Source organism: Marmota flaviventris, chromosome X (genome assembly GCF_047511675.1).
Source record: "Marmota flaviventris isolate mMarFla1 chromosome X, mMarFla1.hap1, whole genome shotgun sequence".
NCBI lineage: Eukaryota > Metazoa > Chordata > Mammalia > Rodentia > Sciuridae > Marmota > Marmota flaviventris.
In genome coordinates, this window is record NC_092518.1 from 73,312,790 (window position 1) to 73,384,878 (window position 72,089).

The 72,089-nt window shown below is 37.9% G+C and overlaps 1 protein-coding gene across 1 annotated transcript; it reads left to right on the forward strand.

Moving 5' to 3' along the window:
• The first annotated feature begins 8,445 nt into the window (after positions 1-8,445).
• Positions 8,446-40,383, forward strand: LOC114091306 (nuclear RNA export factor 2-like). The gene is given in 16 exon segments (XM_071606075.1): positions 8,446-8,752; positions 28,405-28,584; positions 28,587-28,593; positions 28,816-28,966; positions 29,246-29,329; positions 29,437-29,541; positions 29,649-29,729; positions 29,854-29,923; positions 30,080-30,168; positions 30,289-30,396; positions 30,576-30,685; positions 31,573-31,616; positions 31,929-32,001; positions 32,498-32,680; positions 40,082-40,142; positions 40,264-40,383. Coding segments are annotated over 16 exon segments (1,698 nt in total). The 3' UTR covers positions 40,309-40,383.
• The last annotated feature ends 31,706 nt before the right edge of the window (positions 40,384-72,089 follow it).

Below are 72,089 nucleotides of genomic sequence, written 5' to 3' on the forward strand. Positions count from 1 at the left end.
CATTTTATTAAGTATTTTCAATGTGTTACTGATGAACTTATTAAATGTTGTGCCCCAACCTCATTTTCCCCACAAGTACAGTGAATTTTTAACTTTAAATTTTGAAACATGGTCAGTATTCAAAAAGTTGCAAAAGAATGTGTATGGAGGTTGTATATACCCATGATTCAACTTCCTCTAATTATAATGTTTTGCATTAGTATACTACATCATCAAAACCAGGAAACAGACATTAGTACAATCCACAGAGCTTCCTGAGGCTTCACTAGTTTAATATCATTCATTTGTGTGTGTATTAATATCTGTGTGGGTATACATAATTCTTTGCATTTATGGTACTTTCTGCTCAATTCTCCAACTGCAGTTTTCATGGGTTCAAACAAAACTGCTATTTTGGAGACATCTGAGTTTGCTCTCTCATTAGCTAGACTCTGGCTGGATAATCATGACTTAGCATACATATATTTAAGTCACTTAATTCCTTCAACAAATATTTATTGGTTACCAACAATATGTACAGTCCTGTGAGGAGCACTGGAAATAGAGCAGATAATTTGACTGATATGACACAACTTCTCATGGAACTTACATTCCAGAGGGGTTGATATACTGAAGAATTAAGAACCACAAAAATAAAATGGGGAAATGTGATACAGAATAACTTTAGTGGGGAAGGAAATAAGGATTATTTGAGGAAGTTATTTTGATCTGATACTCAAACATAAGTCAGAAGTGGGAAGATACAGGAATTGAAATACTCTATACAGAGGAAATAGCAAGAAGAAAGACCCTGAAATATGAATAAGCTTGGCACATTTAAGGAACAGCTTGGATGCCACCTTGTGCTATGGAACATTGGTAATAAATAAGGATGGAGTGGTAGGCTCTGTAGGACATAGTAAGGATTCTGGGTCTGGTTCTTATTATGATAGAACAACTAATTTTTTTCAGAAAGCAAGGGATCTCATCACAGTGTGCTTTATTAGGAGTTCACTCTGGAAGTTCTTTACAGTGTAGACTAAGAGAATAACAGTAGGAACCAGGAGTCTAGTTAGTGGGTTTGTTAGTCAACTTTTCATTTATGTAATAAATAGCTTAGATAAGCAATTTAAAAGGAGAAAAGATTTATTTTGCCTCATGTTTTCAGTAGTTTCATCCCATGGGCTCTTGGACTGATTGCTTTGGGCCTATGGCAAGACAGATCATGATGGCAGGAAGTGTATGGTAGAACAAAGTTGCTCACTTCATGGCAGCCAGGAAGCAAGAGAGAAAGGAGGGGAAGGAGAGAGGGAGAGAGGAGCCAAGGTCCCAAATTCTCTTCCAGAGCATGCTTCCAATGACCTAATTTCTTTCTACTAGGCCTCACATTCTAAAGGTTACACCGTATCTCAATAGTGCCACAGGCTGGCAACCAAGCCTATAATATATGAGACTTGGGGGACATTCCACAACCAGACTATAACAGCAACCACTGCAGTCATGCAGGTAAGCAGATATAGTGCCAATGTACAAATGTTTGTAATGTAGAACATGAGAAGGGAATAAACCTGGGAGTGCTGAGCTTGCTGATGAAGTAGATGTTTGTGGTAAATGATAGAAATGAATCAAGTGTGTCCCTTGGAATGTGTACCTTTGCAATTGAGACAGGGAAGTTTGTTGAGATGAGAAAGTGAGGGAAAGACAAGGTTTTGTTTGAGGCCCAAAAGGTAAAAGCTATTTTAACTGTGTTGTTTGTGGATACTATAAAGAATCTTGGTAGGGCCATGTGGTTGGATATATAAGTCTTGAAGCCCTTGACTATATCATAACAACAAAACAAAAAAAATCCTATATTGCTTAACAGAATAATACGGATGACTTCATACCTGAACAGGACACAGCTCTAGAATCTCGGAGGAATTCAAAGATATTTTCAAAAACAATTCTAATGAACAAATGATATTGATGTCAAAGAGATATCTACTCTCCACATTTATTGCAGTATAATTCACAACAACCATGATACAAGTCAACCTAAGTATCCATGAATGGATGCATGGATAAAGAAGATATGGTACATAAACAGAGTAGAATACTGTTCAGTCATAAAAAGAATGAAATCCTGTCATTTGGAACACTGTGAATGGAACTAGAAATAATTATGTTAAGTGAAATAAGTCAGGCACAGAAGACACATCACATGATTTCACTTTGATATTGAATTTCTGTCTTCGTTGTGCTCATGAACTATCCAGCATAAGGAAGGAGTCACCATCCTGCCAGGGGTAACTGACTTTGATTTTCACAAGAAGAAAGGATGCTGTCATTCATTGGAAGAGGGAGAAATAAGTATGACTCTTAGGTGATCTATTAAATTTTTCTTGATACTCTTCTGCCCAGCATTGTCAGTAAAAGGACAAGGTAGCAAGATAGGCCAGGGAAGGGTAAGATGACCAGGGATGAGGGTATGGATAATTCCATATAAATCACTAAGACAACCTTTAAGTCTTAAGGCTTAGGAACTGAAGGTGAAATGATTGTATAGTGAATTGTGCAAGAAATAGTTAAATACTAGCTGTGGCCACAAGGCCAGGTACAATGGTATTGGCTAGTATTTATCTTCTTCTAAGTTTCCTTAGTAATTCAAACCAAACAGATCCTAGAGAAGCTGATACTTGAATGTTATGTGGAAACATGAATCCAATCACAGCGAAGGTAAGCTATGAGGGACAACGTATGTGTGTTACCTATATTTTTCCTCAGTGAATGACTTGTTGCCCACCTGCTGGCATTGATGTCAACAGACTTCCCTCATTTGTTGTGTTTTCAGGGCTAACTCTGCTGCAGAAAGCTATATTGCCAATGATTATGCTCTATCTATGTGACTGAAGGAAGTAGTATATAAAGGCTCAGCCACTTGGGTCTAATACTTGACAAGTCTAGTAGGACATTTTAGCTCCTAAACTTCAAATGGTGTTGGCAAAAATTGTCAATAGACCTGCATTGCGGACTGACTTTTTTCTTAGTTCAATCAATCTGCCCACTCCTACCTATGAATGTTGATCCCAATGAAACTTCATAATAAACATCCAGTGTAGTAAGTTTAATCTCAGAGCCTGTTTCCAGGAGGGCACCTTGGAACACCCATTTAGCTTTTGGGAATGGAGATATGCATATTTATCTGATTTCTTCAAGGCTATGCCCACAGAGTCCAGAGTATTGCCTGGAACATAGTAGAACCTCAATAAGTATTGGTTAAATGGAGATATAAAATAGTACAAACATTTTGCCAGGAATGGAGATTAGACAGTCTAATGAAGCAAGTTTGATGAGGTTTTATTCTGCAGTGTGCCAGAGATTTCCCTCCTTTGTCTCTCTAAAGATGTCCATAAAAAAAGTACATTGATTATTTTTATAATTATACACATCCTTGGCAGAGATAGGGATATATGTACACCCTTGGCAGAGAGAGAGGGATATAGTTCAGTGTGCACGCTCAAATTTGTGGCAAGAGAAAAGATTGCCCTAAGGTCCCCATAATATTCTGCTTCATTAAGTTAGGTGCAGTCATAGTAAATTATTTAAGCTGAAGTTGAATGATCAAATATGGGTTTCACTCAGATAAATGGAACAATTCTGAAGAAGTAGAGGGAAAAGATTCAAATTTTCCACAAGAAGATAGCAACAGGTTTTCCAGTTATCTTCAGAGGAGTTTAGCTGTTAAAACATTGGGTGGTTTTTCCAGGTGCCTGGTATTTCCCATACCTACCCTGTTTTTAGTCTTCAGTCCTATTGTTATATTAGCTACCTGCTAGTCTTGAGAAGAAAAGGTATAACATGTTATGGTCTTATTTCGGCAAGTTGATTTTTTAATCATTATTTATTTATTTTTATGTGGTGCTGAGGATGGAACCCAGTGACTCACATGTTCGAGGCAAGTGTTCTACCACTGAGCCACAACCCCAGCCTATCAAGTTGATTTTTTAAATGAGTATTTGACAACTTTATTCAACCCCAGTAACCACAGAATGGAAGAACAACTGAGGTGCAATGGATGTTGTAGGCACTAGCAGAGTATAATGAGGATGTGAAGAAAACTTAAGTTCATGTTGAGGCTGAGATAGGAATTCTGACTATTTAGGGTGGAGGAAAGTAGAGAGGTAATTGCTTTTTTGATGTTTTCCTTGAATCATCCAGTAATTATGTATACTCTTCAATCTCTGCCTTGGATATAACTTGATATCTCCAATTCCAGAGTTTTTAATTTGTTTCCTATAAGATTAGTTTTCATTCTTTGTGGCTGTCTAAGGGCTTATAGTTCATCCACCTGTTTTCTAGCTCCTGAAATTTTACTCACATATTTTTCTTGGCTTCCAGACCCTATTTTACCCCTTTACTTCTTTATCAGCACTTTTCTGAAAGGAGAAATGAAGCATTTGTATTCATTTTTTTCAGGCATTATTAGAAGTTTGATTGATTTTTACTAATATTTTGCTATCCTTTCATTTTAGGAACAAATATTTTGTGATTATGCATTGGTTAGTTCAGGTTGATAATGTTTTATTTGTAATTTTTACATTTACATTTAAACATGTACTATAATTTTCTTGCTTATATTGTCTCTTTCTGATTGTTTAGTGTCCAATTTTATTAGCCTCATAAGAGTATTTTTATATTGTTGATTTTACTAATTAATGTCCTCTCACCTATAAATTGTAATAGAGGTAGAACCTGGACAAATTAATAAATTGGAATATACTAGGATGAAAGGAAAAGAAGAACACTCTTAACATTTGCTAAGAGACCATTAGTATTTTAGAAACACTGCTCTGTGAAATGAAGCAAAGTAAATCTCATTGCATTGACTATTACCCATAGGATTGGGGTAAAGGGTTGTTTTGGGGGACTGTTCATTAAAATGTCCTTATTATTTATAATGTTGATTTAGAGAAAAGGTAGTAAATTGTTTGAATCAATTAATACTCTCTGAAGCCCCACAAAGTCAAAAGTAAACCCTGAACTAATAATTTTCATCTAAATTACTTAGTACCAGGATCTGGTATAGTGAGGCCTGACATGGGCCAAGAAATAACTGTGTATTTCTAGTCATCATTGCCAGGATGGAAGGAGGGATGTGAGAGAGCACTGGGGCTCTCTCCTTGAGCTACTGTTATGAAGAATTGTCCTGACCGGTCCTGGGAGGAAATCTAAGCACTGTGAAGATTCATTCAGGTTTTCTATCTTATCTCACACTGGTTTCTTGGAGTTGAGCAGACAAAACCCTTAGTTGTACATGCCTTAGAGAAGTTTCCTGTTAGCCTCTTTCCTAAAGCAAGGGAAAGTGATATAGACAACAGGGAATGCAGAACCAAAACATATTCCAAGTTCTACTGGTATGCAACATGAAGTTTGAGAAACTTTGAAGTTGTTGCTTGGAGTCCCTTAGAGAAGAAAGGACTTGATGTTGGTAGGAGCTGAACATGTATTTTTATGTGTGATGCTAGGGATTGAACCCAGGACTTCATACATGCTATGCTAGTGCTTTACCACTGAGTTACATCCCCAGCCCCTGAATATACATTTGAAGTACTTGAGCATGTTATTTAATGTCATTATGGTAATGATGCATGACTGTGTGAGATGTGGAGAAGGATTTGGGAGGATAACTGGATAAAACAGTGTCATGGCAGAAATGGCTAGTGGGTATTAACTAGGTTGGTGACAGGAGAAAGGATCAAAAAAATGCCTCTTATGTGGATCCACTGCCACTGCTCCTACACCCGCCCTGCTGTACTGAACTTAAAGTAAACATTGCAGACCTTCCTTCCCCACAAGATGTTGAAGCTATGGTGTTTGGAGTTAACTCATGACTTGAGAACTAGAGGAATGCATTTGAGACCTCATCTGTACTCATTGGCATTATTCAAACATTGTCAGAGACAGAGGCATACCAGTTCAAAGCCAATCCTAAATCAATTTATATGAGTATCTATTTAGAAAACAAATAATCATACTACTTTTGCATAATTTGGAAACTATGACTATTAAACATATGCCACTGGGCAGGCAATACTTCTAAAACTAAATATGCTAAAGGTAATGGTTTTGATAAACAGGTGGGATTTGTGTTTGTGATTTTCCTTTTCCTTTTAAAAATCTTTCCTGTGAAAATACACATGAACTTTTTTTGCAGGTGGTTGATTTAGTTTCTCCTTACATATTGCAGAGACTAGGAGGAGCACCAATGACCCTGTGACTTCACTATAGGGCACAAATGAGTGTCCACCTTCCATTCTACAGCCTTGGGTAAATCCATGGAATATTAGAGCTGTAATCATTCTAAGAGGTAAGTTGCATTATTGGACACAGTTTTAACTCCTGTTCTTTATTTCACAGGTATAGATTAACAACTAGGGAAATCACACGATGGACAATATCTTCAAGTCATTCCCTTCTGACTCCTCCCTGTAGAATAAGTCATATCATCTCCAAATGTTTAACTTGATTACCAGCTATCTCTCAGGACAGTTACATAGGTCACTCAGACAAGTGTGAAGAAAAGTGGTTCTGAAGACACAAAATCCATGATCCCCACATAGACCCTCTGAAATCTTATCAAGTTAGAGGCAGAGAGAGAAGATGGCAGATTAGAGGAAGGCTGTGCTTTCCAGCATTTCCTTTCCTTAAGATTTGAAAAAGGGATGGCAACACCTCAGAAAGGTGGATAACTAAGAAACTCACTGAAATTCAATATTGGACAGTAAACAAAACCAGAGAGACATAGTGTCAGAGTAGCTGGTGCAAATATCCATGAGAGACACAGCTCTGAGTTCAAGCAAAGGTTTATTGACAGAGAATATCTGCCAGGCTGCCCTTCTGCAAAGTGCAGCAGCCAGTGTCACTTGAATGGAAGCTTATATATCTTTTGGACAAGGAGCAAGAGCAGGCTAGAATTGATTTTGGATACAGGTGGTTGGGTAACAACAGGTTTTTCTTGTACTTAGGGACCTTGGGGGATTATGGGAACAGGGTATCTCAAGTTTCTTTTTCTTGGCAATTTATAAGTTTTGGTTTCAGGTCAAGATGGAGTCTCAGAACCAAAATGGAGTTACTAATATCTAGGGACCTAAATTTTGGCCTTTTGTCTTATAATGATAATGGGTGTTGTTCATTCTTCTTTGAGCTGAATGGGGGTGAAGAAGGGTTTAGGCCAGAATTTTGGGAATGGGGCTATGTTGATTCATACAGAGCTGGTTTACAGTCTGATTAGTGAGTGCCTTTACTCAATCTTTGCCACAGTCTGGCTGGGCAAAATAACCTGGGGGGTGGGGGGTGAGTGACAAGCAACTTGTGAAGGTTGATACAGCAGGAGCCGCTTTATTGTAGGACAGCAAGGGTATATATACATAACTGAATTCACAGCTTGTTTCAATTAACATCTAGATACATCAATCAGTCATCAAGGAATTCTCACCATCTTAATTACACACAGCTTAACTCAATCAACATAAACTAGATACAGCAGTCAACCAATAAGGAATCCTCATCATCTTAATGATTACACACAGCTTAACTTAATTGACATAATATAGACACAGCAGTCAATCATTAAGGAATCTCTATCATCTTAATGGCTCACTGGCTTTACTTCTCAAACCACTCCTCTTGGCAAAGTGCCAGGCACCATCTTAACTTGTTTACGGACCCTAACACCTCCCCCTTTTGTTTAATTTAAATAACAAGTATGTGGCTTAGGGACCGTGCCTGTTTTAGGTTGTCCAATACTACATATGGTCCTTACCTGTCATTGGATGATCTGACCTCAAATAGTTAGCCTCCTGTCTTAGGTTGGTACCATTGTAATTGGATCTTACCTGTCTTTGACTACCGGCCCAACACACTCAGCCACACTTGTGGATAACCTGCTATAAGCAGAAGGGGAGGATACAAAATGCCACGATACCAAGCCAATTGATGGCTCCAAGTAAGAAGCCCTTGGAAAAATTGTACCACAGATGACACCACCAGCAAAGATACCCCGGTACTACCACAATTCGTTGCATCAACAGATAGTTCACAATGCATATAAGTAACACATAGTCCAGGTAAATCACAGTCCAGGTAAGTTCACAGTCCAGGTAAGTTCACAGTCCAGGTAAGTTCACAGTCCAGGTAATTAAATCACAGTCCAGTTCTGCAGGCAGCTAGCTTGATCCGAAGTCTCGTCTGGTTCTCAGCAACACTGGAAATTCCTCCACCCCCGTGCTCACTGGCACTGGGACGAAGGCAGGAACTCTGGCAATGATGGCTAAAGAAAATCCTGTAGTATTCCAGCAGGCACTAAGAAAACAAACTTCTGAACAATTTAGTACATTATTTCAAGGTTTTTTACATTTGAAATAGGCCTTAATGGTGCTCATTATTCATCAGCCTCCAGGTGTGAGAGAACCATTGTAGTTATTGGAAATGACCAAACTTCAGGGGCGCTGGACGTGTCCTCCGCCGCCAGCTGTAGCGTCCCCAGGCAGCCCCGGACGACCCCGGAGAGTGTCCCGGACTCAAACTGCCACCCGACACAGGGAGCAAGAGCCTACAAGACTGTGCCTCCGGGTCAGGTCTGCATTTGGGCTTGCAGCAGTGGCGTCCTGCTCCCCAGGTGGGGGGGTGGGGAAGGGTGGCCGCCGCCACTGCTTGGAAAGTCCCTGCTGCGCTATGACCAGCTCGCACACTCGGCAGCCGCCATGTCGCTTCACGCATCCTCCAGTAACGAAAAGTATTCAGTAGTAGCCTTTTGCAATTCCTTTCTTGATAGTCCTTCCTCCTCTGAACCTTCTTCCTCTTCCTGACTAGAGTTCCTGGGCCCTTATCAAAGTATGCCCTAACTATTCTTGGTTCCACTGGGGTGCCTCTTTTCCTTCGCAATTTACTTAACACCCCATCCATATTTTCGTCACAAAGACAATACAACACACCAAGACAAAACAAGATAACACACTGTATCAATCTTCTCCATTTTCTCGAAATGGCCATTTTTCCTCTTGACCTGTCTGCCTCCAGAGAAAGGAGATTTGCTCCCGTCCTATCTATTCTAGGGACGGGCAGCTTTTCCTCGTCACTTACCCCCGAGCGTCCCGGGGCTCCCCGGACGGGCCACCATCTGCCGCAGTCTGGCTGGGCAAAATAACTGGGGGGCGAGTGACAAGGAACTTGTGAAGGTTGATACAGCGGGAGCCCCTTTATTGTAGGACAGCAAGGGTATATATACATAACTGAATTCACAGCTTGTTTCAATTAACATCTAGATACATCAATCAGTCATCAAGGAATCTTCATCATCTTAATTACACACAGCTTAACTCAATCAACATAAACTAGATACAGCAGTCAACCAATAAGAAATCCTCATCATCTTAATGATTACACACAGCTTAACTTAATTGATGTAATCTAGACACAGCAGTCAGTCATTAAGGAATCTCTATCATCTTAATGGCTCACTGGCTTTACTTCTCAAACCACTCCTCTTGGCAAAGTGCCAGGCGCCATCTTGACTTGTTTACGGACCCTAACAAATCTTGTAAAAAAGTTTTCAGGCATTTTACCTGACAAGGTCTTATTAAGAGCACTATGATGAATATAAGGAGAGGGACCATCAATGGGAGCAGCCAGAGGAGAATCTGACACAAAAGGTTCCAGGGAGATGACTGCTGCTGCTCCTGGTGGCGCTTCTTAATGCTCTCCTGGAGCTCAGCTATTTTTCCTTGGACTATTCTGGATTTGTTGGCTAAATAATAGCATTCCTCTTCTAAAAAGACACAAGTGCCTCCCTTCTCTGCAGTTAGTAAATCAATGGCTCTCCTATTTTGGAAAACTACATTGGCTAAAGAAGTGACTTGGATTTAAAGAGATCCTAGGAAGTCTGCCACCCGCTTAAAGTCCTCATTCAATTCTTGGGAGAGTTTATGATAAAGGTGGGTGGCTGTACCAATTTCTACTACCCCTGTGCCAGCTTCTGCCAATATGCTTGATCCAATGAGGACTGGGTTGAAGATTGTTCTTTTGCATCTGGGATGTTGAAGTGAAGTCCAGGAAGGAGAGAAAAGGGACAGTTCAACCCCCCCCCCCCCTCATAGTGTATGGTGATATCAGGTGTAAGGAGGACAGGGAGGCAGAAAGTGGGAATAGGGGTTGTCAGGCAGTGAAGAATGGAGCTTCCACAGAGGAAGAAGATGCCAGGTTGGCTCTGAAGTGCCTGAGTGATATTGTAAGTTGTATTGCATAAGGAACTATTAGATAGAATGGTGGAATAGAAACATAGGGTGGGGAGGATGCAGCAAAGTAGGAGACATTGGAATAAAGTGGTCCTGAGGAATTACATGAGGAAGTGGTGAAGATCTTTATCTGGTCCATTGGGAAATTTTGGTGGCAACTGAAAATGCAAGGACCTATAAGAATTACTAAGAGAATCATTAGTGAAGGCCCGATGAGGGGGATCTCCTATGTCTGGTGTGTGCTGTTATTGGAATGAGTAGACTTTGGTTGTGGGGTTAAATGTCAGTTTGAGAAGTAAAGAAAATTAAGGTATAGAGGCCAATTTATGAGCCACTTAAAGAATACACCTCAGGAGTTTGGGAGCATCAGGGCTGTGGGACTGAAATAAGTGTACATCTTAAGTTTTATTTAAAAAAAAAAACTATTGGGTTTTTTGTTTGTTTGTTTGTTTTGTTTTTCTAAATGTCCATGTGTGGCTGTGTTTTGGTTATACTCTCTTGCCAGGTGTTTAAGACCAAGTTGGTCAAAAATTATCTGCAGTTAAGAGTCAGCTGAGTTCCCTCAGGGGTTACTCTTGGGGAACTTGAGAGTAACTTCTTAGCTCTTTTAGTGCCATCTACTAGGGTCTCCTTGATGAGGTGGCTTCCCTTGGAAGCAACAGGGATGTCTCTCTTCTCAAATGACCTTCCCCTTTTGTAGCAGGTGCATGGATTGGCTTTCCATTTTCCAGTGGTCCCATTGATCTCCCTGATCAGGAATTCATGTGGCCTAGAGTTGGAAATCTCCTTAGAGAAGTTCTCTCGTTCCCTAGGTTCAGGCTGACTCAGAGTTAGAGCCAAATATTGGTTTTCTTGGCCCTTTTATTTTAACTTTAATCTTTAAGCCTTGGTTTTAAACATCTAGCAAGTCTGTCTCACCAGTCTTAAAGTAAAAGTGCTGGGCTTTAACTTCAATGTTCATAACCTTACAATCATTTACCCATTGTATTTAATTGGGGTATGTATTAGAAGTTAGCTTTATATCCTATTTGTCCAGTAGATGATGGCTTATTATCTTAAATTAACCCAGGCTGTGTGTGTTCTTTAAGCAGTACCTCTGTAGAACATTAACAGGCAACAGCTATGAAGTTTACAGGAAAATATAAAATGAAGTCAATAAGAGTAACAACATATTCAGTTTGTATAATGACTTTGAACCAAGAAATATAATTTCTATAATAGTACTAATGTATATTTGATATCTATTTAGTCCCTAAAAAGACAAAATAATTTATGAACTTAATTACTTATGAAATCCTTCACAGTTTATTTTCTTTTTAAATCTCTTACAACCATAAATACCTTTTATACTTTATCAAAATCTTTATGTAATTTTGTATTATGTCCCTTATTTATTTTGAAATCACAGTTATCTTTATAACAAAAATTTACCATTTGAACATAACTTTAAATTATCTTAAATTTATCTACTTTGAGATTATCTTAACATGGAGCAGTAACATGAGAGACAGGGTCTTAATTTATGTGAGGTGGGGCTCTTGGTAAATTTTAGTTTAAGTGTTCCAGTTCTGAAATTGATCTTTGTCTCTTTATTAAATGTCATTTTATAAAGTTTGTATATATTTTTCCTGAGTTTATATGAACATTAGTTAACATAACATATTTAAAACATTAATCAGAGAAAGGTTGAGAGAGCTTTTAACTTTCCTTTTGTGTGTTTAAGTGGCAAAATGTTTTATGTTTTATGATATTACCTTTAAATAGATCATATTCTCCTCATTATCTTTCAAAAGTACATTTAAATTCAAATTCTAGTGTGAAGAGTAACATAAAATTGTATATATAACTTATTGACAACAGGTTAATTTATCCAGCTATAAAACATTAGAAGATATGAATACATACCAATTTAATTTGTTATTCTACACAAATGTGAGACTCTTGCTACAGATAATTTTAGTTTGGAGAACACCAATGTGACAAAGTGCTCTCCTAAGCTTTACATTTAACTAAGTTTACCTTTTAAAGTATAATTTAGAATGCATAGGTCTACATAGGTTAACAAAAATCAAAGGATAGCATTAAATCTCATACATTTAGGAAACTGTGTTAATAATCAGAAATTGACTTAGTCAAAGTAAACCAATATAAGACATATCTTTAAATGACAGTGTGACCCTTTTATGACCATGCACAAAAGAGATAACTTAATGGTTATCTTGCTGGTGAACTTATATAAATTTTCACTTTATAAACCTTTACATAACACTTAGATAAGACTTAGACAGATGTAGTTCTCAGATGCATAAATATACCTAGTCACATATATTTTGGCATCAATTATATTGTTATAGACTAAATAATATCTGTTTATTTAACCAGTTACAAAGTAATTATTTAAGACCTTAAAATAGGTATATACCCTAATTCCTTTAAGACTTAGTTTCCCCAAGTAATAAAACCTAACAAATAAAAGAAAATTATCAGTATTTGAGTGCTTGTTTTGCATGCATGAGGTACTGGGTTTGACCCCCAGCACCACATAAAAAATAAATAAATAAAATAAAGATATTGTGTCCATCTATAACTAAAAATATTTTTAAAAAAGAATGATCCATCAGTGATATAAATTGTTTTAAAAAATATTTTGTAGCCATATTTACAAAGAACAATGGTATGTGTGTTTACACACACATAATTATAATATACTATTATTATGAAGTTACTTATTGGTCTTTAGCCCATTTTCTTATTTGACTAGTCAGTCTCTGTCCTGCTGTAATATTTTCACTTTTCTGTTCTTTATGGATATCCCCAAATTATAACATATTACTTTTTAAAATTTTTAGTTGGATATGGACACAATACCATTTTTAATATTTAATTTTTAGTTGTAGTTGGACGCAGTACCTTTATTTTATTTATTTATTTTCATGTGGTGCTGAGGATTGAACCCAAGGCCTCACACATGCTAGGTGAGCACTATACCGCTACACCATAACCCCAGACTCCTTTTTTATTTATCTATTTTTATGTGGTATTGAGGATTGAACACAGTGCCTCATACATGCGAGACAAGCACTCTACCACTGAGCTACAAACCCTAGCCCCATATATTACTTTAATTTTTTTTTCATTGTTGATGGACCTTTATTTTATTTATTTATATATGGTACTGAGAATTGAACCCAGTGTTTCACACACCACTGAGCTACAACTCCAGCCCTGTAAACATATTCCTGATAGCATGATGGCAAGAAATTTATTGAAAAGTTTAAGTTGTTTGGAAGTATTATGTGTAGAAATAAATAAAATGCATCACTTTTCTAAGAAGGATACAATTTTATTTGTCAGGATAGGCAGACACAATACCTTTAATTTTATACAATTTTCCCATATTTTTCAGAATTGTTAGGTTATTATCAGGTATACTGTCATATTTTGAGATCTTATTATATGTTAATCAATTACATCATCATGAAACTTATCCTCAGAAAAAAAATCCTGTGAGAGTGTTATTTTAATTTATACATGAGATATATGAGTCAGTACGGGCTGGTTAATGCTGTGGTTCCAGGCAACCTTCAAAATTTGGTGGCTTATTTTTTACTGCTACTACATGTCCATGGCACGTACACATCCTTCACAGGATGGTGGATATTGAGGCCTGAATGATTCATACTGGAATGGCTCAGAGACACAAAGTGATGAAACAACCACCATTTAGAAAATGGTCTGTCACTGTGCCAGATGTAAAGAGAGTCCCAGTCTCAAACTAACAAGATGTTCTGTCCCAGAAATAGCACACATCACTCAACAATGGTTTAGCCAGAGCTAGTCACTTACATTGCACCACCCAAATGAAGGCAGTTAATAAGTTCAGTTCTATCAGGTAAGTGCCTGGAACAAGGGAGAACACTTGGCAGACAGCATCACTTGACTTCAACATAGAAGAATGGAATCCCAGAGAGATTCAGAACTTTCCTAAAACCACATAGATCATAAATGACAGAGCCTGGATTTGAATCCAGACAAGTATGATTTCAAAATCAGTGTCATTTCTAGGCTGTATGCTATTCTCTTAAACAAACTTCATATATTTTCATAATAATAATTCCTTTACTTCAGTGATGCAGATCCCTCTTCCTTAATACACTGATATTCCAACAGTTGAATTGAACATACATGATGACATTTATTAAAAACACTAACATTGAAAAGCCACAGGTCTTTTATGAACCATTGAAAGTATTGGATATTTGAATATCCATTCCATTCAAGGATAAAAATTATAATGAATAAAACCTGGTTGTATATGAAAAGATTGTTACTTGATTATTGACTTAAGAGAAAATAACCTCAAATCTTTCCACTTTGTCAAGGAAAAGTAACAAAAATAAGCACAGATATTAAATGAAACTGATAACAGAGATGATATAATTGAACAAAAAAGCTAGAAGTTAGTGCTTTAGAAACACAGGATAATGATAAATCCTCTGCAAGATGGGTAAAAAAAATTAGAAGGTACAGAAAAGCCACTTTTGGAGTGAAGAAGGAGTCATGTTTGCAGTCACAGAAGAGGTGAAAAGATAATATGAAAAAGATATGCTGATAATTAGAAATTTCAGATCAAATAGACAAATGCCATAAAAATAATTTTCCAAACTAAATGAATAGAAAAATCTTAATATTTTTAAAAGTGTTGTTGACAAGGAATACATGCAAAAGCAAAATTACTAGTCAACATCCATTAGTTACATAAATGCAAAAGCCCACCAAATAAATCAATAACAAACTAACTCCAACAATAGCTAAAATAGATAATGCAACATGACAAAATTGTGCTTAATCTCAAGAACAAGAGGTTGGTTTAGAATTTTAAGAGGTCCATAATATTTAACATATTACCTGAACAAAGGAAGAAGGAGAGAGAGATTATGACAAAATATCCAGCAAAGACATATTTAGTAAATTAATCAGCCAATATTAAACCACAAAATAACAGTAATTCTCAGCAAATTGAAAACAGAACTTTGTTTCTGTGAACTGACAACCGATGTTAAAACAATAAACTACATCAAATGCCACCCTTAGTAGTAAAACATTAGAAGTATTCTCTTTACAATTAGAAAAGAGGCAAAGACAACTCCTATGAAGACCTCTGATCAACATCATGTAGAATGGAATGCAATAAGCTACACATTCTACCAGGCACTGCAGTGATATATAATACATACTTGCAAACATACATATATAGATTAATACAAATATGAAAGTGAAAATAAGCAAAGCTATCCATTACTATCTTCTTATAAAATTCAAAATAAGCTAAAGAAAATTAAAATTAAAAACAGATTAACAAGTATGTTGGGTAGAAGACTAATACACACAAAACCATTTTAACAAATAGAAAATACCATTTTCATTGTGAATACCATTTATAATACCAAACATTATATTGGTTTTTGTTTTTTCCCATATTTTTATTGGTGTATTATAATTATAGTACATAATGGTGGGCGTCATTGTTACATATTCATACATGCACATGATATAACAATGTAAATTGGCCAGTATCATTCCCCAGTATTTCCCTCTTCCCTCCCCTCCTGCTTCACCATAGTTTCTTTCCTCTATTGATTTTTCTTCCATTTTCATGAGATTTCCCCCCCCCCTTTTTTCCTCTTTAGTCTCCACATAAGACAGAAAAATATGACCCTTGGCTTTCTAAGTTTGATTTATTTCACTTAATGTAATGTTCTCAAGTTCCATCCATTTGCTGCAAATTACATAATTTCATTATTCTTTGTGATTGAATAAAACTCCATTGTGTATATATATACCACATTTCTTTTATCCATTCATACATTGCCAGATTCTTAGGTTATTTTCATAGTTTGGCTGTTGTGGATTGTGCTCCTATAAACATGGTTATGCATGTATTGCTATAGTATTCTGACTTTAATTCTTTAAAATAGATATTGAGAAGTGGTATAGCTGGGTCATACAGTGATTCCATTCCTAGTCTTTTGAGGAACCTCCATATTGATTTCCATAGTGGTTGTACTAATTTGCAATCCCACCAGCACTGTAAACGTGTTCCTTTTTATCCATATCCTCTCCAGCATTTATTATTGTTTGTATTTTGATGGTTGCCATTCTAATTATTGTAAGATAAAATTTCAGTGTAGTTTGGATTTTAATTTTCCTGATTGCTAAAGATGTTTGACATTATTAAATATATTTGTTGTCCATTTGTATATTTTCTTTTAAGAAGTGTCCTTTTAGTTCATTTCCTCATTTATTGATTTATTTGGAGGTGTTAAGTTTTGAATTATTTATATGTTCTGAATATTCATCCTTTGTCTGAAGAGTAACTAGCAAGGACTTTCTCCTGTTCTGTAGGTTCTCTTCACATTCTTAATTGCAACCTTTGCCATGCAAGTTTTTAATTTGATGCTATCTCATTTATTAATTCTTAATATTATTTCATTAGTTGCAGGAGTCCTCTTTATAAATCATTGTCTGTTCCAATATGCTAGAGTGTTGACCCTACATTTTCTCCTAGGAGTTGCATATTTTCTGGTCTGATGCATAGGTTTTGATCCATTTTGTGCTGGGTGAGGGAAAAGATCTACTCTCACTCTTGTATATATGGAAAACTAGATTTCCAAGCACCATTTGTAAAAAGGCTGTCTTTTCTCTAATATATGTTTTTGGCACCTTTGTCAAAGATCAGATGATTGGATCTATGTGGGTTTGTCTCCATCTTCTGTTCTGTTCCATCAGTTCGTGTGTCTGTTTTTACATCAGTACTATGCAGTCTTTGTTCATGTGGCTTTGTAGTGTAATTTGATGTTAGGTAATGTGTTGACTCCAGTATTGCTTTTTTGGAATAGAATTGCTTTTTTATTCTTGGACTTTTCTTCTTCCAAATGAATTTTAGAACTATTTTTTCCTACTTTTGTGAAGAATTTCATTGGTATTTTGATGGATTGAATCTTTATATTGCTTTAGGCAGTAGGGACATTTTTAATTCTGCCTATACATAAATATCCATGTTGTGTCTTCAATTTCTTTCTTCAGTGGTCTATAGTTTTCATTGCAGAGGTATTTCAGCACTTTAGATTTATTGCTAAATGTTTTTTTTTAAGCTAAAGTGATTGGAATTGTTTCCCTGACTTCTTTCTCAGCTGATTCATTATTGGTATACAGGATAACTATTCAGCCTTGTATGTTGATTTTGTAACCTGTTACTTTGCTGAATGTTTATTATTATCTCTTGAAGTCTTTTGGTGGAGCTTTTTGGATCTTCTAATTATAGGATCATGTCATCTGCAAACAGTGATAATTCCTTTCCTATATGTATCTCTTTTATTTCCTTCTCTTCCCTAATTGTTCTGACTAAAATTTCCAGTGCTATATTGAAAAAAAAGTGATGAGAGTGAACATCTTGTCTTGTTCCAGTTTTTTAAAGGAAATGTTTTTGGCTTTTCCCCATTCACTATGATTGTTGGCTTTGGGTATATTGTATATAACCTTTATGATGTTGTGGTAAGTTCCTTTCAGCCCTAGTTTCTTCAGTGTTTTTTTGTCATGAATGCATGCTGAATTTTGTCAAAGACTTTCTCTGCATCTATTGAGATGATTATGTGATTGTTTTACTTAATTCTATTTCTGTGGTGAATTACATTTATTGATATGCATATGTTAAACCAACCTTGCAAATCAGGAATAAAACCAACTTGATCATGGTGTACAATCTTCTTATTATGTTGTTGAATGCAATTTGTTAATATTTTATTAAACATTTCTGCATCTATGTTCATCAAGAATATTGGTCCATAGTTTTCTTTCCTTGATGTGTCCTTAATCTAGTTTTGGTATGAGAATGATACTAGCTTCATAGGATGAATTTGAAAGTGTTTCATCCCTTTCTATTCCATGAAATAATTTGAGTATCATTGGTATTAGTTTTTCTTTAAATATTGGATATAATTCAGCTAAGAATCCATCTGTTACTGAGTTTTTCTTTGTGTCGGAAGACCTTTTAGTACTGCTTCATGTTGCAAGTCAGTGGTCTGTTTAGGTTTTCTGTGCCTTGTTGATTCAATTTTGGCAGGTTGCCTGTGTCTATAAATGTGTCCACTTCTTCTAGGCTTTATAATTTTTTGGAGTATAAATTTTCAAAATAGTCCCTAATGATCCTCTGGATTTCTGTGATGTCTGTGGCAAATTCTCTTTTATCTTTAATTTTAGAGATTTGGGTCTTCTATCTTTTGTCTTTTGGTTAGTTTGGCTAAGGTTTTATTAGTCTTTCAAAAAACCAACTCTTTATTTCATTGATTCATGGTCTTATTGTTTTATTACCTATTTCATTGCTCTTGACTCTGATCTTAATTTATTTCCTTCCTTATACTATTTTTGGAATTGGTTAGTTTTTATTTTGCAAGGGTCACAGAGAGATGTGAGATTCTTCCCTTGTCATGGCCACCCTCATTTCAGTGGGGATGTTGGGATCCTGGAGCCAGAGGATGAGTAGAAGCATGTAACTTCCTGGTTGAAATGGAGTGCTATTGACCTTGACAGCAAGGTTGGAAAAATAGTCATAATGATTTGACCTACAGTTATTTTCAAAATTGGGTAGTTAATCAAAATATTTCCTGGATATTGAAATATCTGAACATCCTCTAATGTTGTTCCTATAAGGTTATGTTATGATTTGGATCTTTAATATCCCCTGAAAAATTCATGTGTTAGGCAATGTAAGAACTATTCAGAGGTGATATGACTAGATTATGAAAACTATAACCTTGTCAGTGCATGAATCCATTTGATGGAGTAATAAGATGAATATACTTCTGAGTGGTAACTGTAGGCCGGTAAAGGAAGTAGATCACTGGGGGCATGCATGCCCTTAGAATATATGTTGCCTCTGGCATCTCTCACTCTCTCTGCTTCCTAGCTGGCATGAGCTGAGCAGCTTTCCTCTACCACACCCTTGTACCCTGTTATTATGCCTCACAATCAGGCCTAGAGCAATGGAGTTAGCCAGCTAACGAAAGAACCTCTGAAACTGTGAGCCTAAAATAAAGTTTTTACCTGTAAGTTACTCTTTTGCCAACGAAGTCCTGGAAAGTCAGGTAAAGTGTAGCAACGTTGGAATTATTGTGAATAGCCCCTGAGGAAAAGATGCATTAAGTTGTAAGAGTGAAACCAAAGCTGGGATGGTGACCCCAGGAAATAAGAGATGCCAGAAACCTGGAATGTCTGTCAATGAAAACTGTAGGAAGTGATCAGAGCCAGGTCAAGAGAGAAGCCATGCGGGCTGAATCTGGGAAGGCCAAAGTGGTAGGGTTGTTCAAGTCCTTTGGGGCCCACATCTGCCACCATGTTCAACAGGTGCTAGACATGAAGCTCTAGAACTTAATATTCCCCAGCTGGGTTTTGGTTACGCTTTTATACCATTTCTTCATTCTATGTTCCTATTCCTCCCTTTTGAAATGGACATATTTACTCTGTGCCATTTTATATTGGATATATGTATTTGTTCTTTATTTTTACAAAGGCCTTGAGTCTCAGAGGGGATTTAGACTTGGGCTTTTGGGCAGTGCTGGAACTGTTAAGACTACAGTGACTCATGGAGATGGTCTTAAGGCATTTTTTACTATGAGATGGACATGAAGTATGGGAAGCCAGTGTTGGAATGTTATGGTTAGGATCTTTAATATCCCCAAAAAGCTCATGTATGAGGCAATGCAGAAATGTTCAGAGGTGAGATAATTAGATTATGAGAACTGTAACCTTGTCAGTGTATTAATCTATTTGATGTATTAATAATTTGAATGGACTTCTGGGTGGTAACTGTAGGTACATGACATATGGCTGAAGGATACATCGGTGGGAGCATGCTTGTGTACCATATCTAGTCTCTGGTTCCTCTCTTGCTCTCTCTGCATCCTGGTCACCATGAGCTGAAAGCCTTTCTTTGACACAACCTTCTGCCATGATGTTCTGCCTCAACTCAGGAATAGAACAATAGAGTTAGCTGACAATGGACTGAACCTCTGAAACTGTGAACCCAAATAAATTTTTCTGTGACTTAAGTTTTCTTATGAGGTATTTTGATCATATCAATGAAAAGCATACTAGCATAGGTTGTATTTGATCCATTTAAAAATAAATACAATATAAAGAATATTTCTTTATAAGATAATTTAAAAATATACAAAGAAATTAAAAATGAAATTCAGCTTCAGAGTAATTGAACAATCATGATGGTGAGTGGTGGTCCCTTACTCCATTTCTACACCTATCCTACAGTGCTTTGAATGAAGGGATTATTACAGAAGAACCTACAATGAAGTCACACAGGACTCCAACAAATCTTTCTTGGCTTAGCCAAAGGGACCCATGACCATTTACCAGAGTTACTATGAGCTTGCTCTAAGCCATAGTTCAACAAATTTGTCCTGAGAAGGGCTGAATTATGAATATTTAGGGCTTTGTAGGCCATTTTGTTCCTACTAGAATTATTCAGTTCTACCCTTCTAGAACAAAGGCAGCCATAGGCATAGCATGAGCATTACTGGGATCCATTGTACCTTTTTGGATACAAAAGTGAATTCAGATGATTTTAACATGTCTGGAAATAATATTTTTTTTCATTTTTTTCTAACCTGTTAAATATGTAAAAGCCATTTTTAGCTTGCATACTGCACAAAAACAGGCTGTAGGCCAGATTTTGCCATCATTCACTAACTGTTTAAGTTCATAGTCTCTTTAGGTCTCCAAAACAATGCTTAGTGGAAGTCAGCAAAACAAGGTGGCAACCATTTCAAGAAATCTTCCAGCAAGTGTAAATCAAAAGTGGAGGCTTCCTCAAAATCGTTTGCAACCTCAGTTGCACACCTCAGTGCCTGATGTGGAAAGTTTAAAAACTGTGCTTGTCTGGTCAGACCCCAATTCTTCTTTAAAGGGTTCTGTGGGTAGCCTGGTCCTGATGATTTTTTCAGATTCCCCAAACAGCCATAAGGTATAATCAAAGTTGACAATTACCAGAACAGTTTAAATGATGAGAATTCAGGTATTGTACAAGATTTAATTTAAAATTTTTATAATTCTGTTTTGGAATAATAATGTTCCATTCACAATAAATGCAAAGGTACACTGGAAAATATGAATCAAAATTCTCATGTAGAAAATAGAGAAAAATGGCTTTTTAAAAGAGAAAGGAAATGGTAAATCACAGTGATAAAGCACAGACCAACACAGTTTGGATGTGAGGTAAAGCTAAACTGCTTGCAAGGCCAGAACAGGGTCTGGATTAAAGCCAAGTATCCACAGTCCCAGGGCAAGAGACCGTCAGAAATCAGGATCAGTAAGGAAGGGATGGCACAAACAACAAATCCAGTGACCAATTCTGAAGGAGTAGAAAGCATGGAAAAATCTGAATGGCCTTGAGATAATATTTCCCCAGAGAGATAAAGTAATGAAAAGGATGAAGTTGTAACCATTATAAAATGGTACAAACTGTCCAAGGAAGATGACTAACAAAAGCATTTACTTTCTCTCCCTACTCAAACTACACTGAAACAACTTCAAGGGTAAACAAATTATGATCTCTCCATATGATGGAATATGTCTCAGCAGCAACAAATCCAAAGCAGGGATGACTCCAACAACATTATGCCAATTTAAGGAAGCCAGACACAAAGCAGGAGAGGCTGTATAATTCCACTTACAGGAATCTCTATAACAGGAAAACTAATATATAGTAATCTAAAGCATATCAAGGTCTGCATGGAATCACAACCTTGGCTTGTATTATTATTATTATTTTTTTTTGTATACCATGATTGAGGTGGTGTTTAGCCCTAATCTTTGAGTTTTACATGTGAGGCACCTGGCATCAGAAGTTGGGTGCCTTATCCTAAGTGATGCCACTTATTTATCAGTGAAAACATACTGACATATAATAATATATTGCTATAATTTTGTACAGTGGATCCATAGGAACAGTGTTGTATCCCCAAACATCTGTCAAAACCCCTACTTGGCCATCGGCATGCTTTTATACAAGTAAATCATAGATGTGAAAGCATAACTATTCTGCATTATAACCATCCATTCATATGCACAGTTGACATTCCACGTGTTCATTTTCCTAACTTCTTTATGTTTAAGTTCACAAAAAAATGCTGAAAGTCTCATTAAATGCTGAAAGTCTCATTTCTCTTCTGAGAAATAATGCCATAATATACAGTTTCATAAACTGACTTTTGTCTCTGCACAAATATTTCTTCCTGCTTCTTGTAGTCTGCCACTGAAACCTGAGCCATTTCTTGAACGATAATACATTTTTTGCCCAAAGATTGAAAATGGGAAGAAGGTAAGCCCCCAATTTAATCCTTTCCCATACTTGTTTCATTCTTGGTGCTTGCCGCAGTCTGGCTGGGCAAAATAACTGGGGGGTGAGTGACAAGCAACTTGTGAAGGTTGATTCAGCAAGAGCCGCTTTATTGTAGGACAGCAAGGGTATATATACATAACTGAATTCACAGCTTGTTTCAATTAACATCTAGATACATCAATCAGTCATCAAGGAATCCTCATCTTCTTAATTACACACATCTTAACTCAATCAACATAAACTAGATATAGCAGTCAACCAATAAGGAATCATCTTAATGATTACACACAGCTTAACTTAATTGACGTAATCTAGACACAGCAGTCAGTCATTAAGGAATCTCTATCATCTTAATGGCTTGCTGGCGTTACTTCTCAAACCACTCCTCTTGGCAAAGTGCCAGGTGCCATCTTGACTTGTTTATGGACCCTAACAGGTGCTTTTTATTTTGTTTCACTCAATCTATATATCAGATTATTTCCCATGGGAGCCACCATGATTTACTATTGCCATTTTGTAAAATATATTAATAGCTGACATGGCAGCCTGCCCCATTCACCCATCTGTTTTTCTTTTTGTTGCCAGGAGGACTAATATGAGCAAGTGCAGTGAGTACATGTGTATCCCTCACTAAACACCAGATGATATACCAAGTACTTGACCTAGTAATAGCTAACTTACGTTAGTGCTTATTAGGTTACACACATTTCTCCAGGTGCCTTCCACTTATTTCCATATGTTAACTCACATACTTTTCAAAATGACCCTAAGGACAATGACAACAAAAAATCCCAAACCGAAAAAACTTTAACACTGAAGCCAAAGTTACATACCCTAGAGCATAGAATTACGCACCAGGATTCAAACACTGATCAATCTAACATCAGTCCCTATGTCCATAACCAATAGCATATGACACTGTGTTTGAAATGAACGCTGGACAGGACTCACTCAAAGTCTGGAGGGCAGTGATGGGTTGGTGGCTGGAGAGCTGAGATCCCCAGCTTTCTGACCACGAGACCCATCATCATTGAACATTATTTCCCTGCAATGCCTCTCCTTTCTCAGAATGTGTGGGAACTGTTTCTCTGGGGTTCAACTTGAAGTAACAGAGACAGACAATATATGCGTGGAAAGGAAGGTTTTCGAGGAGTGCATATCTCCAGGATGAATTCACTTCTCCAGAGGCTTTCTTAGTGTGTGTTTCATGGTCTTTCCAACACTCCCCTCATGTTCCTGACCAGTACATCCATCCCTTAGCTTTTTCATTCTCTATCAGGTACTCTTATCCCTTCTTTCCCATCTATACTTTGTTCCAAGGACAGTCATTTCTACTCCTCTCTTGACAATATTAGCCACTCTCTGACCTCATCATCCTTCTGTTCCAAAGAGCTTGAAAAGCACAGATATATAATCATGTGGATATATTAAGGCAGATATATTTTGCATGATAAATTAAAAAAAACTGAAATGTCTTCATCAAAGTATAAGTTCTGGATTGTTAAACATTGTAGGAAATTAGTCACACATGATTAGTGGAAATGTGTCTGGGTGTAAACATCATTTAATCTCCTTGAGAAAAAAATTTACTTTTAAAAATATTCACGTGCATTTCCTGGGAAACTGTAGAGTAAGGATGCAAAATTCCTGAGCCCACTCTGAAGACCAAGCTGTGCTCCACTGTGTCTTTAAGCCTTCTCCAATAGGGATATTCTCTAACTCTGGCTAAACTATGGATTTTGCTCTACTATATTTTGGTACAGAAAACTCTAATACTTTCTTAATTAGAAACAATCTAAATATTAAAACACCAAGATTTTAAAAACATACCAAGATTAAAGAAAATAGCACTAAAAAGCACATTCACAACAAGGAACATGCTGGGCTCAGTGGCACATGCCTGTAATCTCAGTAACTTGGGAGGCTGAGGCAGGAGGTTCGCAAGTTCAAAGCCAGCCTCAGCAGATTAGCGAGGCACCTAATAACTCAGGAGGACCCTGTCTCTAATTAAAATATGAAAAAGGGTGGGGATGTGGCTCAGTAGTTAAGTACCCCTGGTTTCAATCTCCAGTACAAAAAAAAAAAAAAAAAAGAAATGAAAAACACAAGGAACACAATTTGTCCATATATAACATGTAACACATTAAAAGAAATTCTGCAGTGAGATCCAGTTCTGTGTGGCAATGCAGTTACCAACATGATTTGAAATGTGCATATCTGTAACCTATGTATAGAAGCACATCATGCAAAGCATTCATACATGCCCATGTGTCCATATGCATACACACTCATACCCACACACACATGTGCACTTTCCTTCCTCTGTGATAAGGATGGTCCTTTATGTCTGTCACGAGGCTAAGTGACCAAAGACATGCCTATGGGGCCAGAACATTCTTCCTACACATACCATGTGTTCAGAAAGCGATGTCTGCTGGATTCAAGGAAAGCCTCTCCTCATTTTGGTCAGCAGTATTTACAAATGCCTCCTTCTCTGACATTGTCAAAGCTGCAGTTTTAGGATTAGTCTATAGGGAGTTACTTAGTTATATTTTTCACTGCAGCCCAAATTTGGGATAGACAAACAGATGGAGGTAGAAACAGGTGCGATGTATGTAGTCTTCTCAAAAGTGGTTTTGTTGATGATCCCAAATTTACATCACATGCTCTCATAAAATAAATATTAGTTAGGGTCCTGCAAGCCCAAAGTAACTCCTAATCTGCAAACCTATGGCCCAAATAGATTCCTCCCATCCAGTCCAAGAGGGATTTCTCCACTTTGCCCTAATCATCTGCTTCTCACCCCAAGAGGAGCAACTAGCACAAAAATCTTATCCCTCACCCATTCCTAGAAATCTTTCCTTGAGACCTGGAAGTTCAGAACAGTGCAGTTGTTGGAGAAGCACTTAAACTGTGGAGGCAGACCAGAGGGTCCTGAGAACAATACTTGTTCTCCATTTGCTGGGCTAGAAATCCAGGGAAATGTTCCTCATGTCTGTGGGCTTCATGTTCATGATCTGAAAAGGAACTGTGGATATAATTCTTGTGGTGTTTCTGTGAGGAGGTCAAATCAAGCCTAGAGTCCGCACAACACTGAGAAAATATTGGTTGGCACTGGGCAAGTGCTAGTTTACTTCTTGCTCCATTTTTCCCTACCACACAGCAGGATGAAGTTGCCATGTATTGGGGGGAAGTGGAGGGGGTGTGGTTCTAAAATGACACAGTAAGTAGCATTGGAACACATACCATGTCATAAAGGATCCTCACTAGTGTTTTGGTGTGGGAGGCAACACCTGAAGGGGACCTAGGCAGACCCAGGCAGAAAGACTCTGGCTCCTTTCTCATACTCTTGTCAGGGCCTTTGGTTCTGGCAGCAGGGCCATGAGCCAAGGACTGGGCTGAGATGTGGGAGTTCAGTGAGTAGATGTGCACCTGTGTGTGTTTAGTCTTCAACATCTCTGACTGTCAGGGCCCATGGTGGCTTTCTATCACATGCTCACTGTCCCCTGTGATTCACAGCACAGGGCCTTGCCTGAGATTGTAGCTGTAGGCATTTTCTAGCTCACCTTTATATTTTCCCCTCAGTTCTGTTATCAATGAAGACATATTCTCAAAATGACTCAGACTCTGCCTGAACTCCATACCTGGACAAAGTGCCCTATTAACCTTCAGTTTAATATCCAGAGTTTTTCCTTTTGTTTATGAACATTCATGGAAATGGGCTGGTTTCCTGGCATTCTCCAAATATCACCAATAAGGTTCCCTTTTGTTGTCATTTTGGACTCATATCTCTTTAACATATTGATGGGCTCCAAACCTCTGTTACAGTATTTTGAGCAGAGGAATGACAAGATTTGACTTGTACTTAAAAAAAAAATCACTCTGGTGGCCAGGTGCAGTGCAGCATGCCTATAATCCTAGTAGCTCAGGAGGGTGAGGCAGGAGGATTGCAAGTTCAAAGCCAGCCTCAGCAAATTAGCAAGGCTCTAAGCAACTTAGGAAGACCTTGTCTCAAAATATATAAACAAACAAAAAGGCCTGGGGATGTGGCTCAGTGGTTAAGTGCCCCTGGATTCAATCCCTGGTACAAAAAAAGAAAGGCAGGGAGGGAAGGAGGAAGAAACAACAAAGAAGAACAGGAAAATCCCCACACATTTGGGAATTGTATTTGAAGCTACTCATTCCAGTTTGTCATTCAGACTCTTGTTACAGAAGAGTAGAGTTTAGGAAGAGTCCTGTCCTGGGCTGAAAGCATTGCAGGCTGTGCAGAAGGAAAGCTTGCTTTGAATGTTTCAAGCTGAGTATTGTTGAAGGCGAGGGTGGAAGTGTCAGGGACAGTGTAGCAGGATGTTAGATTAGTCCCAACTCGCATTAAAACTTTTACTATACCAGCAAAGGAAGCTCAGCTAGCTGATTATTCACAGTGAGTTCTGGTGGGTGATTAGAATCAGGGTGTGTTACAGAGGATGCCTCCCAGTAATTGGTGGTGATTGGAGAAGCCTCAGAGAAGGCAAGTGTAGAACAGCTGCTTGATGTGCAGATGATGTCTAGCCTAACCCAAGGGCAGACACATCCTTGATCCTTACCAATCCTGCTCCACTTATTAAAAGGTCCAACAGAGTTACTTCTTCGTCTATAGTATCTCCCTTGATTGTGTCACCTATGAGAGAAGGCTCTCATATCTGGACAAAGGAGTTTGTTTTCTGGAGTTTGTGTGATTGATCCTTAGGGAAAGTTGGCATTTTGCTTGCCTTAACTCACTGTTGGGCCATGACATGGTAAGTGGATAATTAATGTATCCTTAAATTTGTATTTTTTTATGTTTTTATTAGTACATTATAATGTACATAGTGGTGGGGTTTATTGTGACATGTTCATATATGCACATAACATGATTTACTCCAATTCATCCCCTAGGACTTACCACTTCCATTTCTTCTCCCTCACCCTATTCTTCCTATAATTTTCTGGCCTTCATTTTATTTATTTATATATCTATATTTTATCAGTATATTATAATTACACATGAAACTGGGATTCATTATGATATGCTCACATCTGCATATAGCATAATTTGGTTGATTTTATTCCCAAGTTCTTCCCCTTTGTCTCCCTTCCCTCCTCTCTCTTGGTCCACTGCCTTTCCTCTACTGATATCCCTTCAAATTTGCTGAAATTCCCCACATTTTTATTCCTTTAATCTCTCTAGCTTCTGCACATAAGGGAAAACATTTAACCCTTGACTTTCTGAGTCAGTTTGGCTAATTTTACTTAGCATGAAATTTCTTCTCATCCCAGTTAGAATGTCAATCATCAAGAAAATAAATAATAATGCTGGAGAGGATGTGGGGAGAAAGGAATATTTACACATTTTTGATGGGATTTAAAATTAGTACAAACACTGTGGAAATCAATATGGAGATTTCTAAAAACACTAGAAATAGAATCATCATATGACCCAGCTATTCTACCCCTTAGTATTCATCCAAAAGAACTGAAATCAGCGTGCTATACAGTTACATGCATTCCAATGTTTATAGCAGCACAATTCACAATAGCCAAATTATGCAACCAGCCTGGTTGCCCATAAGTAGATGAATGGATAAAGAAAATATGGAATATATACACAATGAAATTCTACTCAGCAATGCAGAAAAATGAAACAATGTCATTTGCTGGTAAACAGATGAAGCTGTAGAACATCAGGCTAAGTGAAATTTATACTTGCATTTTTGTTACCAGTTTCAGAAAACAGTGATGATAACAGTGCTGTTCAAGTAAAAAAGAAAGGTGGAAAAATTTCCCAGGGTAATCTTGGCAGGAAGAATCTTCATTATGAGCATACTGGTTATGAACTGCTTCCTTCGAAACTCCAGGAGGGAGATCGAAATGTGGCAATAAGGTATGTCCACAAAGACCCACAATAAGACAGTAAGGAATCAGGCAGCCTGCTTTGCAGATAGCAGCCCCTTGGACAATGCAACTCTTTTACTCTCTGTGGTCTTTTTTTTCTTCTCTCACTGGAAAACTGAACAACAGTGGAAGTGGCATACTGGTGGAGCAGTCCTCATTGTGACCCTGGTATCAGTGAGGGGAGGGGTATAGAAGGCTTTCTTAGCATTGATGGACACCCTCCTTCTCTCCATTTGTCAGCACTCAAACCACCCACCGCAATAAGAAGAGAGAGAAATGGCATAATGAAGAGCAAATCCATATTACTGTGTGGAAAGATACAAAACCTGAAGAGAGAGAAATAGGAGAGGACACACAAGGAGAAGCAATGGGCAACTGGTTCAAGGTTACGGTGAGTGTCATGGAAAGGTCTGCACTAAGTAGGATATTTTGGAAACTAATAGAAGGAAGATGACATTAAACACCATACATTGGTTATTTGGAGAAGAGCTTCTGAGAAGGAGGTTTCAGAAATCCATATTTGGCACAGAAACAAGAAATCATGTCAGTGGTCCCTTTAGAAGTACTTTAAAGCTAGATAGAATGTTGGAAAATAGCACTTGGCTGGGTCTGTCCTCCATCCTAATTTCTTGCTGTCTTCTCCTCTCTGACTCTTTCTTTTTATCCTTAGATTCCATATGGGAGAAAGTATGACAAGGCATGGCTAATGAATACAGTCCAGAGCCATTGCACTGTCCCCTTCACCCCGGTCGATGTAAGAGAGGATGGTGAAGCCAGCTGAGTGGGCACAGGGGAGGGGGAGAGACCTGGCTCAGCAGGGGCCATTGTCATCTGACACCATTGCTTCTGTCTTCACTGTAGTTCCACTACATCAGAAATCAGGCCCGGTTCTTTGTACAGGATGTTAAAACTGCTTCTGCATTAAAGGATATCAGCTACAAGATTTGTGATGAGGAGAACCAAAAGGTGTGTGCTAGGGGCTTTCCCTGTATCATGTTATCTTGGAGTAGGAGCATGGTTGTTATCTTTAGGATTAGAACTCCTGTTGTTGACCCTACCTCTCCTTCCCACAGATATCTGTCTTTGTCAATACTTCTGCTATACCCTACTCTATGCAGAATAAGTTCACGCCAGAACAAATGGAGCAGCTAAAGGTAGTGCAGACTCAAAGCAAGTTATATGCCCATTTCTTAGAAACTACCCATTCCCCCACCTCCTGATGTCACTGTCCCCATCCCTATAGACTAAGAGCTGCTGTTTCCATCTCTGTCTCTGCAGCTGACTATGAGCAAACGATATGATGCCTCCCAGCAAGTTCTCAACCTCCAAAAGCTCCGTTTTGAATCAGGTATTGCTGACCACAGTAATCCTAGGGCAGGTGAGGGCAGAGGGTTTTTCCTGGGAGGAAGACATAGGGATGGAAACTTGGGGAGGGGTTTGTGCTGACATTGATCCAGCTGGACCCCTCTTAGCCTTCTGATTCCCTCGTCTTGGCTTCCCAAAGACTTGGTGGGCCATGACATTGACATGATCCTGAATCGAAGAAACTGCATGTTTGCCACCTTGCAGATCATTGAAAGTAATTTCCCTGAGGTGAGACTTTAGGCCCAGGTTTGGTATTTAGGTAGAGGGGTGGAAGGGATGGTGTTCAGGGCAGATGTGTCTCCCAGGTGCTAGATAATCCCCATCATTCTAACTCTTCCTCCCCAAAAGCTGTTGTCCTTGAACTTGCAAAACAACAAACTGTACCAGCTGGATGGCCTGTCTGACATTATAGAGAAGGCTCCCAAAGTCAAGATACTAAACCTTTCCAAAAATGAGGTGAGAAGAGAGAGCCAGGTGAAATTTGGGTTGAGGGTGGCTGGTAGTGCACAGCAGGGTGTTGGCAAGAGGCAGACAAAGGTACTTGTGGGTGAGGATTCCAGGGGCTGGCATGTAGGATCCCAGGTGTCCCTCTCTCCCTGGGTCTCCTTAATTGGTTCCCTCCCCATCTTTCTCAGCTGAGGACCACCAAGGAGTTGGACAAGCTGAAAGGGCTGAAGCTGGAAGAGCTGTGGCTAGAAGGGAACCCCTTGTGCAGTACTTTCCCAGACCAGTCTGCCTATGTAAGGTAGATAATGCCTGGTAACACCTGTCACCCTTCCTGGGGACCTTTGCCTCCTGGGAGCCTGAGGTGCCCCTGATATCCCCGTCTGCAGGAGGATGCAGCCCTGGTCCTCTGAAAGGACAACAGGCCATGCCTTATCCTCTATCTGTGTCCCTCAGCTATGCTCACAGGTCTGCTTTCCTTCTTCTGACCTGCCCCTCATTTTCACCTGGGCTGGGGTGTGTTTTCCGCCTCTCTGTACTGACCTCCTCCAGCAAGGCCTCCCAAGATGGACTTGGGCTTCCCTCCTCTGTCCTAAGAGTGGCTATTCTTCCCTTGCTCCAGAAAAGTCCCCCTTCCTGTCCCAAGCTGACATGGAGATTTTATGCCCGTGCTGATGACCAGGGTGGCTACTATCTCAATATCTGTTCCTCTAGGTCATTGGTGGGAACTGTTTCCTCCTTGGGGAGAAACTCGGGTTCCCTGAGTCAGGGAGCCAGAGGTGGGCCACTGCCAGAGAGCAGAGGCCTTCCCAAGACAGGAGGGGAAGGCAGAGGGCAAAGGAGGGGCAGGAGGAGGAGGAGGAGGAGGAGGAGGAGGAGGAGGCGGGAGCACAGGCTGCTCAGGGGCACTGCTGCTCCCTCCCCAACTCCACATCCCACATCCAACCTCATCCCTCAGAGCAGCCCTGGTAGCCCAAGTCAAGATGATTCCTCGGGCAAGACACTGACTCAGACAGGCACAGGTGCACAGGGACCACCATGAGGGAACCTGGTGCTCATAAGAGGGGGCCACAGACCCTCTGTCACATGCTGAGCTAGTGCCTGATTCTTCACTACTGGTGCTGGGAATGACACCTCCCCTGGGGGCAGCTCCTTTTCCCATACCTGGCCCCCTCTGGGCCCACACAGGAGACAAAGACTGGACCTGCATCCTGTGGGCCCGAGCCCAGCAGGTACATGTTTGCATTCCTGCCTGGGGCCGCAGGGCCAGCCAGGGGCAGGTGAAGGAATGGGCTGCAGTAGGGGAGCTGGTTTCTTCTCACTTCCACCTTGACCTCCAGCACCAGGGCAGCATCTTCCCCTTCCCTTTGCTTTGCTTCTTCTATCACTGTCTCTCCCTCCCCTGCCTTCATTCCCTTTCTGTGGCCATACCCCTGCCTTCCCCTGCCTGCCTCACTCACCAAACCCCCACCCTGCCCAGCATCCTATCCTGGGAGGTGAGGGTATGTGCAGCTCTACATGGGTATTGTTTGCTATCCTTGAAGCAGAAGGAAAGTCTCAAGGATGTGTTCATGCCTTCACCCGGACCTTCATTGCTATCCCTACCAACAATTCCAGGTAAGTTCTAAGTTATGGGTGGGAAAAACCACACCATCGTGGGGCCAGAATTATAGTACTGTGATGGTGCAGTCCTCAGAGTATTCTTAATATTGGGGAAAGTCAACAGATTGGTTTAAGGATAAGTCTAACCTAGTGTTTAAGAGCATTGACACTTGGGATAGACCTCTTTCTGACTTCAACACTTGCTATCTATATAACATGGGTCAAGACACATGACTTGTCTCTGATTCAATGTCTTCTTCTGAAAACAGAAATTCGAGTGTTGTGCAGAATAAATGCAGTGGAGTTAAGTCTAAAACCCTGGTCAGGCTGGTAGATAGTCCCTCCAAAAGTAGGCAGTGTGGGAGGGATGGAGGCTTCCAGACAAGGAAGCCATGCAGAGTAGGGATATGGAAAGAATCTTGTTTACTGAGTGGCGGTGAGTATAGGATTGTCATTGGTAGTGAGCGATTGTCCATCTCTAGTATTTTCTGAGGGTCAATTTTTCCTCCAGTATATGCATCATGAATGATGAGTTGATTGTGAGGAATGCCAGCCCTGATGAGATCCAGAGCTCTTTCTCCATCCCAATGCTTGCACTGTTTTCCACCTCCATGCCTACCCTCTCCCAGGAGCAGCAGGAAATGGTGAAGGTTTTCTCTACACAGTCTGGGATGAAACTTGAATGGTCTCAAAAGTGAGTGCTGGGTGTGTACAGGAATGGGTTAAACTGGAGACTGGGTGAGTGAATCATGGGAACTAGCAGAAAAGTAAGAAAAATAATTATTGGGATATTTTACTTCCCCCTACAAAATGGGCTCGTAAAAATGTATCCTAATTTTATACTGTAAAGAAATGTTAAAACAGTTTAATGTTCAGCCAACAAAGTCTTGCATGTGGAAAATCCTAAAGAACCCCCCAAGAAAATATCAGTGTTGATCTAAAAATTCCACAAGATTGCATGATAATATATCTATATACATATATTATTTGCATTTCTGTGCACTTGCATTGAACAATCCAAAAAGGAAATTAAGAAACCATTTCCATTATAATAGCATCAGCAAGAAAAAATAACAAAAGATAATGGGAGGTGGAGCAAGATTACAGCCTAATAAGATCCTCCTGTAATCTCTCCCCAAAGATATACCAAGTTGAATAGCTATTAATGCACCAACTACCAGGACAAAAACTAATGAAATCAGGTGAGAGGGCTGATTTACAAAATCAGGTTTTACAAAATCAGAGAGACCTAATTTACAAAAAAAAAAATGCATTGAAGAAGGCAAGAAGGAAGGAGGATTTAAAAATTTAACAAGCTTACAGGATATTAGACAAAGGGGAATGAAGGGAAGGGAGGGGAATAGGAAAAGGAAAGATAGTGGAATGAATCCAAAATAACTTCCCTATGTACTTATATGGATACACCATAGTGAATCCCATCACCATCATGTACATCCATAAGAATGGGGTCCTAACTAGAATAAGATATATTCCATGCTTTTATCAAAATGAATTCTACTGTCATGAATAACTACAAAGAACCAATTTTTTAAAAGGTTGCAGGATAAAAGGCTTATTCTTACCTTCTTCCTCCAACTCCAAGCAGCTCAGAACATAGAGAAGCACCTCCCACTTTGGGGAGGGAGAAAGATGTTCAGGTCTTGGCCTTGAAACCCAGTACCAGGCCTGCCACAGTGAAACCCCACACTATGCAGAGCTCCATGACCCCCTACCACCAGGCCAGTACCCCTGGACTGAACCACTGAAACTACATTAGACAAAGAGACTACCTCCACCTCCCCTCCTCAATTCTTGGGCAGCAGAGTGGAGAGTAGGACTTCACTTGCTGGGGAGCAAGACAGGAAAGCTAGCATAGGGCTTTGTCTCAAGGCCCAGTGCCAGGCCTGCCGTAGTGAGACCAAGCACCCAGTAGAAATTGAAAGTCCCATATGCAGGCCAGAACTCATAGACAGAGCCTCTCGACCAGTCTGGCACCAGGAAAAGACTGTATGTCTGCATGACAGACTTGAGTTTTGACCACATCAGTTCAGCCTTTGAGTGGACCTAGGGAGCATTCATTCTCCTGAGATTGTGCAGGCCCCTGCATTTGTAAGACTCAGGTGGGACCAGCTTGGTACCAACCTTTGTGGCCAAACAACTCTTTCCACCAACAATCCCCAGTACTGGACAGCACAGCTATCACCAGGACAATGCTCACAGACTGGAACCTTAAACTGCCCAATACCAGGCAGATCTGTGTTTCAGTGGGACAGATTGATGTTTCAGCCAGTATTACCACACTGGCTGTGCCATTGGACTGGGTGTACTCCTGAGACTGTGTGGATTCCTCTGGCTATGAGAATCTGCCGCCAGCCCAGCTGAGAGTCAACCCAAGTGGCAAAGTACCTTGAGCAACACTACTCTAACCTTGGGCATTGTAGTGGTGGAAGACCTCATTCACTTCGGGTAGGAAAAAGCAGAAAGCACAGGACATTATTACTAACTATTAGTGCTGAACTGATGAAACTTAACACTGGGCAGATCCTAATAGTCCTCTCCTCAGGCCTGCCTATGAACAGAGCCTCTGGAACAGTTCCAGTGCCAAGGAAAGACATATGTCCCCACTCAATTAGACTTATGTTCCAACTACATTATCTATGGATGGTTCCATCAGTCTTAAGCCATGAGTACTCCTCAGTAATAGCCCATAACATTGTGTGCCTTGATCCTAACCTAGTGTCTCGGTAGTCTTAGTGAGGTGTTGGCTCAGGGTGTGATATAATTTGGTGGTTTTGATGGCCACAGGTGTAACATAGGAGCCTCAGGCTGATTCATCCATGGTGATTGCCTATAGTTTGGAAGAATCTTACAGTGTTAGACTACAGTCCAGTAACTATGGATGAGGGATATAGGCTTAAACACACACATGCCCACACATGGCATTTTACACATCCATAAGGAAGAATGAAGTTTTGTCATTTGCCTGTAAATGGATGAAATGGCAGAACATCATATTAAATGAATTATGCCAGCCTCAGAAAATCAGGGTCATATTTTTCTCTTATATGTGGAACATAGAAAAAAAGAAGGGCAAGGAAATTTTCATGAAAATAGAAGGGAGGCCAGTAGAATAGAGAATGGAGATTTGGATGAGGGACAAGATGCCGCAGTCTGGCTGGGCACAATCAGAAGCCACTTGTCAAAAGAAACTAACTTTATTTTTAGAACCAAACACGCCAAACAAACCAGCCTCTCGGGAAAAACCCTCAGAGCCTCAACTGCCACCACCGGCTTTCCACAAGCCTCTCTCTCCCCCCCCTAGCTTCTTTCCACCTCCCACAATCCTCCTGCTCTTGAGGCCGATTGGCTGGGTCACGTGGGCAGAGCCAAAAAGTCCCCCAATGAGCAGCTCCGTGGTCTGAAAGGGCAGGGAAACAGTCCAATGAGCATCACCGCAGAGGAGCCAATCAGCTAGATGTTGCTGGGGCCGAGGAGCCAATCAGCTAGATGTTGCTGGGGCCGCTGTGAGCCAATCATCAGCCGGCAGCTGGATTGCTGGCAGCTGGAAGTTTGCTGGGGCCCCTTCGGCTGTGGCTCTCAACAACAAGACAAGAGCAAAGGGAGGTACTAGGCAGTGAAATTGAACAAATTATGTTATGTTTATGTATAAATGTATCACAATGATTCCCACCATTTTGTATAATTATAATGCATCAATTCTAATCTTGTGTGTTGCAAGATTAGACTTCTGTTCCAACTACATTACCTATGGATGGTTCCAGCAGTCTTAAGCCATGAGTCCTTAGTATAAATACTAAAACAAATTATTAAAAACTAGTAAGTGATATTAATGTGTTAAGTGATAGGCAATATTGAAAGATATAAAAATAGGATATAAAAATTTTTAAATATGAGGAAAAATGGAATGCAACAGGAGAGTTTTCTTGTGTGTATATTTTCTCCTGTTCTTTTTCCATTTTGTTTCTTTCTCTTCTTATGTTCATGTTAAATTGCTGTCATTCAAGCTAGCTTGATATGATCAGAAGATTTTGTTGGTGAGCCTTATGGTAATAGACAAACAAAAATAAGCAAGAAATCAAAACATACCAGTAAATTCACTTAACCACCAAATAAAACTACAAAAGAGGGAGAAAGAAAGAAAAAAAACTACAAAGAAACTAGAAAACAAGTAAGAACTTAGATATCCATAATTACCTTGAACATAAATGGCTTAAGTTTTCCAATTAAAAGATATAGAGTGGCAGAATGGATTAAAAACAATGGCAATATGTTACTTAAAAGAAACTCATTTCACCTGTAAGGACACACATAGATTGAAAGTGAAGGAATAGAATAAGGTATTCTATGCAAATAGAAGCCAAAATAAAGAAGTATCCATATTTATATTGGAAAATAGAGTTTAAATCAAAAGCAGTAAAATGAAACAAGGAAGGTCATTACATAATGATGAACCAGTCAATTCATCAAGATGAGTGAACAATTCTAGACCACAGATAATCAGGGGGCACTTCTTCTAACTCTTCAAAAAGCAATTAGGTGCCCAGACATGCCAAGGAACTGTGGAACACATCTCTGCCTTGGCTCTGAGATATACCCCCAGTAAGAGATCACTCCATGTTAAATAACTCAGCAAGGAATATTTTTAGAATTTTTAATGTAAGTTTTTTACTTCATTGTTATATTCTTCTGTGTTGGCTTCACAGTTTTCCTCATTTTTTGATATTGCATATTTCCACTTTTATGTATTTTAATGTATTAATTTGATTTACTCTTCTGTGTTTCTCATTGTTTTACTCTGCCCTCTTTTTTTCTCTGTGTCTGCTCACATTGTCTGTTTTAGTCTCTCTTCTGCCTTTTCCTCTGCCTTTTTTGTTAACTTCCTCTTTACTTTTCCTTTTCATGCCCTATATCATTTAATGGAAATCTTTCTTCCTTTAATACTTAATTTTTCACTTTATTCAAAATCAAAAAGAAATAAAAACCTTCCAAAATAAGCATGAACTAAAGGAGTTCATAATCATTAAACTAGCATTGTAGAATATACTCAAAGAATCCTACACAGAGAGGAGCAAGATAAAAATAAGAAAGAATGGAGGAGAAAGAATAAATCACATTAGAAAAATAAATAAGCAGATGAGAAATAGAAATGATTCAAACCTTAGAAATAAAACACAATTACAGGAAGTAACATATACCTCTGTATAATAACAATGAATGTAAATGGTCTTAATTCTTTAAGTACATGACCAGAAATTTTGAAACTGACAGAAGGGAAAAAAAACTGTGGAAACACTTCAATATAGGTGCAGGCAAAACTTCATGAATAGTATCCCTATAACTCAGGAAATAAGAGAAAGAATCAATATATGGGATGGCATCAAACTGAAAGTTTCTGCATATCAAAGAGAACCTACTCAATGGGAGAAACTCTTTGCCAGCTACACCTCCAACAGAGGACTAATATCCAGAACATAGAAAGAACTCAAAAATCTCAACATTAAAAAAATGCAATCAATTAAGAGATGAACTAAACAAATATGTCTCAAAAGGAGAGTACAAATGGCCAATGATTACATGAAAAATATTCAACATTTTTGGCAATCAAGTAAATGTAAATCCAATCCATTTCATTCCAGTTAGAATGGCAACCATCAAGAATACAAATTACAATAAATGCTGGTGAGCATATGGTGAAAAAAGAATCTTATATACTGTTAGTGGGAATGTAAATTACTACAGCCACTATGTAAATTGGTATGGAGGTTCCTCAATAAACTAAAAATAGAACTACCACATTATCCAGCTTTACCACTCCTTGGTATTGATCCAAAAGAATTAAAGTCAGCATATTTTAGAAATGTATACATACCCAAGTTTATAGTAGTACAATTCACAATAGCCAAGTTATGGAACCAACCCAGTATCTGTCTACAGGTGAATGGATAAAGAAAATGTGGTGTATACATGATGGAGTTTTATTCAACCATAAAAAAGAACAAAATTATGTAATTTGCAGGTACATGAGTGGAACTGAGATTATAATTCAAAGTGAAATAAGTCATACTCAAAAAGAAAGCTATCATGTTTTCCCACATCTGTGGAAACTGGAGGAGGAAAATAGGGATGCCATAAAAGTAGAAGAGAGATATGTAGGGTAGAGGAAGAGAATCAGGGGAGCTGAGATGGGATGTTGGGAAGTTATCAGGAAGTGCAGTTGATCAAATTATATATTTATATGTCTACCAATGTGCCACAATGAAATCTACCATTTTGTAAAATTAATATGCACCATACAAATGAATAAATAAATCACCTTTGAAACACAAAATATGTATTATTCAGTATTACACTGAACTCTATTAATAGGTACAAATAATACATACTAATAAAAATAAAATAATTAAAAATAAGAAAAATTTGGGAAAAAATGAAATCAAAATGTCACAGTTACAGATGACATGACCTTCTATGTAGCAAACCCAAAAAACTCAACAAAAAATTAGAACTAATAAATGAATTCATCAAAGTTACAGGATACAAAATCAACATAAAAAATCAATAGTGTTGCTATATACCAGTAGTGACTTATACAGAATAGAAATCAAGAAAGGAATACCTTTTACAATTGCTACAAAAATTAAAAGAACTAGAAATACAGTTAATCAAAGAGGTGAATGATCTCTACAATGATTATTACAAAGCATTTATGAAAGGTGCAGAGGACAAAAGAAAATGGAAAGACATACTGTGTCATGAATTGGAAGAATCAATATTGTTAAAAGGCCCATGCTAACCCTAAGCAATTTATGGATTCAGTGTGATGTCTATTAAAATGTCAATGGAGGGCTGAGGCTGTGGCTCAGTGGTAGCTCATTTGCCTGGAATGTGTGAGGCACTGGGTTCGATCCTCAGCACCACACATAAGTAAATAAAAAAATAAAGGTCCATTGACAACTAAAAAAATATTTTAAAAAATCATTAAAATGTCAATGAAATTCTTCACAGAACTAGAAAAAAACATATAATATTTATATGGTACCACACACACACACATACAAACACAAAAATAGCCAAAGCCATTTTGAGCAAAAAGAACAAAGCAGGAGGCATTATGCTACCTGACTTCAAAACATGGTCTCAGAATAGCCAAAATAGTCTTTAGAGAAAAATTAGTAATCTCATACTTCCCTGTTTCAAAACTTAGTACAAAGTTACTGTAATCAAAACTGCAGGGTGGACTGGGGATGCAGTTCAGTGAGAGTGCTTGTGTACCATAAGAGAGGCCCTGTGTTCAATCCCCAGCACTACAAACCAAAATAAAAATTTAAAAAACTGCATGGTACTGGCATGTGGATAGATATGAAGATCAATGCAATAAAATTGAGAATTCAAAAATAAACCCTGACATTTATGGTCAATTGATTTTTTAAAAATTATTTTTGTTGTTGATAGAACTTTATTTTTATTTATTTATATGTGGTGCTGAGAATCAAACTCAGTACCTCACACATGCTAGGCAGGCACTTTACAACTGAGCTACAACCTTACAATCTTAATTTTTATAATCTTAAAAAAATAATTTTTAAAGAATTTTATAAAAAAATGAAGAATAATCTTCCTTATAACAAATGGTGCATCTATTTGGTGGACAAATAGACAATTATATGTATATAAAATTGTAAGATAAAAAATTTTGAACCCTTCCACTTACCACATACAAAAATTGACTCAAAGGATCAAATATAAAGATCTAAAAGTAACACTAAAACTAAAAAGCTCTGAGAAGGAAATAGAAGTTTATATCCTGATGACCTTGGATTAGGCAATAGTTTCTTTCATCAGTATGATTGATGTTTTTGAACATCCCTATTTTTCTGCTTTGAATTTGGGTGAGCATGAATGTTAGTGACAGACATTTTGGTTTTCACAAGGTCTTTCTTCATCATTACAGTGTTTTTCATTCTGGTACATGCATCCCAGAAAAAGAGCAGCATAGGTTAAGAGATGGCATTTTGTGGCCAGCATGTTTGTTCTATGGTAATAATGAAGATCACCTGTTTTTCTCTCACCGAAGGTGCCTTGAAGACAACGAGTGGAACTACACCAGAGCTGGTCAGGTCTTCATTATGCTTCAGGTGAGACCTGGGGACCAAGAGGGTAAAAAATGTATGTCTGTGGGCCTTCAGTAAAGAAGAGATTGGGTGGATGGAACTCAGGGCACCTAGCTCTTCTGACATTCCAATTCCTTCCCTCCAGACTGAGGGCAAGATCCCAGAAGAGGCCTTCAAACAGTTACCCTGAAAGGAGCCCTTGAATGCCATCCTCCTCTTCATCCACATCATTGTTTCTCTGTCACCAACTTAAGTTTATGATGCTTTGGAGATCTAGCTGACCAAGAAGCCAAAGTTACCTGTAGGCTAGGTAAACATAGCCTTCCAAAGTGCCAGTTGTTCTGTTTTCCCCATTGAAGGTGGCTGCTTATTTTCATAATAAAGACTGATATTGCACTTTACATGTTGTTGTGCCCTGGATTGATCTTCTTTGCCATAGCTGTAAGCCAGTGAGGACTTGGGCACCCCTGCTCCCACCAGAAGTGTGGAGAATAAATTTGGTTCAACACTTGCCTGAAATTTGAAACTGCTAACTGCCAGTCATTAGGAAAGGTCCAACAGAACTGACCACATGATGTGAGATTCTGTGCTATTGTTATTTGAATGTGAAAATAAGTGGCTGAAGGCCTTCAAGAACATGAACAGAGAACATCAGTATCACTTTTGTGAGGGATGCTGTCCTGGCTGTCCTTAAGCAGATCTTTTTAGGCTTTCTTCCATGGGTACTTGTAAATAAATTTTCATGAGAAAGGACACACGTTATATACCATGTTGGCCTTTGATGATGTTGAGACTGTGAGATGCTCTACCCAGTGCTCTTCAGAAGCAAGGATATGACTTGGCACAACAGGAACTTCTCAAAGGATGCTTTCTGGATATCAGGGGCTGTGGATGGATGGAAGGAAGGAAATTAGGTAGGTGAGGGCTCACATATTTTACTTCTTGTTCCTAATCATTGAGCATTTTCATAGACCATACCATGCTTAGCTTTGTGAAAATCACATAGGTAAATGGGAAATGGGCTTTTCCACAGCTTTTCCCACCCTTCCATCTGTCTCCCTACCCAACTTTCCACCCTTTCCTGAAGGTGCTCTGGGAGGAGTTTGCAGTCAGCACCTACAGGGGAAGAATCAGCATGTCTGCCCAGTGCATCCCTCACAGAGCTGATAGCAGGTGCTCAGGGCCATGATCTTGAGTGGCTTTAACCACATGTGTTGTGTTCATTGACAAATAACAACAATGGTGTGGTCCTATAGGACATTCCTAATGACTGGCAGTTAGAAGTTCCAAATGTCATGCAAGTGTTGAACATGCCATCTGCATACTATATTCTTCACACTTCTGGAATGCTTGCACTTTAGAAAACAGGCATAATTTTTTAAATTAAAATAATAGCAGTACAAGATTTTCAAGTTGTTGTCCTATAAATGACATGGGTGAAGCACCACCAGTTGGCAATAATTGCCTGTACTTCTTGGGTGTTTGGCAGAAATAATTTCTTACCACTTGACACTTTTAGATTTTTGATGTATGCTTCCAGTAGGGAGCCAGATATTGAAGTGTGGATTTCTGAAAAATGGGTACTGAGGCAACAGCTGGCATTACATAAAGAATAATGACAACTGTTCTTCCAAATAGGACCTCAGTGGTCAGAGCCAAGCTCCTATAACTCACTAAGCCTTGGCCTTCTCACATTGGGAGCAGAGATTACACCACATACTTCTTGGCCTCATAGGAAGGGATAGAGATGGTCTCACATGGTATTGAACAATCGCAGTGTCTGGCTCAACTCAGGCTCTCTCAGCTACCTGGGTTCCCTAGTAGGTAGGAGCCAGGGAAACCATGGCATGGCTCCTCTACTTCCTCTACCATCAGGCTTCCACATCCTCAAACTCCTTCCCTAGCCAGATCAGAAAACATGGTTTCCTTCCAATCACCCACCTGCCAATTCCCACAGCTACCATTAGGCCCATGCCACCAGGCAAGCAAATGCTAACCCTGAGATGCCCCCCAGGTGAGTTGGTATATAAATATGTACACACACAAACATGCACACACTTCTATCTACAAATTTTCCCTTAGGATATTTCTTGGAAGAGTAAATGATGATTCTAAGTCTATGGTTTCTAATATTGTTACTGAAATTTGTGGTTTGGGGACAGCAGGTACACTTTTATATTGTTTATGAACATCTACTTAAGCATATTTATTTTTAGTGCCCACACAGAACAATTGCATTCTATATACATACATATTTACACATACAAATATTTTATAGAGAGATAAATATTTTATAGAGAGATTCATAATGCAGGTACCCATTTATATCCATTATTGACACAAAGTTGTTTACAATCACACATGCTATCGATTTTATAGGATATATGTGATGATTTTCTTTTATTCTTGACATTTTTAATTTGGGGTTATTTGCATATAGTGTCTGGTGAGAAAACTGATTAGTGTAGGAGTCAGCAAATGGCAGTTGTGGCCAGCAAGGTCCATCTACAGCTCCTCTGTTCATTTTCCTGGGTCCTTAAACTGTCTGCTTAGGGATAAGGTGAGAAGGATGCTGAGACTACAGAACTCACATGAGCTTAGATCTAATAGTGGTATTATTTCCCATATGTCACTTCCCTTCCTGTCCATCACGTACAAAAGCATCAAGTTCATGGACACTTCCAAAAAAGTGCACCTCTTACAAAGGTTACATGTGAGGGTAGGTAGTAGACTTCCGCCCATGACCCATCAGGGCCCAGCAGCCTCTGTGGGGAAGGGGACCCAGGAGTGGCTACAGGAACACCAGGGACAGTGGCCTTGATGATGCTCTTTTCCAGATTCATTCCAATTGTGTGCCTCTCCTCAGAATACCCCTGGGTCCTGCTTATTACTCTTCACTCCTAACTCTGTTCCAAAATCTGTTTCTGAGCTGATCCCCATACTCCTGGGATGTCGCCCATAGCTCCAACCCTCAGCCCTATGCTTAACTGCTGATTATCATTGTAAACATGGATTCCTTTCCTCCTATTTTGCTTCTCAGAAGGCTTAGCATTATTCCCCTCCACACAAACTTCCCCTTCACACATTACCCCTTGTGATTATACCCTCCCATAACCTCTGTACTGGAGAAAACCAGAAGGTAGTTGTGAACCCTTCACTCCCACAGTGAATATACAAAGGCACGAAAGTCAGACCCAGAACAGGAAATGTTAGACACTAGTCCCCACCCTCACCAGAATATAAAAACATAGAGAAAGTTGGGGCTGGGCTTGTGGCTTAGTGGTAGAGTGCTCACCTAGCATGCACAAGGCACCAGGTTCCATCCTCAGCACCACATAAATATAAAATAAAGATATTGTGTCCACCTAAAGCTTAAGAATAAATATTAAAAAAAAAACATAGAGAAAGTGTCTGGGTGTTTTTAGCATCCTAAACTGCATCAAAGGAATGTGATGATGAAATGGTAGGAAGGCATACTTTCTGGGGGTTGGGAAAGTTGTGCCAAGGCCTTAAAATCTACATTTGTAACAGGATCCAGGTGTGATACTTAATTTTATAGGTCAATTTGGGTAGGTGACAATACTCAGATATTTGGTCGAACATTTTTAATGTTTCTGTGATGGCCTTTTTAGATGAAATCAGCACTTAAATCAGCAGGCCTTGAGTAAAGCAGATTACCCTGCCTAGTATGGATGGGCCTCATCCAACCTCCTTCAAAGATATTGAAGGAAGAAATGACTGATTTACCCCAAGGAAGAGAGAATTCTGCTACAGACTGCCTCCAATTGGAGCTGTTTGTTGGGTGTTCAGTCTGCTGGACTTCTCTGCAGATTTGGGACGTTCCTGGCTTCATTCTTTCATGAGCAAACTCCCAATAAATACACACACACACACACACACACACACACACACACACACACACACCTTATTGGTTTTGTTTCTCTGGAGAACCCTAATAAACCAAGTAATTCTGAAGGTGCTATTTAATGGCTTGTACTTTGAGTAACAGGTAATTAGAGAATATCTGGCATGTGGGCACATGGCCTGACTCATCTATAATAATATTCATTGTTGTATTGTTTGTGAAAGAATGAAAAAACAAAACATCCATCAAAGTTATCCAAATAATACATTGAGATGAATTCTTTGAGTATAATATTACATAGCAGAGAGAAAGAATGTCCCAGACCTATAAGAATAAGGAGATTATCTATCTATCTATCTATCTAGATATCTCAGAAAATGTAATGTTAAATAAAATTATCAAATGAAAGATAAGAACACCTACAGTATGAAATAAATAAATAAATATAAAACATATACATATAACATTTTAAGGATCTTTTCATTCACAATACAAATATAAAGCAACTTGTGGAGAGGATGAACAACTTATTCTGGTTATGTTATATCTTCAGGGTAAAGGAAAAGACAATGTACAATTTAGGGGAAGGGCCCAAAGCATTTGTCAAGTTTATTACTTAGTATGAGTACTGGGTACCTAAACCTTCATTTTATAGCTCTCTGTAACACTTGTATATTTGGTATGTTTGATAAGTATCAAAGATTTTAGAGGTTAGTTTTTATTATAAATATGATGTATACTCATTTTACCAACTGATTAAAATATGGTTCATTATACAATAACCAGCACTCCCACCATCACTGAAAAAAAAAACATTAATATTTGTTGTGTTTCATTCCTTTATTTTTTTGTTTCTTTGAATATGTGCTAATACATGGTATATATATTACATCCAAATTTCATGGAACCAAGATATATATGTAATTTTATGCTATCCTTGTCCTGTTGACTTTTAATATTAAATCATGTGACATGGGAAAAATATTGAGTTTTGATTTTTATGCACCTGTCCAATTTCTTGAACTATGCCTCTGAATGCACTGGATGGCAATGTACATCAACCAGTCTGTTCTCAACAATGATGAAATTGCCACACTACCAAATAATTGCACTACCTGGCAATGCAAACCCCAATGATTTATCTTTTGAATGGCTGGGAGGGATCATGATAATCATAATGAATGATGCAAGCATACACTTAATATTAGAAGGTGCTAGACATTGCTCTGATTGCCTTCAATGTAGTCATTCTTTTAATTATCATCACAACCCCAAGGGGGCAGGTACCATTACAATTCCCCTTTAGCACAAGAGGAATTTTTGTTTTGTTTTATAATAAATGTAATGTATACTTGTTGTACAGAGAGTAAAGAAAGTAAATTACTTATTCAAGATCACAAATCCCACAACAGAGGGTTCCTAGGTCAAATCCCTCTGTCTCATCCCAAATCTTGCACCCCTAACAACTGTTTTTAATTTGAGTGTTCTTCTGTGTTAAAGCTGAGGCCAATGTAGAAGGGGCTCACCCAAGATCCTGTGGTTTTGCAGTGGGCACGGATATTATTTTGTTCACATTTATATTCTTATCTAAAAAGTCTTAGATGGAAATTGTTCAAACAAGGAGGAAAATAAGGGGACAAGAAATTACCTAAAATAAAACTGTGAGAAGTTAAGCAAATTTCCTGGAGAAAGAATCTTGTCAATTAATTATCAGGAATTCAAAACCTGTAATTACACAGAGCCAATATTTTTATGCTCTGTTATCTTGGAAGACAATCAATGAACTTAGGAGTATTGATTAGGATTTTCTTTAATGATGAGCTTTACTGCTTATCTATCATCTACCCATTTACCTATCATCTACCTAGAAATTACTAAATGCATAGCAAAATTTAAAAATTCAAAGTATATAAAATATTTGCAACTTTTACTACAGATATGAAGTTAATATCCTCAAACTCATAACAGAGAAATAGGCCAAAACTTACAACAGGGAATGCACATAAAATGTAATATAAAACCCCAATAAAACTCTTGAAAACATACCCAATGATAGAACTGATTAAATGCTAAATAAGCTCTCAGACTACATGAAATAGGTAAATATCAACACAATATTTATAGGGCAGTCACAAGTTTATAAAAGAATATTGGACTTAACATTTGAATAAATATATCTGTATTATATTAAGTTATACACAAAAATCAGATGAATATACATCAAATTATTATTCATATTTTCTGTTGGGGTGGAAGGGCAGGCAGGATGATTAATATCCTGAGGCTTGCATTTGGCAAAATGAATTAACCCCCAAATATCTTTTCGAAATACTGATTATGAAATACTCTTCAATAAACAATGATTACCCCATTCTGAAATAACCATTTATTTCTTCTTTATTCTTTTAAAATATATAATTCATAGTAAGAGATACTGTATTTAAGTGGCTACAACCCTGTTCATATCTCACAGTGTTGGTGAGCAAAACTGTCTAGGGTCATAACAAAGAGGTCACAATGTACACAAGTGTAATATTCCTAGAGCAGTGGTCAGGATCTCAAAAGTAAGTAATACCAGTATATGTCATCTCCTTTATACACATCTCAGCAGTGATAAGTCCAGTATGAATGTTCAGAGTACCCCTTCCCAGGAGACCATTCATAAAGTGTCTGTTCATATTAGGATACTAGAAAAAGTGCTTGAATTGGACACATTTGTAACATAATTTACAGACATAATTAATCTGCCTGACATAGGGAAATTTGACTAGCCAAAAGAGTCACGTTCACCTATGACAACAGGTAATTTTAAAAAGAAAAATGAATGGCAATCGACATATGTTAAATTGCTCAAACACACCAAAACTTCAAGAAATATAATAAAAGCACTGAGATATATAAATATATAAGCAAAATACAGAACATGCTGTACAAAGAGATCTGATTTTTGAAGAATACATATTTTCATAAGAATATACATATTTTTTAAAAAACTATTTTTGATTGTAGTTGAACCCAATACCTTTGTTTTATTTCTTTTTATGTGGTACTGAGGATCAAACCCAGGGCTTCACATGTGCTAGGCAAAAGCTTTACCACTGAGCCACAACCCCAGCCCCTATTATTATATTTTTAAATATAAAGAAACCCACATGAACATCTGGAAAGTATTTAAAAATCAATTGAGTGAGTATTTTGAGGCAAGATACAATAAGGTAGAAGGCAAAGATAATGCCTCCTTTACATTTATCCTTCCGCAGTTTTGCCAAAGGCTGAGAGAACACTTACACAGAATTTTAATTAGCAAATTACTAAGATAAAACTATGCCAGCATATGATAAAACTGATTGTAGTTTGATTTCTAAAACTAATGCTGCAAAAATATATGGATAGTAAAAGATGCTAAATATATTGTAACATAAAAAGGAGCTTGATATTTATAACCACACATGCACATTAACTTAACTACATTGAATCTGAGAGAGGGGGCTAAGGAAATATTGTATCACAAGATTAAATGTCTGTGGGCCCTGTCTGCATCATCACCTAATGCTTCCTTTGTCATACAACTTCCAGAAAGTTTCTCCTCTGAGCTTCCATGAGGATAGTCCTCTTTCTCCCCCTCTATATTTCCTAAGTCCCTTTTTAAAATTTGTTCTTTTTAGATATACAAGACAGCAGAGTGTATTTTGACATATTATACATACATGGAGTATAACTTACTCTAATTCTAGGACTCTTGGAGGCAAGAATAGCCAGGGTGCCAAGCTGCAATTCTAAGTTTGATCACCAGATGGCACTGACCACCAATTTCAATCTTATTTTTCCATGTAAAGATATTCATTTGGTAAAACCAACAAATTCTACTTTGGAAGTTATGAAAAAAAGTGAAATAAAATAATTATTAATTAATTAACTCAGCAATTAACACTTTACATTTGCTACATTATTTAAAGAGTTTTCAGAGTATGGGTCTCAAATTTCAGTTTACATCAGAATCACATGATAGGCTTATTAAAGGATTGCTAGAACTCATCCCAAGAATTTCTGATTCAGCAGTTCTGGAATGGAGCCTAAGAATTAGTATTTTCTAGAAAGTTTCCAGCTGTTGCTGGTGGTGGTGTGAGGACTACACTTTGAAAACCACCAATGCAGATCAACAAACAAAACAGTATTTAGTCTTTACAGAGTATTTAGAGAATCATACTGTGTTGAGAGTGCTAGTGGGGGTACATGATTTTGGGTTGAGGCAATGGAGTTGCAGTGTGCAGTGGGACTACAGACTGAAGCAGTGAATGTTGTAATGTCACTCTCTCTAAAGTATGAGGGGACCAGTCATAGATGAATAGGACAGCATAGATCCCCCACGTGGACATTGGTAATTTCATCATGAGTCCAACACCAGGAAGCCCTGTGGGTGAGGGATTAAGCTCCAGTCTCCCAAGATAGACAGCTTGAAGCATAGGATTTATAGTAAATATCCAGACCACACTCATCCTAGTCCCAGCCTAGGATGGCATCTAACTCAGCTGTTCTTTCCATTCCATCTCCCAACATGGTGATTTTTATTGGTTAAAAATTAAACCCATTTTATAGGATCTGTTTATTATTACAAAAGTATCCAAACTCATTTTGGACCATATGGAAAATGCTGTTAAAGACAGAGAAAATGAAAATATAATTAACCAATACTCCAGCCTCTTCATGGTTAACATTTTGGCATTTTTTGTTATGGTACTTTTCCTATACTTCTGTGTGTGTGTGTGTGTGTGTGTGTGTGTGTGTGTATCTCCACAAAGATAATTCCATTTCCGAGGAATAACCTTCTAATTCTGGGGAAGTGATGTAATTACAATCAGGTCAGGTCACAGGTGTTCCCTTACTGTAGCCTTCTCTCCTGTAGATCTGCTATTAGGATTGGTTCCCTGTACTGTCACTTCCTTGAAAGGGAATCTACTCTTATACCTTTTTTTTAAGCATTCTTTTTTTGACCTTTATTTTACTTATTTATTTTTATGTGGTGCTGAGGATCGAAACCAGTGCCTCACACATGCTAGGCAAGTGCTCTACCACTGAGCCACAACCCCAGCCCCTTCTCTTATATCTCTTACAGTCTTTCTTCTCTTACAACATAAAAGGCAAAATGCCAAGGGCAGGAAAGCATGTTAGATGACAGAAAATGGTGTGACAATTTTTTGTTGTCTTCCCAAGCCCCTTAGGTAATTTATCCTACAAAACTAGAGTCATCATGGCTAATACATCAAGAGAGTTTGCACATATTTGCCTCCCTACTTTCAGGGTCCCAATTTCTGAGAGTTATGCTATTTAGTTTCTATCACAGTCATCTCTATTGCATGAGAGAGAAGGCAGGGTCGGGCAGAGACAGTAATCAGTAAAGCCTCCATGTTTTTTTTTTTGTTTGTTTGTTTCTCCAAAACAACTGTGTGAAGAAAGCACCCTTATTTCCAATTCACTGATGATCAGCATCAAGATTGCCAAGGATAAACCACATTTCTAGGAAAATGGCAAATAAGAGATTCAGCCTTTTCACCTCCACATGGTATTCCCAGCAGCCTTCATTGCGGAGGATAGCTTCCAGAGAATATGAACTGGCCATTGTAAACTTTTATGGTTTTGTTCCTGAATTATGCCATGCACATAGTGTATGTGCACATAGACTCTGAAACCCAAGCTTTGCCCACTGTGTTGTCTTCCTGGGCTTTGAATAATCTCTACCTTAAATCTTCCCAGAAAGTGGCAATCTCTGCACTCCTCCAATTCTTTGAAACTTTGACAATGAACTATATTGTTTTCTTCATTATAAAAATCAATTACATTTAAAATTTAAAAGATATATAAAAATTGTGGGGGAAATTTTCACATATACCTCAGAAAACACTTTGTATATCAGAGACTTTTAACCAAGAGAAAGAAAAATACATAAAAATGTAAATCTCATAAAAAATTATGGGAATGCAATTAAACTATGACGTGTCCAACAAAAATGAACACAAAAATAAAAGTCAAAGTAACTTTATCCTGAGCTAACAATGGTAAGTTGCATATACAGTTTAGAGTCATCACATTTTTATAATATATGTGTGTATACATCTATACATGTATTCCCATATAAATATATTCTCACAAACATTTTCTTTTGGAGAAAAAAATCATCAACATATTATGCCCCGCATGATTAACAACGGATATCTTAGGTAGGAGAGAGGAAGTAGATACAGGATTATTTTACTTTCCACATGTACAAGTCTTATTGTTTGATTTCTTTCAATTGCAAACATATTTTAGCTTTGTAACTTAGGAAAGTAACAGATAAATTTTGTAAGTGAGGAAAAAAAACTTGTTATGATTTGACTTCAGAACTAATTTCATATAAATCTACTAGCCTGCAAAAGAATTCATAGTTAACAGTTTATTTTTTAAAAGGCAAATTACATGCCATATGTACAGTATGTTCAGTTACATTAATTGTTGATAATAACAGATATGTATGAGTAGGTTCATGTTATAAAGCAAATGTGTCTAAAAGGATATGACCAAGAATACAAAATAACCTCCCTCATCTACACACAGGCACATGAGTGTGTGCGCACGCACACACACACACTCACACACACACACAACTCCTTCAGATACACTAACACTGTTCTCTTTTCATGAGACAGGAATGGAACTTCCTGCCAGGAGCTGTGAGCCAGGCAGCAACTGATTCTGCAGGAAAGGCTGCCTGTGTCATTCAAGTCTCCAGCAAGCCTGGTTTGTGGGGTCAGGTCTTAGGCTGGTTTTGAACTCCTGATTCCCCTGCCTTAGTCTCCCAAGCTGCTGGGATTACAGGCATGCACCATCACTTCCAGATCTTGAGACTATTTTTTAGCATACGTTTCCTAATGGAGTTTGAAAGAGGAGAGGAGATATATGCATTTCCTTTTATTATTTAATGCGTTATCCTGTCAGATTCCCTCCCTCTCCCGATTCCTTGCATAAGGGCCTCCAAGATATCCAGAGTTGTAGTTCTAACTTTGACCAACTGGTGGCAACAGGTTCACTAGTCTATCTTTGCTGCAATAGAAAAGCATCGATTTTTGCAGAGATTAAAAAAATGCAATGAATATTCCTAAATATATTTAAAATTTTCACACGGGGAGACAAAACTAAAAGTGTCTATGCAATTTCATTTGTTGATAACGACTCCCAGAGCTGAGTCGTTCACTATCTTTTGTTTATTCAGTACACATTCATGGGGCACCGCCAGGTGGAGTCTATTTGTCCACCTCGTTCTTATCTCTGATGCCCAGTTACCCATTTCCAACTTCTTATAAACATGTTCCCTTGAAGAAAGATGACTGCACTTCCTTTCTGCACGTTACAGTGAACGTGTATTTCTCTGTTACACTGAAGAGTAAAAAATTAGACAGGATAAAGCATTAAATAATAAAAGGAAGTGCATATATCTCCTCTCCTCTTTCAAACTCCATCAGGAAACATATGCTAAGAAATTGTCCCAAGATATGAAAGTGATGATGCACGCCTGTAATCCTAGCAGCTTGGGAGGCTAAGGCAGGAGATTCAGAAGTTCAAAGCCAGCTCAGCAATTTAGGGAGCTCTAAGCAACTCAGTGAGACCCTAAATACAAAAAAGGGCTGGGATGTGGCTCAGTGATTAAGTACCCCGAGTTCAATCCCCAGTACCAAAAAAAAAAAAGTCCCAAGATCATAAATTACATAAGTGTTTGTACAGTGCATGTCTTGTGTATCTTTAATATAGTTATGCTATTTATTTTACACCCAAATACCTTCATTTATGGAAGGAAGGATTCTGGGAATTGCAATTCTGATATCTTAAAGGCCATATAGTACATTCCAGACACTTTGTATAATTTCTCTGATATTCTCCTTTAAAATGCGGTTAGGCAGAATTTTTGCTACTTAGCAATAATCTATTTCTCATGTCATTATTTTACATTTATTTTGACATATATTATATATATGCATATATGACAATAAAGAGGTAATGTACTAGTTTTGAAAACATTGTGGTGATTAAAGAGTTGGCGACCCAGCAAAAAGGTCATGGCCAATATCTGTTATACCTCAGCATTCGTGAGTGTAGGGAGCTGCTTACCACCACAGGGACAAACTACCACTGTTCCTTGTCTGTCCACTCCACAAACACCCACATGCCCAAACCTGGTAATGCAGAATGTCAAAATGCAGGACAAGGTCAACCAGAAAAACTCTGTGTATTCTCAACAAGACACAGATAGTGAAGATGCATACGGAGCCAATGAAGACAATCTGTAAAGTCACGCAGAGATAAAGGTGCTACATAGTTTTGTACATCTGAGTGCATGGTGGGCAAACTTTGGCACCACTGTGCTAAAAGATTATCAAATCAGAATTCTCAGTTTATTGCTCAGTGTGTAAGTTCATCTTTTCAACCGAAAAGTCTATTGCCTTTCCATGTAGACATTCACCTCTTCACTTTAAAATAACACCCTCTGTCAAATCATTTCTTTTCCCAGTGTGTGAAAATGGATTGTCTCAACAGGAGAACAAGTATTCTTTTGTATTCAGTCATATTTATTTTGAGAGCTTAAATCAGAGTATTTACAATGGTTCTGAGACTTTTTTTGTCACACATTCCTTATCTAGGAATCAAAGCAACCTAATTTTGTTCTTAATTTGTATGATTTGAATTTACACTATCCATAAACAAACATATTGTTGTGCAGTCTCATATTGGTGCTTGGATTAAAATAAAAATATTGAATTTTGAGAAAAATCATTCAGTAGGAAATTATGTATTCTGTATGCTTTCTGCCTAGTTTTGACAAAGAGATATTTTCCATTGGTGGGTATCTTTTCAAAGTCAAATGATAAGTAGATTTCTCTCTCTTGAAACACTATCCACATATTAGCAGATAAAACTTCACAAATGCTGTTAAACTGAGTACTGTTTTTTTCACATTAATAGGATTTAAAAAATAGTATTCAAAGCTCAGCAAAGACTAGTAGTAATATTCTGAGTCCTAGACATCCGGTTGACATTTCCTCCTTCACTATGTGAAGTTGTAACTGAGATTTGCATGAAGAAAAGACTACTTACTCCCTGTCTTCTCTGTGAAATATGTTCTATGCCCAGGGTTTCTTGATGTATGGAATTTAGATCATTACTCATTGCCATAAGAGATCACGATCATACAACAACAATCCATATAAACTGAAAATCCCTGTAAGATAAAATAAACTGGTATTAGTGTGGCAGGCAAAAACAGCTGTTCTTATTTTAGGAAGGCTCTTGGGGCCTGACCATAGTGTCCCCATTTTTCTCATTGGATATTATATTTAACCTTGATCGTTGAGACTTTTTGGTAAACATTTCCATTAATGTCCATAATAAATCAAGTAATAAATAACTTCTCGTTTCCTATATCTGGACAAAGCATGTAAGGTCAGTTTCTTTGTGTTTTTGCTCTTGATTTAATTCCCTTTTTTTCTACTTTTAAATCTTTTATTGGACTTTGTTTATATAAAGATACTTGTGAAATATTAATCATATCTCTTTCATTTTGATTTTATTTATCTGGTTTTAGATGTTATATCTTTCAATAAATATCAGTTTACAACAATTAGAAGGTAAAAACTGATGATTCAAGGGATACAATTTTGTCTACACACTGTTTAATTTTTAGATAGTTGCTAATATGTAAAAATTGGAAGATCTCTCTCTCTCTCTCTCTCTCTCTCTCTCTCTCTCACACACACACACACACACACACACACACACACACACACCTCCCTGCCTTATCTTGAAAAGTGAAAAGTTCGGCCACATGGGAGGAATACCTTCCCACATGCCCTCAAGGAAAAGGACTGACTGGAGCTGAGTAGCATCTTCTTTATCCTGTTCACCACTATACTTCCGTCTCCTATTGTACGACTGCCCAAATGACACAGAATGCTGTTTTTTATTGTACTATTATTACTATAGCTTTTCTTACAGTAAAGAGAAAAAATGAACTATTTCGGGCCAAAATAGTATATTTTAAATATTCTCACCATAAAAAGTAAGTAGTTGAATCCATAAATATGTTAGTTTGATTTAATTATTCCACAATGTATACATATATCAAAACATCATGTTGTACCCCATAAATATATACAATTAGTATTTGTCAATTAAAAATAAAATTTGTAAATGGACAAAAGAAGACTAGAGAGAGCACTTACTTGTGGTAGCAATGGATTTTCCTATGTTTTTAATATCTGTCTGCTTCCATTATTTACACAATCAATTTAGCTTCTGTGTGCCCCACACAACCCTTCTGAGAATATGATAAGTACATACATTTTAGCATTTTGAAACAAATAAAAGCATATTTGAAGCAACATTTAATGACATGTTAGAAAAAATATTCAATAAGACATGAGAAACTTCCATTTGTCTTATTGGTGTTGGCATAGTCTCTTATGTGACCTCCTGCTGGAGGTCATAATGGAGTATTGGAAGATAATACATCTTAGATGAATTCATTTCTGTGCCAAGTTACCTCTGGCCATGGTATTTTTCTATGACCCTATGAGTGATGTGGGAACAGTATTTCAATCATACCACCTCACATTAGAGATAGATAGTGGTCTGGACAACCTTTGCCTGTTTTCAAAATGGTTTGCTTTATGCCCTTATGGCAAATATTCAACATGACTCTAAGTGCCTGAAAGCTTAGGGAATGAATTTGATGGATTTAGATTGCAGGTAACCAAACCAACTCCTGCTGCCTTCTACATTTGTAATTTTTATTTGTGAATCACAGGAAAGCATTAACTTAACTGCTAAATGTGCTCTTTGAAAATTTCAGGTATTTTATTTGTCCATACTCCCTACAGGTCCTTGCTCATATGCAGCCATTTGGTAATACTATGAAAAGAGGGGATTTTTATTCATTTGTTTTTAAGTTTTGTTTTAAATTGATGCATATTAATTGTTAGGTAATTATGGGGTACAGTATGTTATTTCAAATCATGTATACAATGTATAATGATCAGATCAGGGTAACTGGCATGTCCATCACCTCAAGCATTTATAGTTTCTTTGTGATGAGAACATTCAGAGTCCTCCCTTCTATTTTCATATACACACTACAATACTGTTAACTATAGTCACCCTACTGTGCTATAGAACACCAAAACTTACTCCTCTATCTAACTGTAATTTTGCACATGTTGATCAATCTTTTCCTATTATCCCTTCCCCACACAGCTTTTAAGTGGGCAGAATTGCAATGGATCTTGGCTTCTAATTCTCTGCTCTTAACTATTTCTATATACTGTGCCTCTCCAAATTAACTACAGCATCTCACATACTCTATAGTTTACTTTTTGGTTATTTTTTTATCAACACCACCATAACTTGAATTCCAGAAGGGCAAGAATTCTGTTCACTGGGTTCATGGCTATAACTTAAGGCAGAGGTACAGTGTCCTATAGTCACCAAGTAAAAAAATCTGATATAAACATAAGCTTTCTTATGTTTAATGTTTGGGTGGTGCACCTTTAGCTATCCTTTAAATTTTAGCCTATTTGGGTATAATATTTATATTTAGATCTTGTTTTGTCCATTTTCATAATCTGTACTTTGGGTGGTCTATTAACATTCAATAGTCTATTATCAATAAAATTTGATTTAATACCAACATTTTATTATTTTGAATGTCTTCTTTTACATTTTTTTTGTTTTTCCTCATTGACTTCTGTGTTAAATAAGTTTATTTTAGAATTTCAGTCTACTTTATTGACTTTATAGATATACCACTTTGCATTTTTAAGTGGTTACATTAGGGATTGGAATGTAAATAATTAACCTGTTGCAGTATTCTTAGAGTTCATATTGTACCACCTCACATAAAATTAAAGAAGCATAATGTCATATATTTTATTTTACCAGCCCTCTCTTTTATGCTACACAGATGGTTCTTAACTTGTGGTCTGGCTCACAATTTTTTTTTTACTTTACAATGGTTCTAAAGCAATATGCATTCTGTAGCAACTCTACTTCAAATTATTAGATCTTTTCCTGATTGTCTCACATGATGCTAGGCAGTGATAGTGAGACACAGTTCCCAGTCAGCCATGCCATGATGAGGGAAACACTTGATACTCTACAGCAAACTGTTTTGCTAAGTTCTAATATTTCATAGGTTAGTAGATCAGATGTGTTTTCACTTTAGGATATTTTTCATTTACCATAGGTTTATTGGGGCACAATCACATTGAAGTCAGGGATTATCTATCATTGCCATATTATTAAACACACATGCATTAAACCTCAAAATGTGATCATTTTTGCTTTAAACAATTTTTTTATATTTCAAGTAAATAGAGGGAAATAAACGTGTTTTATATTTACTCACATATTTACTACTTATTATGTTTTTCATTCTTTCCTATAGAGTTGATTTTATACCTGGCATCATTTCTCTTCAGCCCGAAAAATATATTTATGGATTGATAGGGTTTTATTTTCCTTTCTGTCCTTTCCTACTGTCTTCTGGCTTCTGTTGTTTCTGATAAAAATTTAATCACCATTTGTACTATTGCTATTCTGTATACAATGGGTCATCTTGATCTGACTGCTTTCAAGATTTTTCTTTTTAACTTTAACATTCATCAGTATTTAGGTGTGCTTTCTTTATTTTGTTTTTGTCTTGCTTGGAATTTTCTTAGCTTCTGGAATCTGTAAATGTATGCCTTTCACCAAATTGTGTCAATTCCCATCATAATTTTTTCAAATACATTTTATTCCCCATTGTCTCTCTTGATTTCATATGGAACTCTAGGCATTGTTCATAGGTCACTGTGACTTCTTAAATCTTTCAAATATTTTATCCCTTTTTTTCAGGTTGTATAATTTCTACTGATCTAATTTTAAGCTCACTGACTTCCCCACTGTTTTCAGTCCTCTGTGAACTTATCCAAGATTTTTTTTCCTGTTGGATATGTTTTCCAGGTCTCACATTTTAATTTTTAAACTGTTCAGATTTCATATGCTTACAAAATTAAGAGTTGTTTTCATTGAAAAAGCAGCAGGATGCTTCAAAAGGAGCTTATGTTTTAGGCTTGGATTAGTATTACACAAGCTAACAGTCTTTGTCCTTGGTTTACTTTCTAATCTGTATAACAAGGATTATAGGTTTGGCCTCCTGCCGCAGTCTGGCTGGGCACAATCAGAAGCCACTTGTCAAAAGAAACTAACTTTATTTTTAGAACCAAACACGCCAAACAAAACAGCCTCTCAGGAAAAATCCTCAGAGCCTCAACTGCCACCACCGGCTTTCCACAAGCCTGTCTCTCCCCCCACAAGCTTCTTTCCACCTCCCACAATCCTCCTGCTCTTGAGGCCGATTGGCTGGGTCACGTGGGCAGAGCCAAAAAGTCCCCCAATGAGCAGCTCCGTGGTCTGAAAGGGCAGGGAAACAGTCCAATGAGCATCACCGCAGAGGAGCCAATCAGCTAGATGTTGCTGGGGCCGAGGAGCCAATCAGCTAGATGTTGCTGGGGCCGCTGTGAGCCAATCATCAGCCGGCAGCTGGATTGCTGGCAGCTGGAAGTTTGCTGGGGCCCCTTCGGCTGTGGCTCTCAACATCTCCCCCTCTCTGTTTAAACAACAAGCATGTGGCTTAGGGACCGTGTCTGTTAGGCAGTCCAATTCAACATATGGTCCTTACCCGTCATCGGATGAACTGACCTCTAGGCGTCAGCCTCCTGTCTTAGGTTGGTACCACTGCAATTGGATCATACCCGTCACTGACTACCAGTCCAGCATACAGCTATACTTGTGGATAGGCCTTTGCACCAGTGGGGGGGTGAGGTTCTTTGCCTCACCTCTGTTGGCCCCCAAATTTTAGACCATCACTAGTAGAGGAGGATGCAAAATGCCATGACATTAAGCCAATTGAGGGCTCCTTTGAAAAATTGTACCACCGGTGACATCATCAGCAAAAATACCCCAACACTACCACAAGTCGCTGCACCAACAGATAGTTCACAATGCATACAGGTGAGCTCACAATGTGTCCAGGCAAGTTCTGCAAGCAGTTCAGTGATGGCTATTGTAGAAGCTGTAGATTGGTTTTATCTTTGACTTCACCAGCACTGGGATGAAGATAGGAATTCTGGCAATAATGGCTAAAGAAAAAATTATGTAACATTACAGAAGGCACTAAAAGAAAACAATTTTCTTAACAATTTACATTGTCTTCACCGGCACTGGGATGAAGATAGGAATTCTGGCAATAATGGCTAAAGAAAAAATTATGTAACATTACAGAAGGCACTAAAAGAAAACAATTTTCTTAACAATTTACATTATCTTTAAGAGAATTATTAAATATAATGAAAAGGAAAGGTGAAAGTAAACAAACAGATCTGTTAACCTTCTTTTTTGTTTACATATTAAAACAATCCTCAACAGTTGTTTACCCAATTTAAATTAAACCATATAAATCACGTGAAAAAAAAAATTTGGATCCATTTTATCATGAGCGCTCATCATATATGATATATGGACATACATACATTCAAACATATAACACAAAACACAAGTGTGCACACATAATATAATACATACAACACATAACATTATAGTAAAGGCCTTATAACTTTTTACAGGTGAAATCTCCATTGCAATGTTTAAAAACTCTATAGTCAAAAAATAGAACTGATCAGCAAAACATTAACCTAGGTCTGTATGAGCTCAAAAAACAAAATAGAACTTCATGATATGGCAAAGGGCAATAATAAAATAGATATTGAAAAAAGCATCCTGGTTCTGTTGCAGATGTAAGAATAGCCAAACTGGAGTTTTGGATATCAGTTGTTATGGATTTGAGCCAAATCATCTTCTTTTTGGTCTGTAGAAATCGCTTTAGTTAATCTTTCTGGAATCCAAATCGGCTGCTGTTCTCCCTGTGGAAACACATAAACAGACCCCCGACTCCAGACAATCACTGGGTCAGGACCTTGGTTAATCTCTCTGGAATCCAAATCGGCTGCTGTTCTCCCTGTGGAAACACACAAACAGACCCCCGACTCCAGACAATTACTGGGTCAGGACCTTTCCATTGTCCTGTTAGAATATCCTTCCAAAGTACCTTGGGCTTATGTACATTTTTTGGACACATATGCCTTTCCGCAGCACTAAGTCCTGATGAATCCAAATTTAAAAAGTTTAGAGTAAAAAGGGTTATTTTAAGTTTATCTTTGGGGAATATATACCCCTTCCCAATTCCTTCTTTTTGCTTTAATAAGTACATTTTAATAGTTTGATGAGCTCTTTCAACTATGCCTTGTCCCTGTGGATTGTACGGGATTCCTGTTATATGAGTAATGCCAAATGTTGAGCAAAATTGTTTAAAAGAGGTAGAAGTATAACCAGGGGCATTATCTGTTTTTAACTGTTTTGGAACACCCACAGTGGCAAAATTTTGTAAGCAATGAGCTATAACATCTTTAGTTTTTTCTCCGGCATGAAGGGAGCCCATCAAAAATCCAGAAGAAGTATCAACTGTAACATGCAAATATTTTAATTTTCCAAATTCTGGCAAGTGTGTGACGTCCATCTGCCAAATATGGTTAGGTATCAATCCTCTAGGATTGACTCCAAGATTAACTTGTGGTAAAAAGGTCACACAATTTTGACATTGTTTTATTATTTGTCTAGCTTGTTCCTTAGTTATTTTAAAACGCTTTTGTAAAGTATTAGCATTGACATGGAACTTTTTATGAAAATTTGTAGCTTCTTCTAGTGTAGAGAAAATATGTATGTCATGTGTAGTTTTATCTGCTAAATCATTGCCCAAACTAAGGGCTCCAGGCAATCCTGTATGTGCCCTGATATGTCCTATAAAGAATGGATCTTTTCTGTCCCAGATTAGACTTTGTATAGTGGAAAGCAAAGAGAAAACAGTAGAAGAAGGGGAAATCCTACCAGCATCTTCAAGAGATACTATAGCATTAACTACATACTGACTATCAGAAAATAAATTAAATACAGAATCTTTAAACATCACAAAAGCTTGTAAAACTGCATTAAGCTCTACCTTTTGAGCTGATTGTTTGGGTACTAAAAATGTAAAAGTTTGATCAGGGGTAACTACTGCTGCTGTACCATTATTTGACCCATCAGTGAATATATTTGGAGCATTCATGATAGGTGTTTTTCTTGTCATTTTTGGAAAAATTACAGGATGCAATGACCAAAAAGACAATAAAGGATTAGATGGTAAGTGGTTATCAAATGAAACATTAGATTTGCACATGATTATTGCCCAAGTATTTAACTCATTAGCTAACTCATCAATTTGATTCAGAGTATATGAAGTAATAATTTTATTGGGAGAAATTCCAAACACTCCCTTTGCTGCTTTTATTCCTTTAAGTATTAATTGTCCTACAGCCTCAGGATACCTAGTAAGAATAGTGTTAGGAGAATAAGATAAATGTATCCATAATAATGGACCTTCTTGCCAAAATACTCCTGTAGGAATATTTTTTGTTGGTAGTACAATAAATAATAAAGGCAAACTTATATCAATTCTATCCAAATGCATATTTTCCATATAAGTTTCAATGATTTTTAATGCCTTTCTTGCTTCAGGCGTTAACATTCGGGGTGAATTTGGATCTGATGGACCTTTTAGGATATCAAATAAAGGTCCCAACTCTCCTGTTGGTATTCCTAAATAAGGCCTTATCCAATTTATGTCTCCTAATAACTTTTGAAAGTCATTAAGTGATTTGAGTTGATCTACTCGTATTTGAATTTTTGGTGGACGGACCATGGTTGAGGATAATAGAACTCCTAAATAATTAATTGGAAAATTTAATTGTACTTTATCTATTGCTATCTCTAGATTATAATTTTTTAATAAGTTTGTAAGTGTGGCATAACATTCTAGCAATGTGTTTTTATCTTTGTGTGCTAATAATACATCATCCATATAGTGAAATATTTGTAGTTCAGGATTTTGATTTCTAAGTGGCTGGATTGCTTTGTTAACATAAATTTGACACATAGTTGGGCTGTTAGCCATCCCTTGAGGGAGTACTTTCCATTCATATCTCTGATCAGGACCTTCATGATTCAGTGCAGGGATAGTAAATGCAAAACGTGGACTATCCTCAGGATGAATTGGAATTGAAAAAAAAAACAATCTTTAATATCTATAACTAAAACATACCAGGTTTTTGGCAAAGCAGACAACTGAGGAATCCCTGATTGAGCAGGTCCCATAATAACCATCTCATTATTAATGGCTCTTAAATCTTGCAATAATCTCCATTTACCAGATTTCTTTTTGATGACAAAAATGGGAGTATTATGGGGAGATACAGAAGGTTGTATATGTCCTTCCGCTAATTGTTGTTTGACCAGGTCATGGGCTGCTTGTATCTTTTCTTTAGTCAGGGGCCACTGAGGAACCCATACTGGTCTTTCTGATTTCCAAGTAATTTTTATTGTCTCAGTGGCCCTTTCTGAAAATCCAACCCATGTCTTTCTGTTCCTTGATCTATTTGTATTGGTGCTGCTATACCTTGTTCTTGTTTTTCTAATCTTTTTCCTTTCCTAAAACCTTGTCTAGTCATAATAGTGGGTGCATTTTGGTTGATGTTATTTGTTAATGTCAAACCTAATTGATCTAGGACATCTCGTCCCCATAAATTTACGGGAAGATGATCCAATACATATGGCTGTATAGTTCCTTCACATCCTTCAGGATCCTTCCAATCTAATACCATTGCACTTCTATGGGGATTAGTCGCCACTCCTAGGCCTCGAAGCGTTTGAGTGGCTTGTTGTAATGGCCAATGTTTTGGCCATTCTTGACGAGAGATGATGCTAAGGTCTGCACCTGTATCCAGTAGCCCATTAAATTCATGTCCTTGAATATTTAGTTTTAGCATGGGGCGAGAATCTAAATTTAAAGAAAGCATAGCCCAATCTACACCTGTGGAGCCTAATCCCTTGGAACCTCTTTCTACAGTACGACTGGAAAATTTATCATGTAGGCTGGGTATTATTAGTAACTGTGCTATTCTATCTCCTGGTGAAATTACTGATATACCCTTTGGAGAACTGGCTATAATTTTTATTTCACCTTCATAATCGGGATCAATTACCCCAGGACTTATCATAAGTCCTTTTAGAGTAGAAGAGCTGCGTCCCAATAATAAGCCTACTGTTCCTTTGGGAAGAGGTCCTTTCACCCCTGTGGGAATGATTTGAACTCCCATCTCTGGAGTTAGTACTGCTCTGGCGGAGGCGCAGATGTCCAACCCTGCGCTCCCTCTGGTTTGTCTGATGAGGGATCTGATGGACAATGTGTCCTGGGCACTACCCTGATGGGGTTGCTGGGTTCCTCCAGTGCTCCGTATATTTGTGGTTTGGGGCCCCGGAGCATTGGGCCCCCCTGTCCATTTTTTGGCAATGGAGCCCAATGCCTTTCTCCACGATATCGTGGATAAACACCTGGTCCTTGTTCGTTTTTTGATAATGGAGTACCCTCTATGGTGGTTTGAGAACGGCATTCATTAGCCCAATGTCTCCCTCTACGGCATCGTGGGCAAATACCTGGTATTCTACTCCTTTGATACCTAGTTTTGTTAAGCCCTCCTCCAATGGGGCAATTCCTTTTAAAATGTCCTGTTTGTTCACAATTGTACCATGTTCTTGGCCTGGCATCTAAAGCCTGTTTTACTGCAGCTGCCACAATTTGCCCTTGTTCATTAATGTCTCTGGCATCTAAAGCCTGTTTTACTGCAGCTGCCACGACTTGCTCTTGTTCATTAATGTCTCTACATAATTTAATATATGTGTTTAAATCTTCATGTTTCCATGGTCTAATGATATCTCTGCACCAACGATTCGCTTGCTCATAAGCCAGGTGTTTTAGTAATGGCATTGCTTGTTCTGTATTCCCAAAAACTCTGGTAGCTGTTTGAATAAGCCTATCTACAAATTCAGCATAAGGTTCATTAGCTCCTTGTATTACCTTAGATAATTGACCCTGTAAACCTCCATGTCCTTGTAAAGTCTTCCATGCCTTAATTGCATCTGCAGCAATTTGTGTGTATACGCCAGGATCATATGCAATTTGTTGCTGCTGATCCTCATAAGGTCCCTTTCCTAACAACATATCTAGATTTCTCTGAGGATAACCAGCTGCTGCATTTCGCCTAGCCGTCTCCTTGCAAAATTCCTCATTGGCAACCTTCCATAACAGGTATTGTCCTCCATTTAGCACAGCTTTACACATATTAGCCCAATCTGCTGGCGTCATGTTCAAGTTGTTAATGGATTCGACCATGCTTACAGTGAAGGGTGCTTGAGGACCATAGGTTGTTACAGCCTCTTTTAGCTGCTTCACTGTTTTGAAATTTAAAACTTGGTAAAATCGCTGCCCTCCTGCCTCAAATACAGGGCATGTTAATATTTGAGATCTTGTCTCAGGATCCCAACTATCAACTGCGGGGGTTGGGGACCTCCCAGCATATGGAGGTGGCCTTGTTAGTTGGACACTTACGTCCTCTGGTGATAGAAAGGTGTTAGTAGCAGTCTCCTGTTGTAACTTTCCCCCTGATGGCTTTTTCTGTTTTACACTTTCTTTCTCTGTCTGACTAGCTTGAGAGGCCTTCTCTTTTACTTGAATCTTTTCCTCTGTCTGACTAACTTGAGAGACCTTCTCTTTTACTTGAATCAATATGTCTTCTCCTTCCTCTACCATTGTCTGAACTGAAGGCTTTGGACTAAGCAAACCATATATGAACGTCCACAATGGCAATGTGCCAACTGGCAGAGTCCCTGGGCTTTTCTTTTCTATTCTTTTTAAATCTTCACCATGATGGTTCCATTGTGATATATTTAACAACTCCTCCTTAAAAAGCCATGGGCTACATTTTTGTATTGTATCAACGTATGCCCTGACTGCTATTGATTTTACTGGGATGCCTCCTTCCTCTAACAATTTACTTAACACTCTTTCAGTTTGTTTTTTACTAATTTCTGATCCCGTATTTCTACTATAATACAACCCAACAAGATGACGCCTAACAAAACTGAAACAGAGTGAAACAAAATTGAAACAACACAAAATCATTATAATAGCCTCCTGAAATGTCCATCCGTCCTTTCTCCCTATCTGTTCCTCAGATGTGAGCGGTTTTTCTTCCATCTTACACATCTCCAGGGACAGGCAACTTAAAACAAAAGTGAAACAAAATAACAAAAGAAGAATCTTAAAATGGCTACCCATCCTCTCGCCCTGCCCTCAGGGGCGAGCAGTTTCACTTACCCTCAGTCGCTCCCCGTGCGAGCCACCAAATGCCGCAGTCTGGCTGGGCACAATCAGAAGCCACTTGTCAAAAGAAACTAACTTTATTTTTAGAACCAAACACGCCAAACAAAACAGCCTCTCAGGAAAAATCCTCAGAGCCTCAACTGCCACCACCGGCTTTCCACAAGCCTGTCTCTCCCCCCACAAGCTTCTTTCCACCTCCCACAATCCTTCTGCTCTTGAGGCCGATTGGCTGGGTCACGTGGGCAGAGCCAAAAAGTCCCCCAATGAGCAGCTCCGTGGTCTGAAAGGGCAGGGAAACAGTCCAATGAGCATCACCGCAGAGGAGCCAATCAGCTAGATGTTGCTGGGGCCGAGGAGCCAATCAGCTAGATGTTGCTGGGGCCGCTGTGAGCCAATCATCAGCCGGCAGCTGGATTGCTGGCAGCTGGAAGTTTGCTGGGGCCACTTCGGCTGTGGCTCTCAACAGCCTCCATCAGCTATGATTAGGATTAAAAGGTCTAAAACATGCCAGCATGAGGTGGGCTCTAAAATTGTTGATTTCTTACCCCTTACCCTGACCTTTCCCCCACTGTATAGTCTGTGGTTTTACAAAAGTATTTCAGGAACTTGGGGACCAGCTTAATCATGAGGCCTTTGACCGCTTGTCTTCACAGCTACCCATGAAGCAAATACAGCAAGTTAAGACTATCAATCTTTGAGACTGGAAGCCCATGAGACTTCCAAATGGGAGACATGTGGTTATTTTAGGTCAAGATTCAAAGTCCTTCTTCTGTTTCTTACAGGATGGATGATCCTGTGTGCCTCAGATGGATCATATATAAAATAAGACTAATAGCATCTTTCTGATAGTATTGTGGTCTATAATGCTAGGGAAAATTGAGAAAATCCATAGAAAGTATCTGTCATACAGAAGATCTACAAAAACGACTGGCCCAGGCCTTAACCTGTATCCTCTCTACTCCCATAAAAGAGATTCTTAACAATGTAATTCTTTGAAAATGTATCTGGAAATCTAACCATGAGAAATGACATAAACCTGTTGTTAATGGTTTGAGTGTGACATGTTCCTCCAAAAGCTCATTTTGAGACAATGCAAGAAGGTTTAGAGGGAAAATGATTGGGTTCTGAAAGCCTTAACCCAATCAGTGAATTAATCCCCTGATAAGGATTAACTGAGTGGTAAGCAAAGGCAGATAGGGTGTAACTGGAGAAGGTGGGCACTGGGGGCATACCCCTGGGGTATATATTTTATATCTGATGAGTGGAGTCTCTGTCTCTGCTTCCTGATCATCATATGAGCTGTTTTCCACTGCCACACTCTTCTGCCATGATGTTCAGCGTCACCTCAAGCCCTGAGGAATGGAGCTAGCTCCGTATAGACTCAGATGTCTGAAACCATGAGCCTCCAAATAAAATTTTTCTCCTCAAAAATTGCTTTTGTCCAGTCTTTTAGTAACAGCAGCAAAAGAGATGACTCAAACACCTATTGTGTTATGAATGAAGATCAGGGCTATTTCTAAATTGTAGGGCAACTTAACCAAGGGTTGGAAGAAGGAAAGTAAATTGTCTGCACCCCTGACATCATCATTGTGTCAATGGAAAAGAGATGTCTCTGAATGAAAGGTTTGAATAGTTGCAGAGAGAAGGGGGAACTCCACTCAGAACCAGCAGTGTTTTTGGCATACATGATGGAGAAGAATTTCAGCATTTTCTAGTCAGAGGCATAGACAGAGGTTTGTTTAGGAAAGCGGACGCATATTCAAGGAAGAATGTGGACCACCTCAAGAGCGAGAGATATGTTTTTAGAGTTCCTATCTCTTCTTTTAAAGTAAATTTGGTGAGGGGTAGGTATGGAAAGGTATATAGGACAATGTCAGTCTGGTGATCTCAAGATGATTTCTGGTGGTATGCTCAATCTCCAGATCCTTAGGCTGACATGGTCTTCATTATCTGATTAATATATTGCTGCAAAGTCCCCTAAATTATTATAGGTTCCTCAAGGTTTAATGTGTTTATTGGGGAACCAATTAACAGTGCACATGTAGACTTATAGATTTCCTGAGAATTTGGGAGTTACAGGCCTGCAAGAGAGACTGGTTGAGGGAGTGACATGCCTGGAAAAATATACAGAACTTCTGAACTAAAATATTTTATTCCTTGTCCTTCCTGTATGACTCCTTCTACCTATTTCTTATTCCTTCTATCCTACTTCAAATTGGAGTACATGGTTGTGATCATCATCATTAGTGCAGGGTCGCAAGTTTTCCATAGACTTTTTTGGCCTCTGAACTCTTACATCTGCCAGCTTCTTAGTACAGCAACAAAAGAGGTACACAATCTATGCCAATGACATTGTTTATACATATAATATGTAAAAGTTCATACAAACACATATATAAATCCTCACAATAATAAGCAAGAAAAAACTATTACTAAGTAAAAGCAACAATCATAATTTTTCTTCTTTCTGATAATATCTCTATTTTTGCACATTTTAAAATCTGAGTATATTTCTCAAACATAATATTAAATATGTTAGAAGAGTGTCTTCTCATTTAAAAACATAAAATGTGCAGGACCACTGAGCCTATAATATTTTGGGGGAATTTAGCCCTCTCTCATTTCCAGGTTTTTTGTGATAAATGATATCACTATGTACCTTATGGTGTGGTGTTTTGAACAGTGGCTGAGACAGAAGGAAGTTAGGATGAGAGATTTGAGGAAAATTGTAGGAAAGCAATTGAAGCAATGGTTTGTCATGATATTGAGACTTCCTGGCAGAGGGTAAAAGTTAATATGCTATGAGATCATAAAGCTTATAAAAAGGGAGGTACCCAATCTGGAGGTTAATGTTAAGGTCAGTAAGAGTATTGGTAATATAATGAAGAGCCAAATTCATACTGGCATTAGTTTCCCCCCTAGGAGCTTCCCTCCTGGAGTAATATTGTGCCTTTTCTTTGTTTAATCACTGTGTTGGGGAAGGAAAGCACAAAAGACTGGGGGGTAGGGGAAAAGCAGAAGAATCCAAAAATAGGAGATGCAGCTTCTTCCTGCTTGAGAGCTGAGGGAATTCTGAATGCCTACTGTGTGCTTGGTAATGTAGCTACATCCCTGCCAGTACTTGTCAGACTTACCCTCTACATTCTTGTGATGCAAGAAAATTATCACATCTATTTCCTAGGTGATGAGACTGGGACACAAATTGATGAATTATCTTTTTTTTTTTTTTTTTTTTTTTGATCACACTGTCACTAAGTGGATAAACAGAGATGAGCACCAATGTCCTTCTGATTTTCAGTTCTGTTGCTACTAGGACACCATGGAATCTCAAATGTAAATCCCATGGTTACCAATCAGGTGATATAAAAACATTAATTTACTATACAAGGTAATAGATATGCTTTATATCTGATAATCTGGTCAGACTTTTCTCTCATTAATTGACTGAACATCTTGGATGGTTTGTTGGACCTCTCTGAACTCCAGTTAAATTGCATGTGAAAGACCTGGATTTGTGGTGGACCTTTAAGTTATTTTTGACCTTTTTACGTGAGCGTTATGTTTCACTGTCTCCTCCTGTTGGTACTGAAATGCAGGTACTCAAGAACATCAGGCATAGACTTTTTGTAAACTAAATCTTATCTAGAATGAAGATGTGATGAGAGGTCTGGTTGAAGTGGGTTTCCAAGACCTGGATCTGATTAATTGCACAGAATACATATAATCAATCTCTCTCTCTCTCTTTCTCTCTCTCTCTCTTCCCAATGGGAGTGTCAAGCATAAGGAGGAGAGGACTTGGATGTGTGAAATGTGTGACATGCATGTGGTTCCATCAAAAGAGTCAGCTATTTGAACAACCATAAACACACCTCCTTCACCAAGCATAAAATCCCTTGCCTCTCATGATCACCTTTCCATCTGTATGACTATGTGTCTGTAGGGAAGGTATAAACTGAATATTTTAGTGCGGTAAAAGGAGCATTAGTTTCAGCAAATGTAGAACAGTCAGCCTGTACTTTTCATTCTTTCAATTCCTTTAATTATTAGGAGATTTGAGGGCTGGGGTTGTGGCTCAGTGGCAGAGTGCTTGCCTAGCACATGTGAGGCCCTGGGTTTGATCCTCAGCACCACATAAAAATAAATAAATAAAATAAAGATATTGTGTCCAACTACAACTAAAAAATAAATATTAAAAAAAATGTTAGGAGGTTTGAGAAACTATTCACACCTTTGATTCCCTCACCATTTTACCACCTGGTTGAATATTAAACACACAGGTTTTCATGAGCATGAGACTGAAGAAACAGATAACTCAGTTTACAATTACTGAGTGCTCACATTGTGCTAGGTATTGTTAAAGATCAGGAGAAACAGTGGTGAAAAAAACTGAGAAAAATTCTTACCATCCTAAAATTTACATTATACAGGAAAATTTAAACATTGAAAAATTACCAATGGAGATTCATTGGGTCCAATAAATGGCAGTTACTGTTCTAAGTGTAGCAGATATTTTGGTAAACAAGCATGAAGAACCCAAGCATGATGGACCCAAGCATTCCTTGTATTGAAAAATTCAGTAATCAAAATGAATAAACTCATGTGCTTGTTTTAAAAAGTACATTTTTGTGACAGTATATAGAGCTGTAATTCACAAAGTGTATAATTCACCTCTTTGAAGTGTACAATGCAATCTATATGATAATATTTTCAATATTTATTCATATTGTATCATGTATCACTGCTTTTTTTATTCAATAATATTCTAATGTGTAGATATACCACTGTGTATATTCACCAATTGTTATGGTTTAGACATGAGGTGTCCCCAAAAGCTCATGTGTGAGACAATGAAAGAAAGTTTAGAGAAGAAATGATTGGGTTTGGAGAGTCTTAACCCAATCAGTGAATTAATCCCCTGATGGAATTAACTGAGTGGTAACTGAAGGCAGGTAGGGTATGGCTGGAGGAGGTGGGAATTGGGGAGTGTGGTTTTGTGGTATATATTTTTATCTGGTGAATGGAATCTATCTTTCTTTCTTTCTCCTCTCCTCCTCCTCCTCCTCTCCTTCCTGATCATCAGTGAGTCACTTCCCTCTGCTGTGACGTTCTGACTCACCTTGAGACCTGAAAAGTGGAGCCCACTGTCTATTGAGACTCTGAAACTGTGAGCCCCCAAATAAACTTTTCCTCCTCTAAAATTGTTCTTTTTAGGTATTTTGGTCGCAGAAGTGAAAAAGATAACTAGAACACCTTTTGATCAGCATAGGATTGTTTCCATCTTTGTTTATTATGAATGTTGCCATAAATATTCATGTACAAGCTTTTAGTTGAACAAATGTTTTTAAACTCTCTGTGTATATACCTAAGAGTGTGATTGAAGACCATGTGTTCATTTTTAAATGAAGCAGATATTACCTGTGCAAAAATTATAAGCCAAGCAAAGACAGACACATACTTCATGATCTCACTCATTCATGGAATCTAAAAAATCTGATCTCATAAGATGACAATCATGTTTAGTAGAGGTTGTGGAAGGGAAGGGAAAGGATGATGAAGAGAAATTGGTCAATGGGTAAAAAATTATGCTTTTAAAATAGGAGGATAAATTATGATGTCCTATAACACAGTAGGGTGACTAGAGTTAACAATATAGCAGTCTGTGTTTCAAAATAACTAAGAGAGGGTTCTTACTGTTCTTGCCACAAAGAAATGATAAATGAGGTGGTGGATATACTAAATACCATGATTTGATTATTACATAAAATGTAGAAGTATCAAAATATCACAGTATACATATTATTATCATGTGACATTAAAAACAAAATAAAACCTTTAAAAAACAAGATAAAATAAAAAGATAACTGACCTTATTATGGAAGCTACTTAAACCTCTCAGTGCCTCCCTTTGCTCATCTCATAGATGAAAAATTGATGATGATGATGATGATACCTCCTTTCTCTAAATTTTGATACGAGAAATAAATGTGTTAATGGATATGAAACACTGAGAAAAATGATTGGCTAAGAGTGAGAATTACCTAAGTTTATACTATCATTTTTTATTTTAGAAATATTAAAGCTGGGAGGAAGGATGAGGAATGCCTGGAGGTATGTGAACTTTCCAAGCAGTGTAGGCATTGAAGTTCTCACTGATGAAGGTGACACTTGAGCAAAAACCTATTTCTATATAGAGGATTCTTGAGACCAGCAGAGACCAGCACCAGAGAAATGACTCACTGAAAGTTCTATGATCAGTGATAGATCTGGTATTTGGGGCCTTCATATCTTGATGCCAGCCTTCTGGCTAGTAGATACATGACTGTCATTTCTTTCTCAGACTTAATGGGAAATTGCTTCTTTAATGTGCAACTAGAAGTTGAAATCACAGAGGCAGAAAAACCACATAGAATAAAAAGTTCCAAGGATGATTTCTATCTCACTGGGGATTTTGACATTTCATTCTAATTACATAATTCTCTTTATTTATTTATTTATTTATTTTAATATTTATCTTTTTAGTTTTTGGCGGACACAACATCTTTGTTTGTATGTGGTGCTGAGGATCGAACCTGGGCCACACGCATGCCAGGCGAGCGCGCTACCACTTGAGCCACATCCCCAGCCGCTAATTACATAATTCTCTTCTTTACATTAGCTTCTAAATTTCTCCTTCTTAACACTCTCAAAAACATCTTTATTTTCCAATTTTAATTTTAAAATCCACTACATCACACACTTTAAAGAAAAATTCCTCTACTTATGTACATTATCAGTGGAGTTAAAATTTTTTAACAGTGATCATAAGTGGTAAATACACATTGATTGGTTCCAAAATTTTTACAGTGAGTTATATTATGAATTTAATTATAAATATTAAGGGTAAGTTAAAAGAGACTTTATGTATCCAAAAAGAACCAGAAAACATAACTTTAAGGAAACATGAATTGTGGGGGAAAATCCCAGTATAATAAACAGATGGATATTTAACATTCCTATTATGTCTGAATATCTGAAACTCTTTATTAGAAGTCTACAAAGAAACAATTCAAATAACTTTGTATTGCAAACATATAAAGACTAAAGAACAAGCAATTATAATGAATAGAAATAAAAAGTGATATTAAAGAACAGAATATACACATATATGCAGTATTCTGCATGTACAGTGATCAACATTTTAAAGAACAATATATAAGTTTATGTGAATTTAACTACATATTTCTATACACATAGAACTAAAGCTAGAAAATATAAACTAAATTATTAAGGATGAATACCTTACTATGTAATAAGATGAAAGATAAAAAGATTTTCTCCAATAAATGAATATATCTGCACTGCATTTATTTGGTTAATAAGTACAATAATTTTGAAATCAGAAAAAATAAAACATAAAACATTGTAACAGGCCAGGTGTAGTGGCACAATCCCAGTAGCTCAGGAGGCTAAGGCAGGAGAATTGCAAGTTCAAAGCCATCCTCAGCAAAAGCAAGGTGCTAAGCAACTCAGTGAGACCCTGTCTCTAAATAAAATACAAAATAGGGCTGGGGATGTGGCTCAGTGGTCAAGTGCCCCTGAGTTCAATCTCCAGTACCAACAAAACAAAACAAAACTTTGTAACATTGTATCATTGCTAACTGGAATTTGATCACAAAAATAATTTTGTCAAGATTTTCTGGACATGAATATATATGAATAAATACACATATTTTAATACACATACACACAAATAATT